The 72,089-nt window shown below is 41.7% G+C and overlaps 1 protein-coding gene across 1 annotated transcript; it reads right to left on the bottom strand.

The window, feature by feature from the left end:
* Positions 1 to 50,637: 50,637 nt before the first annotated feature.
* On the bottom strand, positions 50,638 to 51,074 carry LOC128832383 (40S ribosomal protein S15a-like). The gene is given in 2 exon segments (XM_054019711.1): positions 50,638 to 50,965; positions 50,967 to 51,074. Coding segments are annotated over 2 exon segments (393 nt in total). The 3' UTR covers positions 50,638 to 50,680.
* Between the last annotated feature and the right edge of the window lie 21,015 nt (positions 51,075 to 72,089).

Raw genomic sequence — 72,089 nt, 5'->3', positions numbered from 1 at the left:
TCCCATCCTGGGACATAGGAAGGGGAGGATTTATAGGTGTTAGACCCCTAGACTCTCTCACAAGCAGCAGATGCAAAATGGTGCGTTCCTTATTTTAAAGCATCTCATTTTACAGTTGAACTTGCAAGAAAAAAAATCTTTGTTTTGCTCGTTGATTTGGAAATAATAATGCAAACTGCCATGCAGCGATGTTGAGAGGAAGGCTTGTATGTATCTTTATATTTAGTTAGTGATGGGGAGGGGAGAATCTACAAATTAGTGCAATGTTGATTTCATTAGCTTCAGCCTTCAAAATACCGATCATTTCTGAGTTATGATGCAGCTCTTTACCCAGCCCAGAGAGAGAAAGAAGCCCTCTCCGCTGTACTCTCCTCACCTTAAACCCTGCCTATATGCATCTGATTAAGTGTGCTATAGCCCACGAAAGCTTATGCTCCAATAAATTTGTTAGTCTCTAAGGTGCCACAAGTACTCCTGTTCTTTTTGCGGATACAGACTAACACGGCTGCTACTCTGAAAGCTGCTTATATGGGCCATGGGAAGCCATACTCCTTTTTCTCCCTCTCCTTTCATGCCACACCTTGTCCCAGCCCCACACCCTATTACAAAAACTGGGATGAAGAGGCTTACTGTTGTGCTAGCAGTTCCTTGCCACGGGGGGAGCCTTGTTAGGGTATATCTATACATTCAGGGCTGCAGCGGCGCAGCTGTACCGCACAGCTGTGCCACTGGGTCCGGTGAAGACAATGCCAATTGGAGAGAGCCCTCCTGTTGGCATTAAAAAACCACCTCCGTGAGCGGCATAAGCTATGTTGGCGAGAGAAGTTCTCCCGCTGATGTTAGCGCTGTGCACATGAACACTTATGTTGGTATAATTCATGTCAACCCCCCCCCCAGTGACATAAGTTTTGCCAACATAAGCTGTAGTGTAGACATAGCCTTAGTCTACAAGTATATCTTTACTACCAAAAAAGTATGTTTACAGTGAGATATCAGGCATGAGTTCACAGACGTGTAGACTTTCAGGCCAGCAGGGACCACCATGATCATCTAGTCTGACCTTCTGCACATCACAGGCCACAGAAACTCACCCACCCATTTCTGTAATTGACCCATAATGTATCTCTTAATCAGCTGTCTTGATGTAAAATCCTAGTGGATTATATATTGGAGCTCATTGTGTCACCAGAGGTCTTAACAGAAAGGAGAATCAGCCCCAATGTTTTGCAAAACAACTTTGTGACTTTAAAAGGCTGTGGTCCATGGGCCCCTAACGTTGTATGTTGTCACAAACAGCTGGGATTAATTTCTTTAAGAACTATAAATAATAGAAATTGCAAAGGCCAATAATTAGGATTATTAGAAATTCAGCCCATGACTCATTGAAAGTGACCCTGAGCTGCACTGCTGCTGTTTGGAACATGGGATAGGGATAGAAGAATGAGTTTACCGAGTTTGCACTTGAGCGAGCATGGTGTTGGATTCAGGTAGCAATATCAATTTTTTTCTTTTCCCCAGGCTTCCTTGGTCTAAGGATATTTCTGTCTTATCTATATTTCATTTGTTAAATAATATAGTGAGGATAAAGTGTGACTTTTTATGGGTAATAGATTTGTATTTGTATTTTCTATGCAAGTAGACATGATTATTAATATTTGCATAATTATTTTATTTATTGAGAATTATTTTCATTTATCTAAAGCTTTAGATGTTTTACAAAATGCAAAGCATACAATATAAACAATCTCTATGTATGTAAAATAAACAGAATGTCCAATAAGATAATAAAATAATAATTACCCAGCATCTAATCAGCCCTGGCCCTTCATATCTCTCAGCACATCCATTTCCAAAATGTTTGGAAAATAATAGCAGTGTGTCTGGAAGGTTACCACATGCAGGGTCTGGCTGACACTTTTCATGGTGCTGTTGCTGCCATTAAATTACTTAACAGAAACAGTCATACTATGAAATAAAAATTGTCTTCACAAAACCTTTCTATTCAGTCCTTCAGCCTTCAATAAGCTGCTGTCAAAGGATCGGATTCTTCCCTCATTGACACCATTGCAACTAAGATCAGTATCTGGCCCATGGCATTTTCCCACTGCTGGAGATGCTCCTACAGCAATGCAGTTCATGCTTTTCCAAACCCACCTGCTCAAGAGCACATTTTAATCTAGCTATTTTAAGATGAATGTCATGCTTATGAAAGGTGCCAAGATCACCACCACTGATGACTCTTGTCTTCTATTCATAGAACATGCAGTGGTGGAGCAAGCTTTCCTACATCACTCTGGCAGTGCAATCGAGATCAACTTTGATCTCAGGAGGCACCTGTATCATTGAAAAGTTAGTTCAGTCTATGTTAAATCTGCAACAAAGGTGCTAACCATTTGTCACCAGAGTTTCTGTGAAATGGGCACTGGGAACCGAACTAAGACCACCAAACCTTTTCATGTAGGTCACCCAACAGCCAGCAGATGGTGGCAGAGGTGATGCGTGGAGGGTGGAAGGGGGAGGATGCAGGGTCACATCCCCCTCCTTCCCTGATTTCTGTTAGGGTGGGAATCGGGCTGAATGTGGGTGAGAGGGACATGCCTGGGAAAGGCACTGGCACCTAGCATCCCACTAAGCCCCGTTAGGAGGTGCCTGGAGCAGGGAAGAGAGACTGGGCTGGTAGCAAAGCTCTGCCAGAGTGGGCACAGGGAAGCCTGCTGAGTCCTATCCCTTCCTTGCCCACAGTTACCAATGCTCGACAGTACAGTGTCCAGAGCCCGCTCCAGCACATGCCGTGCCCAACGGGGAAGCGATAGGAGAAGTAAGTGGGGAAGGAGCTATGAGGGGGTGGAGCAAGGTGGTGCCATCTTGAAGTGGGTGTGGGAGGTGCAGTGGGGGGAGGGGGGGAAACAGCTCTATAAATCAAAACTCCTTTGTCTCTTGTGTGCCTGCCCTGAACCCTGCTGCATATCACCAGAACCTTTACATTGTGCCCTCCTGTCCCAATCAATAGTTATGCGTCGCATTTGGATGGCAGTAACTTCCAGGGTGGATTGATTTAAATCAAAGATTTAAATCACTGATTTTAATAATGATTTAAATCACCAAGCAGGAAACCTTGATTTAAATTATTGATTTTAATCTTGTTTTGCATCTGTGCTTTTTAGTTATTTCCTAAAGGAAAGTTGATTCTCATTTGCTGATAACCATTAAAATGTTGATTTGCAAATAAATCCAGCCTTTGTACTAAATTTGATATTTCCCTTAGCTAACCAGGAGGATACATTATATTTAGACACATTTAAGTAATTATATAGCTTACTACACATTTATTCAGATTCTTAGTTTTTATTGTTTTTATTATGTTAGCAAATGGTGAATGACTCATTTCTTATTTATTAGATGATTTTTTTTTAACTCATGATTTTTATTCATAGAATGGAAGAGGAAAACAAGCTTTTCTCCTTTTTCGGTTCTTAGTTGGTTTCTCAGCTTTGAATGAGTTGGTCACTGGAATGAAGAAAATATTCTCTCTCTGTACCTGCCCAAGAAGCTACTGCTATCAAAAGCTGATTAGGTACCTTACCCCAGATCTTCAAAGGGAAGTCAATGGGAATTAGGCACCTAAATAACTTGGAGGATCTGGGCCTTCAACAACAAACTCTGGTTTCAGGTGCTTAGCCAGTGACTTCCTCCAGTTCAGTAGCTGGACTTCCTTTAAAACTTTGGCTGCAAGCAGGTACTGCTTAATATTTTTATTTAATTTAAATTATTTTAATAAATTATAGTAAGTTTAGGTCTTAATATAGATAGTCAACTTCAAATTTAACTTTAAGTAGGTTTATTTTTAAAAATAAAAATGTATGTAGTTTACATTAAAATTGATTTAAATGTAAAAGAACAATTTTAATTAAATTGTTGATTTTACTTCACCCCGGTAACTTCCGGTCTACATTTGAACTGGTAACCTAATGCTAAAAATCTTCATGCCATAACAAATTCACTGTTTACATTTACTTTTTTTTTTTTTTTTGAAGTAGCATAAGGATAATGGACATAACTTAGTTCAACCTAGAAAAACTCAAGGGGTTTCAGAAAACCCACATTAAAATCCCATGGGAAAACTAATTAGTAGATTCCCCAGTCCCTCACCTCTTCGCTCTGTGAGCACACACAACTCTAGTTATTGAGGTTATCACAGTCTAAGCGGAAAAACATGGTAATGGTAGCTCCTTGCTAGGTTATGGACAGGCAGTACAGCACAGGGACCTAACCTTGCTTCCAAGGATTATACTTTAAATAATATAAAGAATATTAACAAAACAAACTTTCTGGGAAGTAAAGAATCATGTTATAGAAACTGGCCAGGAAAGATGCATATAGCATCTATTGGACTTCTCTTTCCCCGGTGGCAGTGTGCTTTCACTGCTTCCCTGGCAAGTGACTAGAGTGTGTAGAGAAGGAGGTAGCTTGAGTGGAGCACAGAGGGCCGAAGTGGGAGGTGGGACGGACGCATTAGTTCTTTTGGATGTAATACTGAAAATAAATTTGTACTTAAATATTTCTCAGACATGAAGTGTTAGAATCATTCACAGACCTTCAGGTCCAAAGACCACTATCAATACAAATAGTAGTTCTACTCTCTAGATACTTTATAAACTCATAGACTAAGGCCAAAAGGATCATCTAGTCCAACCTCCTGCACATTGCAGGCCACAGAACCTCATTCACCCAGTCCTGCAATAGGCCCATAGTCTCTGGCTGAGTTATTGAAGTCCTTCAAATCTTGATGTACAGACTTCAAGTTGCAGAGAATCCACCATTTAGTCTAGTTAAAACCAGCAAGTGACCTGTGCCCTATGATGCCTTCTTTTGTAATGGTGATAATTGTATTTTCTATAGAGGAAACTGGGAGATGAAGAGTACAAAGCTGCCCAGCATTATGAAATGATTTATATGCTGTTTATGTCCTCCTATATTTCAAAGAAAGAAACACAATTACATGAGTTCTAGATCATAGACTGTGTTCCCAAAATTGCAGATTTAAAAAAAAGAGACCAGAAGTGGTTTCAAGGGTCTGGTCCAGTGGTGCTAGAAGTTTAGAGCATTCAGAAATGTTGTAAGATGTGGATTCATGATTCACAGGAATTGCTTTTATTGACAACTAAGGTTAATTATAGTGGTGCTCCTCTTCAAAGCCTTGCAATTTGGCTGTAAAAATTCACTCCAGGTTAAAATTTGATACACTGTGGAAAATCCATTGCAGCAATAGTCTCCATACTTTCAGAAAAATCTGTTTGATGATTAAAAAAGATCTTTTCCTGGTGTTGACTGCTTTTTTATATTTGTAGGACTTCAAAATGGCTTTGTTCTTTGAAATGACATTTTGGAGACTTTTTTGTTGTGTTGTGCAAATAATGCAAGTTTAAAATATCCCTAAATGCTGTATGTATTTACATGAGCAGGTCAGCAATCTGCATTTCATTAAATCTTTAAAACCTTATTTAGTGTGGCGGAATATTCCTGTGGTTAAATAAGACATTTGGAAGCTTGAGGATGTGGGTTTCATCCTGGCTGTGCCATAGACTTCCTGTTTAAAACTGGGCGACACCCTTAGGGATAACAATATACTGGCCTATGTACCTAGGCAGGGATGTAACTGGGAGTAAGACACCTGATCCCCATCCCTTCGCCCCCCCCCACACACACACCTGTGTGGCCCCTCGAGATGTTAAGATCATTTAGGAACTTTACTATGGATTTAGGTGCTTAATTTTAGGGTCTGCTTTTTGAAAAACTTGACTCTGTATTTGCTTCTTGTTTGCCTTTTGTTTCGGAGTGTGAACTGTACTGAGTTATGCTTGAATAGCTTCTGAAATGATGCTAGGGATTTTAATTCCTTAACACTTATTTTAAGGTTCTTTCTAATTAGGGCCCATGTGCTAAAAAAAAAAAAAAATCCCATTTCTAAAGTGTCACGTTGAAATTTTTCATAGATTTTTAAGCCCAGAAGGGATCATTATAATCATCTAGTCTGACCTCCTGAAGAACACAGGCCATCAAATTGCACTCAGCAATTCCTGTATTAAGCCCAATAACTTGTGGTTTAGCTAGAGCATATTGTAAGAAAGATGTCCAAGCTTGATTTAAAGTGATTGAGAATCCACCACAACTCTTGCTTAGTTGTTCCAATGCTTTAGTTATTTTCATGGTCAAAAAAACCCTGTGCCTTTTTACTTGATTGCTTCCCATGAAGATATTGAATTTGGTTATTGTGTGGTCATTATTACTTCACAGGTCAATTACAGTCACATCTTGAACAAAATCCTGTGTCAAGACTAAGTCTAGACTCGTTTATGAAAAATGGTGAGAGTAATGCTTACCTACTTCACGGGTTGTTGTGAGGCGTTAGTTATTAATGTTTGTAAATCGCTTTGTGCTCACAGGACAGAAGATGTTATATAGTATAGTAAATATAAAGTATTATTATTTATCTAACAACTGAACGTTAGACTGAGACTTGGGCTACACACCATGCAAAGGTGAGTAAGAACCGCCATTTCCTGAAATTCTTCAGTGAACTATCTGGACCTTATATTTCACCATACAGGGATAAATAAGACCTGCACACATACATATTGCTGAGTGATGGGGAGCGAACAGGGAATGGATGGAGCACTTGCTTCACGTAGCCCTGCTGCCCTGAAGTACTACCCAGCACAATTGAACTGATGTGGGGAGTGTCAATTTGCCGTTCGTATAGGGCTACAGCAAATTACTATTCCACCTGGTCAAGGGGGAAGGAGGGAGAGTACTGAGGCCTGGTCTACACTAACCCCCCAATTCGAACTAAGGTATGCAACTTCAGCTACGTGAATAACGTAGCTGAAGTCGACGTACCTTAGTTCGAACTTACCGCGGTCCAGACGCGGCAGGCAGGCTCCCCCATCAACTCCGCGTACTCCTCTCGCCGAGCAGGATTACCGGAGTCAACGGCGAGCACTTCTGGGTTCGATTTATTGCGTCCAGACAAGACGCGATAAATTGAACCCAGAAGTTCGATTGCCTGCCGCTGAACCAGCGCGTAAGTATAGACATACCCTGAGTCTCAGAGAGGTGTGTGAGGCACAGTGCCTCAGTTTACCTTACTTACCACCCTTTGCTGAGAGCTGTGCCTAAAACAAACAATCCATAATTAAATATGGCTAAATGTAAATGTTTACATCTAAGAACAAAGACTGTAGGCCATACTTACAGGATGAGAGACTATACAGTAACTCCTCACTTAAAGTCGTCCCGCTTAACATTGTTTCGTTGTTATGTTGCTGATCAATTAGGGAACATGCTCGTTTGAAGTTGTGTAATGCTCCCTTCTAACGTCGTTTGGCAGCCGCCTGCTTTGTCTACTGCTTGCAGGAAGAGCAGCCCGTTGCAGCTAGCTGCTGGGGGCTTGGAACCAGGGTGGACCGGCAGCCCCCTATCAATCAGCTCCCTGCTCCCCTAAGTTCCCTGTGAAGCAGCTGCCTGCAGTACAGCTTTGTCCCTCCCCCCACTGCCATGTGCTGCTCCTGCCCTCTGCCTTGGAGCTGCTCCCCGAGACTCCTGCTTGCTGTGCTGGGGGGGGGAGGGAAGGAAGAGAGGGGCTAATGTCAGGGTGTCCCCCTCCCCTCTGCTCCTGCACCCCGCTTACCCCATCTTCCATAGAGCAGGGCTCAGGATGGAGGCAGCTTGCAGCAGCTGCGGTCTCAGCAAGCTGATCTAATTAACAAGGCAGTGTACTTAAGGGAAATGCGCATATCTCCCTCCATTCCTGATGCCTTGCAGAGTGAGAGAGTTAACCCTTGAGGGCTCAGCCAATTGCTAGTTCATCATTTAGCGGTAAGGGAAATATCCCACCCTCTGACTCCTCCACCTCAACCAAGCTTCACAATCATCATCACTGTGTACCAGTATTAAATTGTTTGTTTAAAACTTATACTGTGTGTCTGTGTGTGTGCGTGTGTGTGTATATAGATAGATATAGGTATAATATAGTCTTTTGCCTGGTGAAAAAAAATTTCCTGGAACCTAACCCCCTCATTTACATTAATTCTTATGGGGAAATTGGATTCGCTTAACATCGTTTCACTTAAAGTCACATTTTTCAGGAACATAACTACAACGTTAAGTGAGGAGTTACTGTATTCTGGAAAGCAGAGACTCTGAAAAAGATTTGGGAGTCAGGGTGGATAATCAACTGATAATCTATGAGCGCACAGTGTGATGCTTTGGCAAAAGGGCTACTGTGATCCTGGGATGTAGAAAGAAGGGAATCTCAAGTTGGAGTAGAGACATTATTTTATCTCCATATTTGGCACAGGTGTGAATGCTGCTGGAATACTGTGTCCAGTTCTGGTGTCCACAATTCAAGAAGGGTGTTGATAAATTGGAGAGAGTTCAGAGAAGAGCCATGAGAATGATTAAAGGATTTGAAAACGTGGTATAGTGTTAAACTCAAAGAACTCAATCTATTTCATTTAACAAAGAGAAAATTAAGGGGTGACTTGAGTGCAGTCTATAAGTACCTACACGGAGAACAAATATTTAATAATGGGCTCATCAATCTAGCAGAGAAAGGTATAACACAATCCAATGTCTGGAAGCTGAAGCTAGACAAATTCAGACTGGAAATAAAGCATATATTTTTGAAAGTGAGGGTAAGTAACCATTGAAACAATTTACCAAAGGTTGTACTGGAGTCTTCATCACTGACACTTTTAAAATCAAGATTGGAAGTTTTCCCAAAAAATATGCTCTAGGAATTATTTTGGGAAAAGTTCTATGGCCTGTGTTATACAGGAGGTCACATTAGATGATCACAGTGGTCCCTTCTGGTCTCGGAATCTATGAAAGAAAGGCATAATCTATTCTCAAATAAGTATCTAAGGAAGCTGTTTTATTAAGTATTATGGGCCTTTCCCTCCACTCTTTTTTCATACTTGTAAATTTCACAGCAAAATTGTGACAAACTCACAAGCACATGGAAACTGGAGTGATTGTGGGGGCAGGGAAGGAGCGGAGTCAATTGTACCGGGCTCTGAGTTCAGCGACCCCCACCCCCAAAATGTCTGTAACATCTGTGTAAACAAAGTGAAATGGGAGGGGGTAGGGCCCTAATTATCATGATGTAACAGCCCCAAATGTCTCTCAATGGGCCTGAATGGAAATACAGAATTAAGCCTGAAACTAAACTGAATACACCTTAGGACACCTGCAATACTCCTGCTCAGCATGATTCTACATCACACAAATATGAGCTGTATATTCTTATAATGCAAAATCCCATCAAATAAAATTATATGTCAGTGTTTACTACAAAGTAATGCACATTATTCTAACTATGTGAAATCATGATAAATAGAATACTGAGCCGATGCATCTTAAGCATGCTATGTAAAATCTGAGCAAAAGTTTGACTCTGCCAATGTCAACTGAAGGACAGCATTAAATTTGTTCATATCAAACAGAGTCTGAAAAAAATCAATATGATATCAATGTAAGGTTTTGTTAGTTTGAAACTAAGAGGAAATGAAATAATAAAAACATGTAACCATAAGGCTCTCCAAACAGTCACTGATTCATCTGGATCCACATTTTCTTGTTAAAAAAAAGTCTGTTAAAATAAATACACTATTAAAAAAGGAAGCAACACTTTTTATTCTGTTTCTGTGACACAGCATGCTTTGCTGGAAAATCTATGGTATAGCCCTTACATTAAAAAAAAAGAAGAAAAAAAGGGTATTTCGTACAGGCCTAATCACCCTAACATCCCATATGAAGAATAATTTGGATAGTTTCCCCCGTATGAAGAAATGGATGAGAAAAGTATAGGAAAAATCTTTTTACTTTTATTGAACAAAACCACTGTAAATAAAGGCCGTGAACAAGCAAAGCAATTCAGTGCCTTTTTTAACTTTAAGTACTTAAGTAGTCCCACTGACTTTAAGTGAGTTACTCACATACAAAGCAACAGAGGGTCCTGTGGCACCTTTGAGACTAACAGAAGTACTGGGAGTTCAGATGCAAGAAGTGAGGTTCTTACCCACGAAAGCTTATGCTCCCAGTACTTCTGTTAGTCTCAAAGGTGCCACAGGACCCTCTGTTGCTTTTTACAGATTCAGACTAACACGGATACCCCTCTGATACTCACATACAAGTTAGGCACCTGAGTAAGGATAAACTAGGTTAAAAGTGCTACTAAATCATGTTAGCTAACACAGTCTACCTAACACTTCTAAAAGTCTAGTATAAATAAGGCAGTGTACTTTAAACGTATGCTAGCTGGTCAATGGAGAATTCCACTGACTTCAATGGGCTTTGAATCAGGCCTTTTAGAGACACTGAGCACCTCTATCCTATTGAAGCAAATGTACAACAACTCCACACACTGGCCTATGTTGAAGTGGGGTGGATTTCATTTCCCCATCTCCTCCATACTCAACATGCATAGAGTCGGAATATTTAGAATTTATGTAGGTGGAGGATTGAATTTCACTCTAGAAATAACTTCTGAATAATCTTTTTAAAATTCTATAGACTCCTACTTGTATCATCTCTATCAAATTCTGTAGGACTGTTTCATAAGACTCTGGACACTACATTTTTAAACCAACACTGCCAAGTTTCTTTCACTGTGACAATTGACCCATATTGTAATTCGTGTGTTGAGGATTCCTGCATATATATATTTAAATCAATCTATATCCAACACACTTCATACTTTTTATGATAGGTGATGGCCCATATACAGTTTTTAGTGGGAGATGCAGTAAGTCTTCTTAATGTTATTATTCAGAAAAGATATATCCACATGTGTGTGTATAAATTATTTACTGTACTCCTGGAGATAAAAACACACAATGTGGGGTAACCTTCAAAGACTAACAGTGTTGACAAAATGTGTCCTTTTAACAAACCTCTTTTTCTCTTCAGGTCTCTTTAGTGAGAGGATAACTCTGTTATTTTAAAGAAGTTAATTGTAGCTAACACTGAAATGATAAATAAAAGATTTGACTTTCTAGAGGAGGCTATTTCTTCAACTGATAAAGGAGTAGCAATGCCTTTCACAGAATAATGAGATTAATTTTAAAAACAGGCTCAGCTTTGGACATTATGTCCAAAGGCAATGACATGATTTTTATTATTGTCTTGAAAGAAAATAAAAAGTCTTATTTTATGGAAAACAAAATGCATATCAGGAACATTAGGCAGTAGGCAATCCTCTGACTTTGGGGACTTAGCAAATGAAAATTACTTTTAAAGTTGATGACTGAACTGCTACAGGGTACATTTTAAAAGGGTTTAGATACATGCCTCCTATAGATTTCATTGGGATTCATGCAGATAAAAACGTTGCACAAGTAGTCCAGGATTTTCTTGAGTTGATTGCTTTGGAAACTGTTTCACAGGCAAAGCTAAAACAAGACGAAGGACAAGGAGTACTTAACACAATTTTAGTTTTATGTACTACCTTGTACTTAAGAAGAACTGTGTTCTTAATACTGCTGAGATTTCCTTTGCAGTGAGTTCTTCCCTACCTTTTAATCTATTTAAATGTATACATTATAATAGGATGTTCTATCACATGATCACAGAGTTTTGCAGTGAAAGACATTTGGCATACACACAATGGAGCAGAGTTAAGGATGTTATGGGAAGCTTAATTCTGAATTTACTGACTTTAGTACAACAGAAGTTTAAACTTTAACTAGTGTTAACATAGGTTTTCCCCCATGTAATATAGTTTTATTTAAATATTGTACAATATGTTGTAAAGTCCCAGCAAATGGAAGTGGCAAGCCTCTAAAACCTGACGGTGCTAAGAAAAGAGATAATTTATCTTTCCTGAAGACATGAGCAATTGCTCTATGTTTAGAATTTCTCTCCTATAAGAAATGTAGAGCAAATACTAGGTTTTGCACCACAACCTCAATCCAATGTCCTCTGGAGCAAATGAAAAGAATCCCATAGAAGTCAGTTGAATCAGACCCCATATAAGGTGAGCTCTGTGTTCCATTCAGAAATTGTCAAAAGATTTTTTGGAGAAGGTGTACAGGTAGCAATTACTATGGACTACAGCTACTGATATATTCCTGATTTTCTTCTTTTAAGCAAAAGAAGTGACCTTCTGAATGGTATTTAGTATACTATATACTTATGAACGTTTTAGATGAACAGACATTTTAGATTAATATTAATATCATAACTCTAAAACAGATAGCTTTTTACATGTTATAAATGAATAAAGTATCTTCTGAGAAGTACTCTTTTCAGACCAGAGATATAGTTGTCCAATATATAAAGGCAGAACACTACCATTGGGCATATATATACAGATGGGATATAATGACTTTTACGCCGATCCTTGACTGAAATAGTAAAGAGTGCGAATTCCTTACCATTATTAAAATTTAAGTCTTCACTGCTGTATGTGTCAGACAAAATGAACCATTTTATAACTGCAGGTACTATTTTCTCTGATTCCTTTGTTTTCTCCTCCAAGACTTCTTAATGCTATTTTAATGATAACATTACATGTTATGTTCTTTTTTGCTGCAGTTTGCTGACATGAAGTTTTATCATATGTGATATAGAGAAAAACCACAAGAAAGCTATTTGAAATACCAATTTAAGACAGCAATAGGCTCATTCACTAAGTACTATTTATTTCATACCAGCTCTTGCCATTTTATCCCTGATTACTATTCATCTTTATCTCTCATCTTTTCGCTATTTTTATTTTTCCTCTCTCTTCCACAGCTATGGCTTCCTTTGGTTGCCACATATTTTTGAACTTAGTATAGTTCAGTTATATTTTTCTCCCTGTTAATATTTAGAGAGGAAAATATACAGGGTTGCATTACCTGTTCATCAGTATAGTGGGCTCTTAAAAGATTTGGGAATGTAGCTAGTAATAGTTTTAGCAGCATTAGAGCTAGGTGTAGACTTGGGCTGCCTAAGCCAGGGCAATAAGCCTTTTTCACAAGATCATCTTCTCCAGTCAGGCACCAGTTCTCAATGATGCACAATGGGATCTCATCACAAAAAAAAAAAAAAAAAAAAAAAAAATCCTTATACTCATTATGTTAAATGGATTAAAATATGTGAATAAATGATAAAGGGATAATTTTCACCCAAAGAACATAAGAACATAAGAAAGGCCGTACTGGGTCAGACCAAAGGTCCATCTAGCCCAGTATCCTGTCTGCCGACAGTGGCCAATGCCAGGTGCCCAAGAGGGAGTGAACCTAACAGGCAATGATCAAATGATCTCTTTCCTGCCATCCATCTCCATCCTCTGACAGACAGAGGCTAGGGACACCATTCCTTACCCGTCCTGGCTAATAGCCATTAATGGACTTAACCACCATTTTTAACCATTCCTTTTTAAAGGAAAAAAATCAAATATAACTGGTATAATAGGGATCACTTCCTCCTTATATTATAGGCTTTAAATACAAAGGCGGCCAAAGTATTTAACTCCCCTACATTCCTGCTTGTCTTTCACCTTCCCATCCCTTCTCTCCCCACATCTTCTGCTTTGGCCCTGCAGCCCCAACCTAAATTTAGCCACTTAGCTCAAGAAACTGAACTAGAGGCTTTAATTCAGCTCCTAGTTCTACTCCCCACAGCTGGTGGCCCTTCAAGCACTACTCAGTGCTGTTAGGAATGGAGGCAGCTTTCCTGGAGTCCTTCTGCAGCAGAAGTGCTACCGATAGCACTTTTGACTGTACATGTTTTAGGCCAAGGGCTGTCTCCTGTACAGCACCCAACACAATGAGAATCTGATCCTTGACCGGGGCCTCTGGGTGTTACTGTAATATAAACAAACAATATACAAGGAAGGCAATCCTTCCTGGCTCACCTCATGTTCCCTTCATTCTGTATGGCTATTCGCTTTCCTGTGCCTCCTTCCTCAAATATTTACCCTTTTTATTTCTTATACAGCTGCATTGAATGGTACATTTGGGCATTTAGCTTCCTGTGGAACCTCAATACATTTAAACCCAAATATTTCAGTATTTGGATAAACCCAAATATCATGATAAGTTTGTGTTTTCATGGCCATTTTGCCTTGGAGAAGAATTAATGGGACTAATATAATAAAACTTGGACATACAGAATTTCAGAGGAAGGTAACCACATCCCCTATGAAATTAGTGAGCTTCCTTCTGAGTCCTTTTATTATTAAATATCTAAATTGTGATCGCAACCAAGAGGCCCCAATTGGGTTTTTGGCCTCATTGTGATGGGTACTGTACAAACATAGACAAGAGATAATTCCTTCCCCAAAGCGTTTACCTCTCGATCCTAGCCAAAGTGTGTGGGTCACTGGATATAGAATTCCTGAAGAGTGGGTGAGCAGGAATTACACACATTCCACCTAGTCTAGTTCTGAGAAAAGATAGCTGAAACCCACAGATGAGTCAGATTATGAGCAGATGCTGTAGATTACTTTAATGAGTTCATTTAGAAAACCAAGAAAAGGGGACTGTGTGGGTTGAGAAGGTTCTGTCCTGACTAAGAACAAAAGTAATGTACCAAATTTTATTAGGATGTGAGAAAAGACAGGAATTAGAAAGGATTTTTTCAGCAATAATGAGATATTTCATAATAACTTAAACTTAATAAACATTGATTCACACTGCTGCAGTACTGATAAGTACCTACATTATAGCTATTGTTTAAAAACTCTGCTAAGGTTTTGTAAAAATTGACAACTAGGTACTGGCAAAAAATTTTACTTAAAAAATGACAACAAGATGCTTTTTTAAAAACATGTAGTTATACCTGAATAAAACAGAACAAGAATTTTCATAAAGAAGTTTGAAATGCCTGCTATAATTTTGCACTAATCTATTGTAGCAACATTTGCCCTCTTGTTTTATAACTCCACTGATTAAAATCCACTCCAGCTTGCAAGACCAGATTCAATTCCTCCTCCTTCCTCATCCTACATTACCAGATAATGTCTAAAATATTTGCTGCTTCTTCCCACACAAGATTTCTAAAATCCAAACTTTTATCTGTTCATATCGCTAAAACTCTTATACAGTCTCTTATCAAGTGGAAGAAAAGAGCCTCCTAAATGACACAACGAATTAAATTCACCACCATGAGCAATCACTGAAAACTTTTGAACTTTGCCCAATTCCAAAATGTATTCATAAAACCCAACTTAATGAAGGGGTCAAGAAGTAGTTGTACTAGGAAAGCAGGACAGCCCCTTCCTGAATCACTCCTTCCCACCCCACCACCACACATTGCCATGGTATTTGGCTAGACTAATATAGAAAAAGTGGGAAAAAAGACTACGTAGGTAGGAGTGTGGAAAATGTGGGCTGATATGAACAGCCTTGGATGCAAGGAATTTCTGCTAGTTTATGTCACTGCTGTTTATGTGAAAAGGTTCCAGTTCTTCTGGATCAGAGATGGCAAAGTCATATTGCCTCCACTCAACCACAGAACCTAGCACCTCTTGTTGTCAGGAGCAGCGGCGGCTCCAGGCACCAGCTTTCCAAGCGCGTGCATGGGGTGGCAAGCTGTGGGGGGGTGCCCTGCTGGTCCCTGTGAGGGCAGCAGTCAGGCAGGAGGTCCGCTGGTCCCACGGATTCGGCGGCAATTCGGCGGCGGGTAAAGTGAAGCCATGGGACTGGAGGACCTCCCGCAGGCATGCCGCCGAATCCGTGGGACCGGGGACCTCCCGCAGGTGTGCCGCCGAAGGTAGCTTGCCTGCCATGCTTGGGGCGGCAAAAAAGCTAGAGCCGCCCTGTAGCAGGATGGTTACCCGCTCCTGTCCTAAGAGGTTTAAAACAGCCCTGGAGGAGGGCTGATTGGGAGGAAGCAGGCTCAGCTGGGGCCACGCCCCAATCAGGGCCCAGCTGGCCCTATAAAGGCTTGAGCCAGGAGTTCAAGTAGACAGTCTCTCTCTGCGTTCAGAGCGAGAAGGGCCAGGCTGTAGGGAGCTTAACCAAGTGCCTAGAGTGGAGCATGGTTCGGGAAAGGCCAAGGGAGCCGGGGAAGCTCCAGCCCAGGAAAGTCCCAGGCTGCAGGTCTAGGGTAAGGCCAAAGGGGCACTTGGGTTGCAGGAGGCAGCCCATGGATAGGCAGAGGCAGCAGGTCCGAACTCCTTTGTCTGTGATGAGTGGCTGATACTGCAGTCTGCCCTAGTGAATGGGGCTAGATGGAGACTGGGCAGTAGCCAAGACTGAGGTGGAGTGGGGGTAGTGGGTGGGGGTTCCCCAGGGAGGGGAGACCCTAAGACTGAAGGGGGCAGCACCGCAGGTACAAGGGCACCGGGATCCAGGGAGGGACACGGGGGCCAGAGGACAGGTGGATCACTGGCCTGCAGAGGGCACTCCGGAGCTGGACTGAGCTAATTCCTGGAAGTCACCAGCAGGAGGCGCTGCAGGGGTGAGTCTGCTCCTCTATATGCCCCTGGTCAGGAGTTATCTTGTTGTGCAAGATGGCCTTATAAACCATCAGGAGCAACAAGCCAAGCATAAGACCTGAAACATAGGACCTCTCCTTCCAAGAATTTGTCCTGTTCACAGAAGTTGTATTGGGAGCACAGACAGCAATCAGGAGCAACATCTGCAACTCTGACTCTTGTCTCTCCTGGCTAGTAAAAAATAGTAGGGAACATCTGGGTCTCTCCGCATGTAAGAACAGTAAGCCTCAGTCCTCCTTTGACCATTGCAACTGGCTGATGTATTTGGGCCACGTTCCTCAGCCCCAGCTCCCCAATCATGGTTAGCTGTCCTGGGTTGGAGAAGTCCAAGGATTCTAGCTGGTCAGTGCTGCCTGAGCTACTCTGGGGGCTCTACTACCTAACCCTGCTGTAGTGATTTCAGCTGCCCACACCAGAGTCCCTTTGGTAGGCTGCTGCTCTCTCAAGTTTCCTAGCTCTGCTGCCACTCTGCATCATCTATCCCATTGAATGTGCTGCTGCTTTCACTTGTCTGTTCCTTCAGAAAAGCTAGCAACCTTCTCATTTTTAAACTCTAATTTACCTTTGAAAAAAAATAGTTTGTGTGGAGATATCATTGGACAATGCGCTTTGCAATATACTTTTAATTTCTGGTTTTTATTTTCTTTGCCTCTAAACTTTAGAATTCTTTAGAACTTTAATGAAATTTGAGTTCACTATTCTCCCCTTCAAACTTATTCTGGAGTAAAAAAGAAAGTCGTCAGATTCTCATTCTCAATGCTGGATCATGAACATATTTAGGCAGTAGGATATTGCTTGAATTTTTTTGCTGCTTCATACTGGGTGCCATTCCCTCCTCCCCCTCTGTATTTTAACTTCTTCTTGAGCTAGTGACAAACTCCACTGCAGAAACAGTCTCAGGCTTAGGTCAAGAGGATTAGATCAAGCAGCACTTGCAGCTGTTCATCATAGTATTTCATCCAGACACTGAAATTCACTCCAGAGAATGTGTGTTTGTCTGCAAATGCTGTCTCTGAGACTTAGAAAGAAGAAGGAAACAAGTTAAGATTCTGAAATAGCAGCCACATAGGATGAAGTTTAAAGTCATTCCCAGGGTTCTGATCCTGAACTTTTGAAATCAATGTGAATTTGCCATTGACAGCAGTGTTACAGGTTTTTGACATGTGATGTTGATAATTTGAGTTTTAATTGTTATAAATCTTTAACTTTTTGAATCTCAACACCTACAGTCATTAAATAATTATTGTCTACATAATTTCCTACAACTGTGAAAATGTAAATAGATAAAACTAGAAAAAATGCTTACACCAATAATTTTATGCAACTGTGAAAATTTTAATGGGTAAAAATGGGGGGAAATCCTTTAAAATTATCAATATTATCATTTGAGATTACTCAAAAAATAAAAATCAAATTCTGCCAAGCCTATATATAGCCTGCATTTTCAGTAAAATGAATACTCAAACCCTTTTCTTCAAACTTGATTTGTTTTGCAGATCTTATGTAGTTTAGGTAAAAAACCAAGTTCGAAGACTGTATTCTGTATTGTAATTTACTGCTTGGAAGGTTGTACAAAAATTCCAATGTCCATTATATATTATGTTATGGAGACATCAGCTCATCTCCTTAGTCAAGGTTTAGGTGAGTTTTGCATGTAAAGCAGGGATTCAATTTAAGTGGCATTACAACCCCATGCACCAAGTCACAAAACCACTCACTCATGTGAGTGAAATTTTCAGTTCATGCACAAATCTGCACCAGTAGGTGAGTGAGCAGACACACTCCTCACACAGCTGAGACTCATTTTGCAATTCCCAATGGAGCCAAGGAGAAGAGGGCACTGGGTAAGGAAACCTCTTCCTTCTCCAGCAACAGTAAGTGAACAGGCTGGGGTGGGAATTTACTTCCATGGCATGTATGCAAGGGAACATCATGGAGTGTATTTTCCCCTTCTTTCCATTTATTGCCTATTTGTTGTTGTTCATGTCAGAAGGTAGGGGCCCAGAAGTGTATGTTTGCCCAGAGCCCAGTGGTGGCTTAATCTGACTCTGCAGATGAGCTTTACCCTTATAGTAGAAAGTAGAGATGGATGAAATTTTTTCAGCAAATACTTTTTTTGCCAAAGGATTTCCCTTATAACCTTTCACCCAATGATTGGGGTACTCTCCTGGGATGTGAGAAAACCAGGTTCAATTCCACCCTCTGCCTGAGGGGGAGCAGGGATCTGAATCTTCCACATTGCAGGAAATGGCCCTAGCCACTGGGCTAGGAGACAGTGTGGTATGAGTCTTTCTCAGTCTCTTCTGTTGAAGCTGTTCCATTTTGTATAAAACACTATAATAATTGGAGCAGGGACTTGAATTTGGATCTCTTTCATCCTAGGTGAGTACTCTAACCCTCAGGCTCTAGAGGCATTCTTACTCTTTCCCTGCTCCAATGATTATCCATTTTCATCATGAATGACTATGAATTGCCACTATGTGAATGACATTTTTATAAGACCAGTTTTTGTCTGAAATTGTTTTGTCCTAAAAAATACCTGCCTGTGAAGCATGGCAGGTCTGTGATGCAAAACTTCATGGCTTCACTCCCCCTGAACCCAGGTGGACAAGATGGGCTGGACAGGTTTATGATATGGCAATTTGTATGTACTCTTATTCCTGTGTATTGTTTTTGGGCATCTATAGCATACTCCCCCTGCAGTGCATGCTGTGAACAAATATCAAGAATATGCACAACTGGCTTGTAATGTAGTGTACAAACCCCACACTAGAGAACAAGGGGTTAAGGAGAAGCTTTGGGCCCAGGAAAACCTGCCCAGCCACACCTGCAAAGCCTGCATAAGCTGGATGCAGGGCTTAGAGGGGGTCACACGGTGGAAGGGGGAAGACCTGTGCTCTGAGTTCTTGGGAAGGAGCATCCCAGGAACTCTTGCAGCCTGAGGCTTGGAGATACTGGCCTGAACAAGCCTATAAAGGAAGGACTGGTGACTGCTGAAGGCCAGGAACTCTAATTTTATGTTCTTTTTTTTTTAATTTACCATACAGGAAGTGGTAGGAAACGGTCAAGGAGGCATCTGCATAGATCTCAGTTGCTTGTCACTGGGCCCTGGATTGGAGCTCAATGGAGAGGGTGGGCCCAGGCTCCCCTACCAACTCCTGAAGAGGGGACAACAACCAAAGTCTGTCCCTTGGTGGAGAACTTAACTGGGGAAGATCCTGAAGGTACAAGGGACCAGACCCTAAAACCCCAACCCAAGGGGGAAGTCCTGACTCCTGAAGCCCTTGCTGACATCTGAAGATTTACACATAATGTACATTTTTATGTGTACCCTGAAGGGAGTGGACTCAAACAAGTGACTCAGCCAGAGGGGTGAGTCACTAAAAGGACAGACTCCCGCATTGCGGAGCCATATTGAGAAAGGGGAATGACAACCTGCCATGACCAGCCTGAACACTTGACAGCACTGCCCATGCATGTTCCTCTTCACATGGCTAAATATATTTCATATTGTAAAATAAAAAATGTTGTGAGGTCTAAGCGGGTCCAAGATTTAGAGTTTTGTTTTTTTTAAAAAGCAAATCTTCTACAAAAAAACATAAAAATCAGTAGAAATGTTTCAATTTTTTAAAATCCCAACTTTTTTTTTTAAAGACATGAATGTCTCCCTGAAATTTGAACCCAAACACTGGTATCTTAAACTGTGTACGTGAAACTGCCATGCAACTAACAATAAATCAAAGTGAAATAATCATTGTCCAAGTTCAGAGACAAAGTAAACTATATGAATAATAAATTCAGTTTAAAAAATTTTAATATTAATAATCTAAGTCGTAGTAACAAGTATTTATCATAGGTATTATTTATATTTATGATGACTATAGTTCAAATGGTCTAACACTTCATTATTATTTTTATAATTTTAGCACCTTGGAGCCCTAGTCATGGACCATAGCCCATTGTGCTAGGTGGTATACAGTCACACAACATAAAAATGGTCCCTGCCCCCAAAGAGTTTACAATCTAAAGTATAAGACAAGGACAACAGATGGACACAAGCAGATAGAAGTGTGGGGGAAAAGGGAAACAAATGAGACAGTATAGAGTATCATGATAGGCTTGAGATTTCAGCACACCAGCAGCCAACCTTGTGAATTTTTTGGAGGCATCACAGAAAAGGAGAGTTTTCAGGAAGGTTTTGAAGCAGGAGCAACTCCCACACATGAGGAGCAGCATGGGAGAAAGTACAAAGGCACTTGTTTGAAAATTTAACAAGTGAGTGATGGAGGCTGACGTCATGGGCTGATCAGAGGTGCGAGTCAACCTCTCAAAAGCAAATGAAAGATGCTCCATAGGATGGGGATAGGCCATGAAGGGCCTTGAAAGTGAAGACATGTCGCTTATGTTCTGATGCAATGGAGACGGGGAAGCCAGTGGAAGGATGCAAAGAGAGGGATGCAAAGCAACGGGCTAGGAAAATGATCTTTGCAGTAGAATTCTGAATGGGAGAAGATTGCATTTGTCAAGGCCAGAGAAACAGACATTGCAGTAACTGAGACACTAGATGACAGCCTGGATGAGAATTTAAGTTATCCAAGGATGGATAGGAAAGGCCATATTTTAGAGATGTTACATAGAAAGAATCATCTGGATTGAGACATAGCCTGGCTGTGAGGATCTGGAGAGAGAGAAGAGGCAGCCAAAGATGATGCCCAGGCTATGATCCTGAATGACAGGTAGGGTGATGTTGTCCACGGTGATTGAGGAAGAAGGTAGCAGGGAAGATGTGGCTGAAGAGGTGGCAGCGGGAGGATTGAGAGCTCTGTTTTAGCCATGCTGAGCTTGACCTGACAGCTATACATCCACAAGGAGATGTCAGAGAGACAGGCCAGAGATTTTAGTTTGGTGGAGTACTGGTTCTGAGCTTTAGCTAGGACAAGGTCATTAGAGACTTTGGCAAGAGGAGTTTCAGTTGAGTGCAAGGGGCAGAGGCCAGAGTGGAGAGGATCTAGAATAAAATTGGAGGAGGGGACCTCAAGGCAGCATTTGTAAACAATCCATCAGTAGCAGGGGTTCTCAAACTGGGGGTCAGGACCTCTCAAGAGGTCGTAAGGTTATTACATGGGGCGTCACGAGCTGTCAGCCTCCACCCTAAACCCTGCTTTGCATTCAGCATTTATAATGGTATTAAATATATTTAAGTGTTTTTAATTTATAAGGGGGTCACACTCAGAGGCTTGCTATGTGAAAGGGGTCACTAGTACAGAAGTTTGAGAACCAGAAAGGCAGCAGGGACAGTAGTTGGAGAGCCAAGGGTGAGACTAAAGAATGCTTGTGTTGTGAGGGGAAAGAGCAGAGGAGAATGAGGAGTTAAGAAGAGTATGGGAGGGGATGAGTGTGGGAGGTCAGGTGCTGGGATGGAATGGGATCACTGATTGGAGAGGTTCAAGGAGAAACTTTTGGATCTCTAACAGGGAAGATGAAGGGGATTCTAGGGGTGGAAGGGAAGCCAAGATGAGGGGAGTGGGAAGGTCACATCATATTTTGTCAATTTTCTCTTGGAAGAAATCAGTGAGATCCAGTACACAGAGAAGTGGAGGAAGGAGGAGGGGAGGTTTTGAGGTGGGAGTCAAAGCTGATGAATGGGCAGCTGGGATTGCAGGAGTGGGATTTAGCTAAATTGAAGTCAAGTTGTTCAGTAAGGAAGATAGCAGAACTGAAAGGAGGGAATGAATTTGTAGAGGAGGAAGTCAGGCTGGTCACAGGGTTTCCACAGCAAGATAAGGAGCACTGGAAGCAGTTGTTGGGATTGAACCAGAGGTGGGGACTGGCAGGGTGGACCTTGTTATAAGAAGGGAAAATGAGTTTCTGTACAAACAGTTTTGCCATTTCTGAGAAGGAAACCAGTGAAAAATAAGTGGACAAAGAGTGGTAGGAATGGGGTAGGGAATGGGTAGAGCCTTGATGCCAACTCTCCCAACATGCTGAAAGGGTGGGAGTCGTAGTTTACTGCTAATATACCCCAGCAGGAAATTATTCTCAACTTTCCTTGGGAAGAAGGGAGAAGCAGAGAGGGAACTGTTTCTCAGATAGGTGTCTGAGGCACAATGCTTCCTGGGTCTACAGGTGGGGTGGTGCAATTCAGGCACAATCCTGATCAAGAGATGGTGCCTAAAGACCATATAAGCCCACAGAATGTTTGTTTGGAACATATAATGTATTACACACACATCTATTTAACCTGATAGCGTCCTCTTTAATAATATAGGATGTGTTCTATTGCTAAAGTAGCTTATCGGGAAAAAACATTTTTAATCTTACCAACATGCTGAGTGAGCTGTAGTTTGTTCTGGTTTACGCATCATCAATAGAAATGTAAAGTACATTTTAATTGAAGAATCCTCATCATAGGTAGTGGATGGCATGTGATGTGTGAAACAGAAAGAACCCAACTAGTTTGAACTTGCAGTGTAGATTGTTAGATAAAAGGCAGTTAAATAAAGTCTCTGCTTCACTTGTAAACTGAGCAGATTTAATCTGGAAGTCACAGAGGGAAAATAAATGTGGTACATGATGGATGTCATTTTTATAGTGTCATTTTCTCTGACCAGAGTTACACTATAACAGTTCCACTGATGAGATATGGGCGCCACAGGATCCTCATGTCTTATAGAATGTTAACTGCAAACCCCCATCCTTAAAAAACTCCCAAACCCAACAGCAATAACACACACAACAATCAACATTAACATAATTTAAACCCACATCAAGAAGAAACTAAAGAGCTACAGCCGGCATTGCGACGTTAATAAGTTCCTTTGTTTCTATTTCCAGGTGGTCTGAATTCAGTTTGAGTTATTAGAAAGTAAAAGTATTTATAAAATGCAGTGGTACCCACAAAGTGGTATTATTATCCACTTAGTGTTATTCCAGTATCAGGTAGAATGATCTCCCTTTTAATGACCAGAGAGGAAGAACGTTGGAACCTGAAATGTTGAGTGTGGGGAGTGGCAACTGGAGACAGTATGTTTGCCACAGAAAGACCACCTTAATGAGATAGAGGACAAGTGAGTGAGGAAATGGTTCTAGGAGGCAGAGTATAGCATGAGACAAGAAAAACAGTGAAAGGAAAGTAAAAATGAGTCGAAGAAGGGAAAGAGCAAAATAAAGAACACTAAAAACAGAAACCAAGTGAGAGCAAAGAGTGTGGCAGGGAAAAAACAAAGAAATCCAGCTGAAGAGAGGCAGTATGTGAGCACCTAGATATCACTGAGTGCACCAAGGGTAAATTTAAAATTTATTACAAGCATCTGTGTGGTCCCAAGCACCACAGTACCTGGAACCATGCTAAGATGTTTCCTTCCATTCTTACTACACCCAAAAAACATGTCAGCAGTACCTCATGACTGAAGGTTTTGAAAGCCATAAATCTGAATGCCTCCTCCATCTATTGCAACATCAATAACTGACAGGTTTCAGAGTGGTAGCCGTGTTAGGCTGTATCAGCCCCACAGTGGGCTGTAGCCCATGAAAGCTTATGCTCAAATAAATTTGTTAGTCTCTAAGGTGCCACAAGGACTCCTCATTCTATCAACAACTGAGAATTACTATTTACTGAGGTCTAAAGCATTAGAAAACTTCTGATGTGCAAAATGGCCTTATCACTTCCCTTTTCTGGAAAAGATCATTGAAATGTAATGAGGACAGTAATATCAAGAGATGAATTCTAAAACAAGAGCTGGGTGTTCAAGGGCTGCAGGCAGCTTGGACTTGCTTTGGAAGGCATTTGTATTCCCCCCTGCCCCAGTAGTGGATCTAAGCATTTCCCTGATATTCACAAGGATGTGGATCCAATTGAGTGGGTGTAATGAATTTTTGACTGGGACACTGGATGAAATTCAGGGAGGGAAGATGGCGCAGTTAGTCTCTCCTGCATTGTCACAGCTACAGTAGCTTCAGAGAAATACTCTTGGCTCAGACTGATCTTTGCGGATGAGCAAACTGAGATTTCCTCATAACAAGACACAGTTGGTTTTGAAGTCAGTTGGAGTAAATGTGTTAATCGAATCCTCTACCAGGAACAGTTCTGTGCAGAATAGTAGCTTTTTTAAAAGGTTAGAGAAGGTGAGTTTATTGTACAACATTTTCCCACTCTTCTGGCATTTGCTGTGGTAGCAGTATGGGGTGCTGTCTTCTTGCCTCTAACTGTTCCTTACGCCTCTGGAGAAATTCTGTATAACACGTTGCAGAGGAAATGTAGTTATGTAACAGAATGTTACCTTAAAGAACATTATTATAGAAGAAATATTGGAGAATTTTTATACTATATGAAAAAAAAAAAGTTTGGGATATTGTACCCAAGATTCTACTAGGTGTAGCATGTGTGCTGAGGGGTTACAAGGGAGCCAATTGTGGCTGTGAGAGCCTGGGGCCAGTTTTATGCAGGTTGACAGTCACCCCCACAGGGTCATCTACTAGCCAGGAATTGCTGGAGTTCATCATGGAGTTCATCATGCTCTGGTGACACTTCCTCCTCATCCCACCTCATCCATGCCAGGGAGCATCAGGATGGCAGGTATCAGGGCTAGCTGCATTGGCGCCACACCTCAGCTAGAAAGATCTGGTTATCTTCAGGGTTCTTTGCACCATCAGGTTAGACAAGAGAATCTGGCTCTTTGAATTCACATAATCTAAACTGTATTTTTCCCTCTCAGGATGTTATTACTGGTGAAATTGAAAACACAGCATGAATTACAAACTTATTGTAACTGTGGAGTGTACTTCATTTTGTAAACATATTGGCATACAAGGATGAAAAATAGTTCAAGCAGAGTCAGCTGTTAGTTATTGAGGCCTTCATAAAGGAATTTGGACTCTGAATACACAGGAGAGACCAGCAACCTATGCTTCCCACTGCTTGCTTGGCTGAGTGCTACCTGCCCTTGAACAGCATCCGGGTTGCTAACCCACTTTCCAATTCTTTTAGTAGAAATAGAAAAAAACTCATGATGAAAAACCTTAACTCTAGTGAAGTTATTATTCTGAGTGATGCCCAAGGTAGTGCTCCAATAAAGAAAGATCATTTCAGGGTTTTATTAAAAAAATAAAATGAAAGGAAATTTCAGAATGAAAAGTCACTTTGAATTGAAACTTTTCATTTTGAAAATGTCCAACTGAATCATTTTGATTTTTAAGGTTTTTTTCCCCCAACTGAAACAATTTGGTGAAATTGACACAAATTCACAAAGTGTTTAGTTACCTAATCTTGATTTTTCTCTGGAAAAAAAAGTCAAAAAATTTTGCTCAGCTCTGCATTGGATATCGAACTCTGTCATGCCTTTTGACACAAGAGTAGGAGAGCCTGAATGCACAGCTGTGTTATATCAAGGGCCAGCTTAGTCAAAATTTTAGAGCTAGTTTGTCTCTTCTCACCAAAATTCTTGCTCTCTTTTCCAGAGTCAAGTTCCATGGAAGCCCTTTATTTTCCAACACATGGGAACTCTGCATGGGCCAGGTAAATCCTACAGAAGGACAAAGTGACTGCTCAGAACCCTAGAGGCTAAGTAGTAGGTTGAGGACACACGCAACGGAGTTCCCATCACCTCTGTTGGACTTCATAGCTCCTTAACTCTGCTTCTCTCATACAGCAGCCCAGAAGCTAGTACCGCCTGGAGGAAACAGGAGTGCCCATGATGCTGCTTGCATGGAGGTGGCGGCGGCAGGCAGGAATATACCTGAAACTATCTGCCAGAGCAGCTGCTTGGGGGCAGGGTGGAGATGGGAGTGGTTGGATGGATGTTCCAGAAGCTCTGCTGCCCTTTGCTAACTTTTCTCTGTATCTTTGGCTTAACTGGCCTTTTTGCCATCTAAGCAGACCCTGCTTGACAGGAGGTAGAAGTTATTTGTTCCCCTTGCTCCCAGCAGTCTGTCAGTTGAAGATGCCCCAGCCCTCATGCAAGATGTCAGGTACAGCACCGCCTCTTTCCACACTTGACTCTTCTATATCTCCCTTTCTCATGTATGGGTGGGAGGGAGCACAAGAAAAAGGTACATTTTGGTTCTTTCCTCTAATCGGCAACTGTAATTGGAACCATTTAGATACTCTCCTTTTTGTCATTTTCAACTCTAGCTACTTAAATTAAAAAAGTAAAGAAGTGGCCTCACCGTTTATACCCTCAATCACGCTTTGCAAGTGCAGCTGTTTGCTTATATTTTGTAAATAAAATTTCACTTTCATTTTAAAATGTTACTCTAATAGATTTTTTTAAAAACTCTGATGAAGCGGGTGTGGGTTGCTTTCAGATAATGTTGTGGGGAACAGAGCAGAGAAAATAAGCAGTAAACTGGCAGTTATGCTGGTCCATTGTACAGGTAATTTACCCTCACTTGTCTCCTTCACTAAAGCCCAGAGGATTGAACTGTTCCTGACTAATTTAAGCACAATGGTTCAATATATCCACACTAGTCATGTTTACTCATGTTCTGAACCATTGCCGTTTTGCCCCACATCCATACTAATCTTGCTCTAAACCATTGCAATTGCAAAGCTTTGTGGATAGCTAACCCACAGCCCCCAGCAGATTTCAAAAGCAATGAATTCTGGGGGTGTTCAGAAGGACTGTGATGCACACTGGACCAGTAGCAGGAGGACTGTCTGAACTATTTTAGTATTGGCTGCATTAGCACAAAAGCAAGTTCAACCTAAACTGGTATATAGTCCTGCTGAAAGCAAGTATAATCCAAGTGGTATTTGGCAGGAGTGCAAGCCATTTGGCGCACTTTACTGTGAGGATGTGAGTTGTTTTACAAGCACTTTAAGAGATCTGCATGGTTCTGAGCTTGGTAAATTTCTCTAGTGTAGACAAGGTCTGAGAGTGGAGATGGGGAGGAGCAAACTGACAGAGTTATTACCATTTTGGGGAGACGAGTGCCAAAAGTGGAGGGAGCAGAGAGCCCAGAGGGAGGAGCGGCAGCTGCTGAAACACATGTAATTTCTAGATTGCATAGGAGGAAGCCAGATGATGACCTTTGATCCTCTTCAGCAGCAGTGGTGGCAGCATGCTAAGGGCCCAGCTGCAGAACTGTTACTCATGTTGTTCACTAAACAGTTTAGCACTGCCCAAAAATTGGATTGAAAGAACAGTTGAGTAGACAGAGGAAAAAAGTACACTAAAATAGACAGGTGAAGAAAAAAGGAAAAGAGGAGTAGAGGAAAGTAGAGTGGATTGAAAACAAACAAACAAACCCAAGGGAGATATATCAAGGAAACTTTTTAAATATTGAAAAGCTAATACCAAGACACCTTTGGATAATATGAATACATGTGATTCTTGCAGAGGAATCAGCTTTTGAGGGGAGCTCCCACCTCCCTAGTCCGACCCTGTTCCATCACTCTCAATCCCTACATCATAGTCTCCTTCTAGCCTGTGATCCACTGCTCCCGATTTGCTGTATTCCTCTTTATCCCCCTTTCCTAAGCTATAGACTGGGCCCTAATATACCTGCCCTGCAGTTTGTTTGTCCACTGTACCCTAATCCTTAAATTCATTCCTATAGGAAAGAGGTTAGGCCATCTAGTCCTTTCCTCTACTAGTACATGTAATATGTATTCTCTATAATACATTATACAGAATTATCTCTAGGGCTTTATCCAGTCTATTTTTAAAATACATTTATTTAGGTTGCAAAGTCAAGTTAGGAAATGGCACTTTTACAGTTGTCCAGGCACTTTAATTCTGCTGCCTTGTGCAGCCAGCCTGTGCACTGAATGAGGTCCAGTGGGGAAAAAAAACAGTATGTCATCATGTAATTGAAGACTATGATAATGGATATACACAAGGGAGATGAATGAAGCTTGTGTGGGCAACCATAAATCTGGTATTTAAAATTTTTGTGAGTACTTATCTTTGCAACTAAAACAACATTTTTTGCATATAATTTCTTAGGGTTCCCCCTCCCTCTCAGAAAAACAAATTTCTTGTATACAATTGTAACAAACCCAGATTTTATGCATCACCAGCAGAGTTAGGAAACAGAACTTTCAACACTGTAGAACAGACACCATACGAGCTATAGGCATAACTATGACAGCTGGCAGCCAGCAAAGACTTATCCCCAAGGTGGAAGAGGAAAGAGATGGGACACTGACACCACATGCTGGGACTGTAGAGTTTATGGAAGATGCTTGGCCCAGCTCTCTCTCCCTATTCGCTGGGATTTTGAGAAACTCCTGTCCCAGATGGGGCTTCCAGAATGGGGATGGGTTTCTGGGGCCATGCACCAGGTATGGCGATGAAGTTGCACGTTGGGGTGGGGTTCCCAGCCTGGACTGGCTATCTTCACCTCCTACTGCTACAATTGCTCTGGCAGCTCATAGTACTTCCCAGTGCAGCATGTGCAGGTGCTCATATGGCAGAGGCTGGAGGACTTTTCCCTGTTGAATTTTAAAGACTAGCTGCAAATAACAGAGGTGTTAAGAGTTTCTCTTAAAAAAAATTTTTAAAAATAAAAATAAAATTCGTCTATGATGGAAGGTGTTAGGCAATCTAATTAGAAAGGTCTCTATAAGCTCCTAGGCTTTCTTAGGACCACTATTTCACACTCACAGTAAGTTTTATAGACCTGGTTGAATGTTTTCTATTTGAACGTTTTTCCATCTCAGAATGCCTTTTTGACAAAATTGAAATTTTCTGCAGTAATGTGTTGATTTTGACAAAATTTCATTTTGGAAAAAAAAATTAAAATGAAGCATTTCAATAAGATCTATTTTGGCCTATCAGAATGGAATGCTTCCGTTTTTTGTTTTGAAATGACTTTCAACATTTTATATTATCAATGATTACAGTATAAAATAAAATATGGAAATCAGAACAAACATGTTTCAAGTTCACTGAAATGGAACATTTCAATTTACAAAAAATTCTCAAAATTTTGTTTTGTAGAAAATATCAATGTTTTGTTGTTATTTGGAGTTGGAATGAAAAATTTTGCAATCATAAAATTTCCTATGAAATGAAAATTCTAGTTCCCACACAGCTAGTTTTCCCTATTTTTTGGTACAGATTAAATTTTCCTTTTCTTAAATTTCATCCCATTAGCCCACTTGCCTCTCAGGGCTCAAAGTGAAGAAGCAGGGAGGGTGAAGGTAGGAAGGGGGCTGCCACCTGGGAAAGGAGTACACCAAAAGGGATGTGAGTGGTGTTTCACTATTATTCCCTCTTTGCCATTTCATTTGGTGAGGAAAGTAAGACTTCAGCAGGGAGTTTACTGTATTTCTGCCTGCACAAAGGCTCTGTCCTCTGTCACAGTACCAGGCATGCTAATGTTTAAACTAGAGCCTTCTGCATGTATTTCTACATTTTTATTACTCAATTGATGTCCTAGATGCAGACCACAATTTAATGCACTTTCATCAGTAAGTGTTGACAGTTGTTCTTTTGGTAAAACTGAAGGATGCTATCAGAATATCTATCATGTGTAGCACTCAGAAGTACAGCAAAAATTTATTCCTCTTAACACTTAACAGATGAGGAAATAGAAATGTTAAAAATGTTTCTGCGTTGGAAGCATCAAAGCAAAAAAACCAAAGCCTTCCACCCCCCCAAAAACCAAACCAAACAAATAGGGTCAAATTCTGCTCTGAAAATCTACTACTTAAAATCTTGAATAACCCTTGGAATCACATTGTCCTTTTCAACCCTCTTCGCCACGCTCCTATTTACAACTTTTGCTTGACATATTTGGCTAAGTTTTAGTAGCTCTGCTTTTCAGGCAGGGGCTGAGAGCACAATTTGGTCCCATTTGTCTATCTACAGCAGGGGTCTCAAACATGCGGCCCGTGGGGCTATTTTCTGCGGCCCGCGAAGCCCTCGCAGCACCCCCCCCCACTCCCCCAGTGTTTATCTAGAGCGGCTCCTGCCAGACGTGCACCAGGGGCAGGGTAGGCTCTCTGCCTGCCTGCCTTGCCCCCACAACACTCTGGGAAGAGGCTGGACCGTGGGGAAGGGAAGGCAGAGGGGCTGTGTGTTGCTTCAGGCACCGCCCCCAGCAGCTCCAATTGGCCGGGAACAGGGAACTGCGGCCAATGGGAGCTGCTGGGGGCGGTGCCTGAAGCAACACACAGCCCCTCTGCACCCTCTTCCCCATGTTCCAGGATGGCAGGAGAATCTTCCTTGGTGAAAGATATGGATCTCTTTTTTTCCCAAGCATGAAATTTGACATCCTCCTCCAAGTTTTGCATTAGGAAATGTGCTGGAAAAGTTTAAAGGAAAAGAGTGAGATACTTCAAGGTCTCGGTGAGAGTCCAGACGAGTTGGAGGGGTGCTTTGTACTGATGAGAATGGTATTAGGAAATTAAGCACTACAAAATTACAATTAAAACAGCACTATAGATTACTAGGATACTGTTTCTGAATGTGGGTGAGAAAGTGAATGGAGACAGTTCTCTATACAGCTATTTTTACTGAGATTATGCTGCATTTATGCACTCCTTTTGGAAAAAAATCATTTTTGATACACTTAAGAGCAGTGAAGGATAAGATCCTGACTGTAGCACCTAGCTTGCACAGCAGATCAACAAAATATAGAGGTTTTTTTCCATTGCCTTACTCTGAACACAAATCTAAAAGCAAACCAGACAATAGTAAGGTAAAAGGGGACTTTCCTCAAATGGTGAGCTAAATATTGATCAACAACTAAAGATGAAAAGTAACTGTCAGATCTACCTGTGTTGTTTTGATATAGACCAGTGAGAAGAAATTGTGTCATTAGTTATTCATTAAATATTATACTTCATATGCTGTGCACACCTTACTGCTTAGTTTTGAAATTCTTCTAAAAAAATAAAGAAAATTTAAGTTTTAGCTGTAGAAAATATTATAAAAAGTGACTGACAAAGAGGTCTAAAACAAGACCATTGTTCAATAGAGGTGATGAAGGTTGTATCAACAACAGTGATGGTGAAAGCTTGCCAGGCAAGTCAAACAGCCAACCAAAGAAGACCTTTTGAGAAATGGCATGACTGAGACTTGATCTACACTACAGACTTATGTCAGTATAACTACGTCACTCAGGGGTGTGAAAAATCCACATCCCTGAGTGATGCAGGTGTACTGACCTAACCCTTGGTGTAGACAGCACTATGTCGACAGAAGGGCTTCTCTTGTTGACATAGCTACCGCCTCTAGGGGAGGTGGAATACTTATGCCGATGGGAGAAGTGCAAGCACTACAGCAGCACAGCTGCATTGGTGCAGATGTGCTGTTTCAGCATTGTAAATGTAGACAAGCCCTAAGGAGAACTTCTTTCCTCTCCCACTAGGATTCTAGAAGCTGTTTACATTGGTCACTCAGAAAGCAGCAAACTGAAAGTTCAAACGATGCCCTCAACTTGTTTCTTCCTTAATGATGTTCTAGCTTTGAATTTAGACTATTTTTAGAAAATGATTATCAAGTAAATATGGCAAGGTAAGTCTCATTAAAATCACTGTTAAAATATTAAACTATAAAGCCTACTGCACAAAACTAAGTTAAAGACTCTAATCTGGTACAATAAAGTTGACTAGCCATGCTTTTTTAAAAAATGGAGGTAGAAAATTGACACATTATCACTTTTCAATTCCAATGATCTCCTTTGATAACCTGGTGCTTCTTTCATTATGCATTGTGTTGGCAGAGTAAGGCAATGAAATAACTCTGAATCTGGTTCTGTTCTGCTCTTTCAACTATGGAACATGGAAGCATAAAAATGCAGCTTATCAGTTTCATATGCTTAGTAGGAACCGCCACTGATGTCTATTTAAATCTACTTACACTAGTGGAATGTACTCATTTCAAGCTTTATTTCAGCTAATGCCATGGTTTCAGAAGTCTTGTTATTTGCCATAGGGCAAGGGAAAACTCAAACGTAGCTTTAAGGAACCCTGGTCTTAACGTCTACTGTAGCCACAAGCAGACAGTAATTTCTATGCTCGTTGTACTAAAAGTTTTTGATATAAATGTCATCCAGTTACAGTGGAACATTTTGGTTGAATGGCCTGAAACGGAAGCATGGGGAGACATAATATCTCAAACAGGGTCTTGGTGAGTGAAATTCCCTGGGATGCAGTGGAAGGCCTTTCATCACTCTTAACTCCAGTGGTAAGGTGATCCAGGAGCATATGTGTCTACACTGCTGTGTAGTGTAGTGTGAGGATGGGATCTGTGAAAGCCCCAAATAGACTGGAATGGGGATAATGGTCTTTGGGGGTAGAATGAGGGAAGAGACAAGTGGATCTTAGACTATGTACATCCAGTGCTTGGGAACAAACCAGAAAAAAAGCCACAAAAGGGTAATGTTGCATCAATGTGACAGCTGAGCAAATTGTTTTTGGCCAATAGCTGGTTGGCCAAAAAAATGCATTTGGGGCACCAAAACTATTTGTGGGTTCAACTAATAGTTTTGGCTGGTGGGAGGGGAGAACCTGGAAACAAAAGTTTCAAAAATGTCAAGATAAACAGTTTTGAAATGTCATATTTGAAACATTTCTTTTGACCCGAATGAAATTTATTTGGTTTGATGAGAAAAACTGAAGAAAAATAGTTTTTGTTTGAGGGATGACTGAAATTTTGGAGGGATTATTTTAGTTCAGCCACCAAACTGAAGATAGGCACAAATTGGAGAAAGTCCAGAGAAGAGCAACAAAATGATTAAAGATCTAGAAAACATGACCTATGAAGGAAGATTGATAAAAAAGGGTTTGTTTAGTCTGGAGAAGAGAAGACTGGGGGGGGGGGCATGATAACAATTTTCAAGTACATAAAAGGTACACAAGGAGGAGGGAGAAAAAGTATTCTCCTTAACCTTTGAGGATAGGACAAGAAGCTATGGGCTTAAATTGCAGCAAGGGTGGTTTAGGTTGGACATTAGGAAAAACTTCCTGCCCGGGTGGTTAAGCACTGGAATATATTGCCCAGGGAGATTGTCTAACTTGCTCTTAAAAATCTCCAATGATAGAGATTCCACAAACACCTGTCAAAGATGGTCTAAATAATACTTAATCCTGCTATGAGTGCAGGGACTGGACTAGACGACCTCTCAAGGTCCCCTCCAGTTCTATGATTCTATGAATAAAGTCAATTATTCACTCAGCCGTAATCCCTGTGATAAACACCCCTGATTTAGGAGGTGGTGGAATATTTTATTCCCTCAAGATCCCTGAATTACTCCAGCATTACATGGCCACAAATGAGGCCTGATCTTTGGCACAAGCCACCAGTGGCTCTCATCGTTCAGCACAAGCTGTGCAACTCATGGACCTGCCCTGTCTCCACCTCTGATCTCACTGCTGAAGGGAGAGAAGATGTTTGCTGCATTTGTTGGATACGGTCCTTCCGCTGATAAATATGAAGAGGAGAAAAGACTATAATGTCCTATATCAGCCTATTAGTCAGATGTGGGCCAATATGTCATTATTACAACAGTCTCCAGGGGCCTCATTTCAGATGGGTGCCCATCACATCAAGTGCTGTAGAAACACAAGGGAAGAGATGGTCCTGCCCAAAAGACTACACAATTTTACTGAAACAATGAGAATGAAGGAAACAGGGACTGAAGCACCTGGTTACATAGACTAGCTACGTACAGAATTAGATTGAGAGTTTTATTTTTGGTTATATGTAAAATATAAATAGAAAAATATTGATTTCAATAATTCCCACTGGCCTAACCTTTAATAGGAAAGCAGATGTGAATATTTTGAGAGCTGTCTGATAAGAGACAAGTCAGATAAGTTTATAGAAATAAGTCATGACAAACCAAATAGACTTCTTATATATAATTGCCAATTTAATAGTCAGAGGGGACATGATGGCTATATTACAGTATATTTGAATTTCAGTAAGAGATGCCGTAGAGCACTATATAAAAATCTTATCAAGAAATTGGATAAAGGTCAAATAAAAAAAAATACAATGACAGAGTAAAAACTGGCTAACCGGAACACCTGTGGGCTTTAATAGTAAGATCTCCAAGGGGGAACAGTGACAATATCAACTTAGGTGCCATATGGATTATTATTTAGACTATACATATTCAGTCAATATATATATTGCATTTTACATCATGAACAATAATATATTATGCTACTCTACATAGTTAGCACCAGATTTTGGCTCCTCTTGTGTGGGTGTACAAGTAGGAGGAAGACACTGGCAACCCACTCTATTGATTCCTTTTTGGCATGCAGAGAATCCTGCATGTTGTTCTGTGAGCCAGGGAGAACCAGGGAGGTGTGTTTGGTACAGTCAGCAGAGCTAGTAACCAGAAAGAGGATGGAACAAGGGCAATGGTCAAGACTGTCTTGTACACTAGCTGAAGGTCTAGGCTGGAGGAAGCGTACATTGCACCCCGTTAAGGGGTGTAGCAGTTGCCACTTTTCCATGCACTCCTTCTGCAAGCTGCATTCTATGGGGTTTAGTGGGTGGTATTGCTGAAGTCATACTCTGTCCTTTTAAGATTTTAAACTGTGCAATCTTAATGTTCCATTAAACCTAGAGTTTGATATTTTGTGAAGTTTTCTTTAAAACAAAAAGATTTTTGAAGTTAGGACTTAAATGGGCCCAACTAAGCCCAAAGTTCACACTTCATTGTCAACACTAGACTCTTTTGTTGGAGGTAGCAACAGCAGGAGCACTAGTGTAGACAGACCACTGGGAGCCGCCAAGGTTTTAATGAGCATGTTGTCTACACAGTGGTTATAATTAGACATGCCAAACCCATGAAAAAAATGCTGATTTGGGCTTGTTTTTGGTGTAATTGGCTTGTGAGTTGCTTGTAGGCTAGTTTTTGGCTTGTAGCTTGTTCTAGCTTGCTGCTTCTTTTTTTTGATTGGCTCCCGGCAAGCAGGGGCAAGCAGGGACAAGGGGCAAGCAGGGCCAGAGGTTGCGGAGGAAGAGAGTCAGGGGTGCACAGCGGGCCCACCGCAGTCCCAGACTTCACACCATGGTGATCTAGTCACATACAGTGTTGGGGTTCTTAGGGATTGGCTTGCTTTGGCCTTGTTTTGAAATGGGATTTGCTTGATTTTTGGCTTATTGTGAAAGTTGGGGTGCTTATTTACCACGTGAAAGTTGGCAACTGTTGTTACAATGCCAGAAATCTGTCTACGCTAGTACTCCCACCAGTGGAACTGCACTGATTGTAGCAATGATGGGTAATTTAAAGAAAATACTCTAGTGTGGACAGCTAGTCAGATGAATGTTTTGGATGAGTGGTGGGGGGGGGGAGGGGGAGGAGAAGGTGACATGGCAGAGAATTCCAGCTTATCTTGTCGATAGTATTAAGATTCAGATAATAAACAAATGGTCCAAATGTTGAAGTCTCACAAATGTAAATTTATGCATATAAATTTATGCGCTCATCATTAAATGCAAGCCACAGTGCATCCAGGGCCCTAAAATATACCCCAGTGCACCCAGGACCCTACAATTCTTACTGGTGTGGCTACTTCAATGTAGTTACATCCATGTCTACAGTAAGGGTTTGTACTGGTAGAACTACATTGCTATAGTTATGCTGCTGTGAATTTTTGAAAGTTTTCCTAGTGTGGCTGGCTCCAAATTGAGCTGACACTGGCTAACAAATGCATACCATTGAGTGGGTTATTGCTTACAGGAAGAATGGCACTTTCTTTAGCCAGCTCCAGCTGGCATCTTGCCTCACCATAGAGCACCTCTTCCCAACTGCAAAGAGTTCCATAATTAGGAGATAGTAAGTTCATAACCCTTTAAAGTACAAAAATTAATGGTTATATTGGATTGATAAGAGGAAACTGCTGAGGTCAGCAAGCTGATCGCGGACCCTCTACCACTTTGGGATCTTCTGTTTTATCATCTGACAAAAGAAAGAGAAGAGACTGTCCTAGAAATGCTTCTTTTCTGCTAGCTATTTCTAAGTTCAGCATCAATAAGATTTGATTCAGTTTTTCATAATGACATGGTGAATGAAGAATTTTTCACTTGTAGACATGCTGGGAAACTATTTTCTGAGTAAAATATTATCAGAGTAAAAGGCTCAGCCAAAGGAACAGAACTGGGAGGCTTAAAGCTTTTACTCTTAAAACTGAAGATTGAAGCAATTTTTCATGAAAAATGAAGGATTAATACAGGGATGCCTTGCTTTGTTTTTTTACTATGGGACCCGATTCCTGAAGTTCCATTTCAGTAGTACTCATGCAGGAAAAGCATGAAATCTGAATTTACAAAAGTAGTAAATCAAATCTCTCCCTCACACAATATTAAACATTCAAAATATGCCAAAAGACCACACCCTAACCAACTACGTTTTTCTTTCCCAAGGATGTGATAATACCACTTACACCACTGTTATATTTTCTGAGTTAGTGGCTGCCCTCCATAACACCAGATGTATGTTAGGAGTAACAGTGTTGAATCTGGGAAGAACATAAATATTAAAAAAATAATGATGTACAGATATGGACATTATGTGCTTCCACAAAATTATATTACTGGAAGCTAAATCAAAGTTAAAGTACTTTCAAAAGGAATTGAAATAGGATGGGAGAAGCATTAGACTTCAGTCTGTGAAATTTAGTGTGCATGTGTGTTGGGGAGCGGTTAATGTTAGAGCCTTATGATTATATTTTAATATAATTTTAAGACATAAGTAGGGTAATTTAAAATGATTAACTAACATCCCACTGTGATGGGGTTGGGGAGACCCCGTCCCATGCAGGGTGAGTTCACTCTGTCCTTCAAGCTGCCCTCGGTCTCCAGGCCATGAGACCTAAGGGAAGGAGTCCATAGAGATGCCCTGATCCGCAGGGTTTACGGCCCACTGGCCGGTGTCTATGGAATTGCCTTGCTCCACTGGGCAATAGGTTCACGTCCGGGGGCTAGACCTTCTCTGCCGGGCAGTAATGCCTAGAGGCCAGAGTTCATAGGGGTATCCTGGGGTTTGCAAGGCAATAAGGCCCGATGGCCAAAGTCAATAGAGATACCCTGGGTCTACAGGGCAGTAAGGCCTATCGGCCAGAGTCATTAATGAGCCACTGGATTCGCCAGCAGCCAGGTCTAGCAGTTTGAGTCATGGAGATGCCCTCCAGGTGTGGCTGTATGGCCTAGCAGCCAGAGTCCATAAAGTTGCCCTCTGGGCGGGGCTGTATGGCCTAGCAGCTGGAGCCCATGTCACCTTCTGGGCATGGCTGTATGGCCTAGTTGCCAGTGTCAATAGGTTAGCCCTCTGGGTGGGGCTTGAGGGCCAGCAGCCGAAGTCAATAAAATCATCCTCTAGGCGGGGTTGCTTGGCCTAGCGCCCAGAATCAATAAAGTTGCCCTCCGAGCTGGGCTGTATGGTCAAGAGTCTGCCTAGGGGGGCGGCGGTGGCCGCCAGACAGGGGGATCTGGGCCCTCCCTGCTCCACCGGATCCCAGTCCAGGGCCCATGTCGTGGTGAGTGAATCTGCCACTGTCTCAGTGGGGATCTGTCCACAACATGCAGACCGGCCTCGGGACAATGGCTTGTCCTCTCCTGGGCTACTTCCTACCTTGTAACTCCAGTCTGTGACCTGTGCGTCTTCGGGGTCTCTGGGTTCTTCAGCCAGTGCAACTCCCTGTAGCTAAGACCTCCCTGGGGTGTCCATAGGTAGCTGGGTGTCCGTGTGGGTCTCGGCACCTCTGGCTTCCACAGTCCAGGGCTCAAGTGGTTCCTGGGCAGGAGCCAGCAAGAAGCGTCCTCCCTCTCCAGCGGTCAGCCCCAATTGAGCCCGTCTGCTCCCTCTTATACTGCTGCTATACTTGGAGCATGCCTGGTAGGGACGTGGGGGCCTGACTTCCTCTACCTACAGTGAGGAGTTAACCCTTCCCCGTCCAGTGCAGGGTGAGTTCACCCCGTCACACCTATATTGAAACTTTTGTATTGGTGCTGGATCAACTTTAATAGAAATCTGCAAGCTGCTCAATCAAACTCTCAGCACTTCTTAAACCAGAGTCATGTGACACCATGCGTGACCTTGTATTAAAGGACTGTAGTACAATTTTTGTTTCTATAAGTACTCCCAACAATATTGAGTAGGATTTTGGACTACTTGTGCACTTTAAGTCTGTATATAGGACAGTGGAACTCATGGAGGCATCTCACTAAGCTAGTTAAAAACTGGCAGTCTCTAGCAAAACTCTGAGCACTCAAAAGGATACTATTGGTATGTAAGTGGTCACGATTAGACTTAAGCATAGACATTCTATTAAGACAGTGAAAATTTACACCTCTTTTGGTGCTATGGTTTCATTCTGGTGGCCTTGCCTGCACTAGGCTATTTAGCCAAGCATTTCTCATGGTTGTTCAAGAATTGGTTCAGTTCCACTAGCAACAGTGGGAGCTTTAGGGAGCAATAAGTGATTACTATCTGCTGGTGTTTTAACCCCAGCAATGGCTGATCAAGGCAGGGCTAGGCCTTAAAAATCACAATACCTGCTACCACTGACTGCTTTCTCCCCCATCCAGACTGTTCTTGATGGCTGCCCCAGTGGTTGAGCTCTGAGGGAGAATGGCAGGTTTACTCCAATGCAGGACACTTGACTATGGAATTTATTCCCTCTTGCAGTCTAATAGAACCTCACATTGATTTGTTTTTTGATATGTGTAACATGCATGTACTCTGGTGTTCCCACAATTTGAGGATGTAGCAGGGTGGGGTTGGGAACTGTGAAATGAAAGAGTCAGAGCTGAGTGTCATATGCACCCATTGTTGGCAAAAGTTTGTTTACATTTTTTGTAATACACCCAGATATGATGGGAACAATATATATTTACATAAAAAGAATAAGACCCAGTGGGGCTAGAAATTCAATTTTTAAATGAAAGCTTACATTCTGTAGAACACAATAAAAATCTATGGGAAATAGGCTGGGAGATGCTGCAGCCTCTGAATTTGTGGATTGTTCTCACAAGAATTTGTCCTTCCAGCGCATGATCTGCACATCATGTTGTCCCACTCCTGTGCCCCTCAGGAAGGAGTTAAGCAAAATCAAAGCCCAGTTGTTTAGAAACAGGTCCTTTTGGGGGGCAATAGTTGTAAGGCAGAGATTCTGCCTTCTAAATTTCCTATCTGAATATTAAGTATCAACAAAGCTTTTAGTAGCAGGAAAATATACACCACACTATTTGGGGAGTATATAGCATTTTTAAAAAAAAATTAGCGATGAGCAGCCTGGTTTGGTGGGCAAATGAGGAAAAATTGACTCAGACCTCAGGCCAAACCTTAAATTATTTTTTGTCCATCTGGATGTTGTCTTTGAATTTTGTGGATTCCACGGTTCCCTGGATAAAGGGGATAGAAGTGAATGTTGCCTCTGATTTAGGGAAGCCCCATAATTCATGAGATTTAAAAAAAAAATCTGCTGGTGGGAGCCCCCATGGGGCTGAGAAGGATGCACAAAAGACAGAAATAGGATCCAAGCTCCTCCAAAGTTGTTTATCTTGTCTGTTATCATGACATGACTCAGAAATAACCAACAATCCACTACACTAATAGGAGAGGTTGTAAATGGGGGAGGAAGGGAGCAGGAAGCATTTCCTTTTACACCTAGTCACCTGCCAGTGTGTATTACTAACGTAAGTCTTCACACCCAATTCCAGTTATCTTCAATAAAAGCTCCGTTTATTTGCCAGAGGGTAGACAAAGGTAAAACCAAAAATCACAATAAAAGTCAGACAGAATGCAAACACAGTAGAGCAGTGGGTCTCAGGCTGAGAGTCAGGACTCCAAAATGGGTCATGACTCCATTTTAATGGGGTCGCCAGGGCCAGCATTAGACTTGCTGGGGCCGAAGGGCTCAGGCTCTGCCCTGTGCGCCCCTCCCCGCTAACTGGGGTCATAAGTAATTTTTGTTGTCAGAAGGCGGTTGTGGTGCAATGAGGTTTGAGAACCACTGCAGTAGACTGATACATTTGACTCAGCTAAAGTCACAAGCAAAAGGCATTTCAAGCGGTATGAAAGCCAACATTTTAAAATTTGTTTACAGTGTCTAAAGTTAGGTCGCTAAATCCTGTTAAACATCTAAAAAAAAAAGGAGTGATTTTCAGAGGCAGTGAGTATTGGCAGTTGTCATTTACACTGCAGAACAACTTCAGTTCCCACTACTACTTTAATTACTACTATAATTCAGGCCACTATAATACCTGTTTGAAAACTTTGGTTAAAGTTTTAGCTTAAAATACAGTTAAGTCCTGTCTCACTCAGCTGCTGCTACATTTTTGGTCTAAACATCCAAGCTTCAATCTCTGGGAGTTTGTGTGTGTCTCACATTTGAGCAAGGAATGTAAAATATCACCTTTTTTCCTTGATGCACCTTTGCCTTTGATCTGAAATGAAGCAGTTCCCAGTTTGATATCCTTTCGTGGAGGGAATCCATCAGCTTTAGAGTCCATGCCCAGGAATGCATGCTTTTCTTCTTGTCACCCAAATGCAAGTTACTTTTGCTAGAACACAAGTGTCACCCCCACATGGAGTTGCCTCACCAGATCCTCACTGTAACAGACACATGCCCTCGCCTGTGGATTCTGGACTCTTTCAGACGTTGTAAAACCAATTATCTGCCATTGTTCCATGTTTGTTATTTGTGTCTTTTTCCAGTTACATTGATTACAACAATACTGATTTGCATTTAATCAGATAATTTCTGGTCCAGTTCCATTGTGTAAACTGGACCGCCAGGTGTTCACATAAAAATCCATTAGTGTGTTTTCCTTCAACATCTCTTGAGATAGAATGGCCTATTACCATGAAAATGGAAACAACCCCGATTCTCAAGCAGGGTAAGTGTTGCATGGCATAACTTCAAGACTTCTAAATATTAATCTTACCAATTTTTTTAACAACACAATTCAGATCAGACAGGCAAGACACCATCACACGTAATATCAGCCTCAAGTTGAAGGATTTTTTTAAAAAAAAAGTTATAACAAAATCAGTGTAGCTGTTTCAGAATTATGAGACCGGGGGAAAAAAAGGCACACACACCTCCCATATGTTCCAAATTAACTGTTGTGTTTATATAAGCAAACGATAGCTGAAAATAGAAACTTCGGCCTAGATCTTCAGCTGGCATAGCTCCACTGGTGTTAATTGGACTATATCCATTTATATCATCTAAATATCCATTTATATCATCTGGCCCTTTAAATTTCATTTAATAGCCTTAGTAAGAAAAAGCTAAGCTAGCTGTTCATATTTTATACATCTTTTAAAATATTCAGTCAATATTGTAAAAGACATATAGTCGTGCTTGTACACTATACAGGAAAACCCAGGCCCACCCACTACTCTGGGTTCCAGCCCAGGGACCCTTTGCCCAGTAACAATGGTCTGCTTAAGCTCGGACCTTGTTGTTTCTTCCCTAGGCTCTTTCTTCACTATTTTCTGGCTCATCCTCTAGGTTACTACTGGAGCTTCCTCCACTCCCCATGACCACTCTCCCTAGGGTGACCAGATGTCCCAATATTATAGGGACAGTCCCGATATTTGGAGCTGTGTCTTATAAAGGTGTCTGTTACCCCCCGTCTTGATTTTTCACATTTGCTATCAGGTCACCCTAACTATCCCCCTCTTGGCTTCTTGCCAGAGTCTGTAGTCCAAGGCAGAATCCCAGGGCCTTACTCTCTGCCTAGATCACCCGCTTGTATGTAGTCTATACCACTCCTTTCCTGGGAGTGACTACAGAGCTCCTCCCTGCAGCCTTTCTTCCAGGGCTGCCCAGAGGATTCAAGGGGCCTAGGGCAAAGCAATTTTGGGGGCCCCTTCAATAAAAAAAAGTTGCAATACTATAGAATACTATATTCTCCTGGGGGCCCCTGGGGGCCTGGGGCAAACTGCCCCACTTGTGAACCCCCCCCCCCAGGTGGCCCTGCTTTCTTCTATTGCAAACTTCCTGGTTTTATACAAGTCCAGCCTGGCCCTGGACTAATAATTCATCTTCAATTAGTCTGTCTAGCCCTGACTCTCCCCCAGGTGCAGGCTATATATATAATTGGCCCCTTCTGAGCCATCTTAATCCCATCAGGGCTGGCATGGATGCACCCCAGATCACAGGCACAAACAAGTGGAGAATCATGGATGACCTTTAAAAATCTTGGTATAGCTATGTTCTATGTTTCATAATGTCATTAAGCTAGATAAAGCTAGAACATTAGGTATTTATAGTTAATAACATTTGAATTACAGATAACTCAACCAGCCTTGATTTAGGTAGGGGTGAAGTGCTTGAGTAATGGAGCAATATTGAGGCAGCTCCAAAGACAACAGTAGTGCTAAGCTCCTAGTGTATTGCCAGTGGGTTTAGGCTCATGTGTTTTGAGGCCTAACACTGGAGCTAGTGATTCCCACAGAGGTAAGCCAGAGTACGTTGAATTTAGACATATTCTGATATGTGTAGAAATATGACTAAATAAAATGGGATTATTGAATGCACAGTGATTTCTGCCTTTTACAAGTCTTCTTTTTTACTCACTTGTGAATTACAGAAGTTAAAAAGATCATTCAAACACCCGGCAAATAAAATGTTGACTCTTTCACCTATAAGTTCTGCCTCAGCTGTTGCAAAGTGAGCTATATTAATGTTTCTGAAGAAAGCAAGCTTTATTTTGGGAGAGATTCTTTGACAGTACTTCCCCGAGAGTTGACTCCTAAAGCTGGATGCCCTCCCCCACCAGCAACAACCCTCCCCCCCCAAACCGGTGTGTATTCATTTTGCACCACTTTTCCTCTCTTTCCACAACTCACAAAAGTGCTCCTTCAACAGATAAGCTCTGCCAAGGTTGTAGAAGGAACAGAGAGTGAATTTATGCATGATGTGCAACTGTAGGGAGTTAAATAAATGAAGTCTGAATTCTTTCCATTTATTGTAAATCAGAGTTCTGATAACAAAGGCCCTGTCTATATCATGGGTGGATGCAGCCCATCCACTTTTAAAACCATACTTAAAAGATATGTTATAGCACAATGACGTGTTGCACAGTACCTGCTCAAACTGTATTAGAAACCAGCGTAACTGGAGCCACAGCTATGGCTAACTCTGTCTGAGTTCCAGTTTAGACCCAGCTGAAAGGGTTACTTTTAATATGCCCTGAGGATATTGAACTGGTGTTTATGATATGGGGGGTGGAGGGGAGGTGGAATGAAAAACTCCAGATTTTGGTTTGGAAGGTCATGGTGCTGTTATGGTTTTCTTCTGCTAGCCACTATGGTAGTTCGTATGCAGCAGCATTGGAACTAGTAGTTCTAACAGATAAAGGCCCCTAGATGCTTATTTATGCAGTGATCTCAACTTCATGACATAATCTTTAAGGAGATTGTGACATTTTTCTAGTTTTACTGATTAGCACATTGGAGCAACTGAGTGACCAATGGGTACAAGATACATTAAGCCACCTGCATCATACAATTTTTGGTGATCAAATCCCTTATGAAATACAGTACATACTTGGTAGTTTTCTTTTTTTTTAACAAGTGTTTAATAGTGGCTGAAAAGACAAACAATGTTTCATGTGGCACAAAATAAAGGAAGTCCATATTACATATTACCATGTACTGGATTTCCACTGCGATGTCCTGTCAGAGCATGACCCACCTGGCAGCAGGTCTCCACTGGTATGGTTCTGTCCCTGTGAGGTCTGAGGTAGTGGGCCAAGGCTCACTTCAGTCCTACTCCCTCTGGGATGTTAAGGCCCAAAAGGAAATCAGGAATAGATAAACAAACCCCCACCCCTGAAAGGAGGGTAATCCAAAGAACCTTCAACAGACCTCTACCCCTCCATTTAGGGAATGTGTCTAAACAGTCCACACTTCTGCCAGTCCCCCAGATTCTGGTTGTCCCTTCTAGCAGGGGCATCTCCAGCCAGCAAGCTAGCTCTGGCTTGGGGCTGTAACCAGGCTTCTCTCCCCTCAAGAGAAGCAGTTCTACTGCTTTCCTTCCTGGCCAGCCCTGGCCTAGGTCTCCAGCTTTTAACTCCTCCTCCACACCCTGCAGCAAATATCAGGTATATCAGGGCGGGTCAAGTGGGTCACAGGGTCTCCTTACCTGCTTCATTGCCAGTGTGGGACCTACCTACCCCATCACACCATTTTTAAAAGTTATCCCTGTGGGCCAGATCCATCCTTAGTATAACTCCATTGAGTAGAATGGACACACAGTTGGGGGAAAAAAAGTGGTCAAACTGGATGTAAACCAGGGATCGGCAACCTTTGGCACGCGGTCGATCAGGGAAATCCACTGGCAGGCTGGGACGGTTTGTTTACCCGCAGCATCCGCAGGTTCGGCCGATCACAGCTCCCACTGGCCGCGGTTCGCCATTCCAGGCCAATGACAGCTACGGGAAGCGGTGTGAGCTGAGGGATGTGCTAGCCACCATTTCCTGCAGCCCGCATTGGCCTGGAATGGTGAACTGTGGCCAGTGGGAGCTGCGATCAGCCGAACCCGTAGACACTGCAGGTAAACAAACCATCCCGGCCCGCGGGGGAAATCAGTGGATTTCCCTGATGTGTGCCAAACCTTTGTGTGCCAAAGGTTGCCAATCCCTGATGTAAATGATCCAATGAAGAAAGTCTTAAAGAAACATTTTCATAGAAATATGGGGATGGATCCCTAGATCCACCTAGACCTGGGTGACTCAGACCTGCCCCTGAGGGTATGTCTCTACTGCAATGTGAGCTCATGCTTGAGCCTGGGCTCAAGCCTACCTCCCCCTTGTGTCTACACTGCAATTGTGCTAACCCAGGGATTGGACCCAGGGTCCCTGGACCCTGCAGGGCTGGAGGGTCTGAGTTTGAGTTAAGCCTATACCCAGGGTCTGAGCCCTATTGTTTTGCAGCATAGACGCAGCCCCTCTTGACTGTGGTCCTGGGAGTCAGCCAGAAGTATCCCACAATTCCATGGGACAACTTCCTTAGTCCTTTCTATCCCAGAAATCTGCAATCCACTCTATTGAGAATGAAAGCCACCACCCTTTTGCAGGTGGCAGCAACTCAGATCAGTGTTAATCCATTCTCTTCTGATCATCAATCTGTAAGCACACTGTCAGCGTATCTCCTGGGTTTGCAATGGAGAGCGAACAGATCAAGCCTTTTGAAACACAAACTGCTTCCTTGGGCGGGGGAGAGGCAGTAAAGTTTTCCCACAGTGCACCACAGTTCTAGGGATAGAACAGTTGCATTTCAGGGTGGGGTGCTCTAGGGAGTCTGGGATATGGTTACTTTGACTCAGGACTGCTCACTGCAATGTGGATGCCAAGCATCGGTTAGAAAAGCCGTAACCTAGGGTTAAAATACAATATAGATGCTCAACCCCAGGCTTCCCCAACAGAGGTCAGCTGACTCAAGTCCCACTAACCTTTGGGTTACATTGCAATGTAGACATACTCAGAGAGAGAGCTTGAGAGTCTGTTTTGTGCTTACACTTTGGCAATACTTAAAAAGCCTCACTGAACTGAATTAAAAAAAAAAAAACCACACACATCTGTACTTGACATAGGATTCAATGGGGGAGGGGGTAGGAAAGGTATCTAAGCAATATTTCTGCCCAAAGCTGGGATCATTCTTGCCTAAATTACACTGGAAGGACTGAGATTATTTCACTAGTCAGGGATCACCAGGGTGTAAAGTACTTTGGCCACACACCCCTGAATCCCCTGCCTACCCCTGACATGCCCCCTACCCTGAATGGGCAACATAGAGTCCGCTATATCTGCTTTACATTGCCTGGAAAATTCACTGCTGGAGAATCCTCTAGTGTTCTGTTGGAGCAGATTACTGGCTGCCTTATACAGTCTGAGTAGCACAATGCAGCTAGCCAGAGGCCTGAGGATCTGGTTCATAGCTGTGGAAAAAGACTCCATAGAATGTGTCTAAATTTAATTAACCTAGTAAATATGAAATGTATCATTGCTGCTGTTGTGTATGAGCCAACATTATAGAAATAAGAAGGAGCGGGCGATACGTTGTAGTATTTTTATGTTTGTAAATTATGCTCATCCCACTCTCCTGGTCCACTGTCACTAAGTGCATAACAGATAGGGGGAGTGAGTGGCAGAGCATACAACTCCTGATCATCTTAAACGGTGGGTGCAGAATACGGGCATTGGGATGGAAGGAAGGATGGATGGTGCTTAGTCAGAAGCCTTGGTCTCCTGTTTTGTGATTAGGCCACCATATCAACAACCATCCACCGCCACTTTAATTGCATAAGTTTAATAGGGCGGCGGGGGGGGGGGGGGACAACAACAGTTCAACAGTCACATTTTCATATTTCTGATTCCTTCTCCTTCACTCCAGAAAGCAAACAATACTAATGTATTCTATTGTCGGTTTGCCTATGTGGGATATTGTCCCCCAAGCCTTGAGATAGAAGGCTATTTCTTCTGTTAATCCAACCCTCTAGAGGCATTTTACAACTGATCGGGATGAATCAAATCATTCCTGCTGCATATGATTAATTCTGAGCCAATCTAATTTTTATTAGTCATGGGTTTCAGTTACCTAGATTTGCATGACTAGAATTGCCCTTGAGCACATGAAATTTCTTTGTAGATTTGATTTGAAAATGTAGTGGGTAGCTCCCCCCTCTTTCAACCCATTTTTGATGATTGCTAATCCAATTGTGTCTAGATTTGCACCCTTCTTGGTACATGTTGTAAAATAAAATCTTTGTGGTGGAACTTGAAAAATCAACTTGCTTACCAACGCTGTGATTTTTAAAAAGTGAATTTAGGCCTTGTGAATGAGACGTACAACATCCATGAAAGGATTAGTTTATGGAAGTCAGCTCTTAGAAATTGCTAAACAAGATTCACTTATTCTTGGATCACTTGGCCAGGGAGTCAGAGTTTGTTCTGAAGATACAGTAGCTCTCGTCCTCTAACTGCAGTTTAAACTAGCTGAGGATCTGTGTTTCAGTGGCTAGGTGCATTACTATGTTGTATCCTTCTAGGAGCGAGGGTTGTAGCCTCCATTTTCTGCTCATGCAATTTGAAGTAGCTCTCTTCTGATTATTTAGTGGAATAGATCGGTCTTAAAGAAGCGTTAGACGGCTTTTCCCCATATCTATTGGTCTCCACACAAAATAGATTAAACCAAGACAGCCTGTGATTCTTCCAAGATCTGCATAGAACTTCAGTGATCCTTTAAAGGTCAGGGCTTTGGAATGAGGATGCCAACAAGAGGACTAATGGGCATTAATACTGATGATGTTTTTTTTCTGGCGTTGAGAGTGGAGTGAAAGTGCCAACCCAGTTCACAGAGGCAGCCATACCACATACGGCCAAACAGAGGTGGTTTGGAATTAATGATTCAGAAGTTAAAGGCTCCATACTATTACAAATCCCCTGAGCCATCCAGTCCCCATTTTATTTCCCCCATTTTGAACATCTGATTCTAGATAGATATATTTGATTATTAAACAAGAAGCAGTTCTGACTCTTGCCAAATGGTATCAGAACAAATGCAAGAAAAGCTACAGCATTTCCTTTAATAACATTTTCTCTTTACAAAAAATCCCATAGAGATGCAGCAGACATATGTGATATTAATATTCTGTGACTTAACTGATGCTTAGAAGCATTTGGGAAAACTTTGACTGACTGGTGCTTACACTTGCTAATGAGGGGATCTCAGATACAGGCATACAGTAGAATAAAGCAGTTTATTTTTCAGCATGACATTGCCCCATCTGAGTGGGGAAAAAAAACCCAAACAAGCAAGATACATATGAGATAATGTGGGCCACTGAGCTGTGCAGCAGGGTTTGTGAAGAAGCTAATGACTGGAGGCTAATCTCTGTAATCTAAGTGTGTACACACGCATCCTCTCCCTCTCATTAGCAGTGTCTGAACATTCATCTTCCCCACCTGGGGACAGCCGGGTGCCTGGGGGACAGCCAGGAGAGAAGGCAAGCGGGAGTACTTTTTCCTACATAGATCAACTTCACCCCGGCTGGAGACAGCACCTTCCCCTACTTGTGAGAAGCAACTCCCTCAAAATAAGACTAGAACAGTTGCCCTTTGAGACACCAAAACACTTCAGAATAGCATCTCTTCCTTTAAGAAACGGACTCCTTCAACACAATGATCAGCTTTGTCACATTTGAGACCATCTACCGCTCATATGGTCCTTCCATTAGCCACCTACTTCCCCCATGCTCCCTGGTTCATCTGTTAGAAAATAGCTCTGATTTTGCTACTGGGGATGGGGGGGTGGAGGGAAGGGCAGCTTAAGTATATTGGTTCCTTGCCTTTTTCCTTTAAAAGTGGTGCTAGGAATTTATGCATAGAGATAATGCCAACAGATTGATCTACACTGAACTAATGTCACTGACAGCTCCTGTGTTCGACTCATTTTAAATGCCTTTATGGTCTTGCAAAAGCAAAAAGATATTCAACCACTAGATTTTACAGAGCACATAACTACTCATTTCTCAGAGGAAACAGTCACAGGGAATTCCATATTGTAAATTCACAATGAAGAAAAAGTTGGCACCTGCATGTAAAGTTACTCCATTTGTAGATGTCAATAAACATTCAGATTGTAAAACAGGCATAGTCACTCGGAAGTCTATACCGCTGCATTTTCATGCAATTGTTTGTTTACTTTGAATGACTTCCACCCAAAAAAACATATTCCAGTGGTGTAAAGTTTTGCAACCGAGTACCGTGCTAACCTTATAGGGCTAAACTCTGAAGTTGATACCATGCATAGTCCCATTGAAGTCAGTGGAGCTACTTGTGCAGTGAAGTGCTACTCGAGATGAATAAGGGTGTCAAAGTCTGGTCCCTAGTGAAATTTTCTATAAGCAACTTTTTTTTTAAATTGAAGACATACTGTAAGTGTTAAATATGACTTACATTTTATATCCTGTCTCCTGCAACAGTTTGAACAGAGATGAACAGTAGAGAATCAAACATCTTGCTCATCACTAGCCATCTATGTACCCAGTTTTTCCCCAACTGAAGCAAAGATACAGGAATCATGTTACAAAACTGATGAATTCTTTTTTTTTAAAAAAAGATGTAAATTAATAATGCTCTAGGCAGGCACGATTTTTCAGGGGATGGAGAGTACACACTTGTTTTTACTTTAATTCCTGACATGGCCCACTTTTTATTTATTTATTTTTAAATTGTATTTATGTACTGGATGACAGCAAGTTTAGTTTCCTCTCATGTGTTAGAATTCTGAAAGAAGTTTCCTCCTGTCCACCATTCATATGTAGAAACGGCTCCAAGTGGTTAGAGTCCTGGTGCCACTCCTGTTGTTACCTGCCATTTGTTCATTATGCAACATCAGTGTGAGGATAATGAAGAAACCCATAAGTAGAGTTTATATGAAGTTTAAATGGAGCATACGAGTGATTTAGTTTAATTGGAAGAGTCTTGATATGCAAGGGACAGCTTTCCCACACTGTAGAAATCCATATGTTAAAATACTTCTGTTTTTAGAATGTCATAACATAACAGCCAAGAGTTGCCAAAATGAGGCCACTGTGACTGTCCTGCTTTGAAAAATAAACGATTTGACAGAACTACTCATTGTGCTGCAACCACCACATCCACAGCATATTTACAAATGCAAAAATTCAAAGCTGTTCAGTCTGCTTCATTATGACAACACATGAGACAATTCAGGGGGTATGTTTTCGGAATGGCACACAGGACGTTAGGCACAGAACTCCTGTTAACAATAATAAGAAGTGGGCATTTAATGCCGTTTATAGATTAGAGACATATGAAAGCATGCGTAGTGATAAAGATAGATCAATAGGGAAGGATTTTTAAAATCAGAATGCAATTCCTCTACCACACAATTGGCAATAGTAAGTATTTCCTAGTAATAGATCCAGTCTGCGTCTACTGAAACAGCATCAGTGCTATGCATTTTAATGAAACTTGCTCTCCAACAAATGCCATTTCCTCCCTCTTGGGCGGGTTCCAGTGATTCTATAAAAAAAGAAAAGGGAGCCACTTTGATTTTTGGAAGATTTCCATATTTATTTGCATGACATTAGGGTACTACAGGTTGAAATCCCAGCAGGGTTATCTGTCTAGATATGTAGGTTTTTATAGGGTTGTCCATCCTTGTGATATGCCAATTCCTAACTCAGCTCTTTATTTTTTTTCCCCATTTGAACAATTTATTAGTATGCCTGTTTTACAAGTTTTAGAAAAAGAATTCCAGGATTTTGCCTCCTGTGTGTTTTCGCCTTGCTTCCTCATGGTCCATGATGCCAGCGGAAGCTGTCAGCACTATGTACCCAAACTGAAGTGAAGGCAAAAGGTTATTCTGCCACTTTCCCAGGTCCTTCAGCTGAATATCAAACCTGGGACTGATTACACCACACTTGTTCAGTCTGGCTGTGAGATTAACAACAATTTTCCCAGCTCTGTGATCATCAATGATCTCAAATTCATCAATGTAACCATGCTTCATCATCACAGTTAAAAAAACGCAGGATTACTTTAGAGCACGGTCAAATGAGAACTTGGCGTTTTCCATGTTTCTCTGAATTGTTGGTGCTCTTAAGGGCGGCGGCCAGAACATTCATGCACACCATGATGCCGGTGCAGCAAGATGGCAGAAAAAAGCTTTATCACAGGCAGATGGATTGAGTGTCATGCAGAATACCTTGTGAAGGGTCTTTCCAATGTGACCTTAAGAACCAAGGTTCTGTCTGCTGCTCCGATTGGACATTAGAAATCTCTTATCACTTCAGTACAGAAAGGATTCATCGTCCTTAGCCCACATTCCCTATTACACTGTTGTGTGCTCTGCTACATCCCGGTTGGATTTCTGAGTCATGTAGTTTACAAAAGGCTAAAAATCACTGATGTTGCTGCACGATATACCTGAGTAAGTCCTGAAAGAAAAGTAAGTAAAGACTTGAGGATTTGGACCATGGTCTGCATTTGTTTTTAGCACCTTTTATTGTAGAGGTTTAGCAAACCCACTATGAATCTTGATCTGTAAACTTCCACGATTTAATTTGGGAAACCGTATTTAGGTCAATTCCTTCATGCCATGATTACTGTGGTTTACTAGCAGAAAATGCACTGCTGGCCACTAATGTACTAGCAATTACTGGCATGAAATGGGATAACTGCTTTTTGCTAAGGCCTTCTCCATCTAATTTTGAACACCCAGTACCTCCATTGGACATCTTGAGAGAACTGGGAAGCTCCCATATTGAGGCTTATCCTAACATTTTTGTTCAGGAAATCACTCAGTTTTCCCCCCATCCCACCCAGAATTCAGTAGGAACAGTTGAAGTTCCCTGTCTCTATTATAATCAGGTGTTTAGAGGTTGCCCCATACCCTTTTTGAAAAACAGAAAGAATGTGTCCTAGAACTTAGAAGCAACACAAATATAGGATGGCACCTGAACTGCCTATATTTCTAAGTGGGAATGATGGGCTGAAAAACATGCTAACATTTTGATATTTCTGCTTGAGAGCAAGTTGAGGAGCTTTGTTGTAGTTTAATTTACTGTAGTGAGTTATTGTGCCTTGTCATATGTAAAGCTGTGAGGTCATTATAGGGGAACTTGTGACATTTTTAACTTTCCTGAAGCAGTTTCGAAATGAACATAAAAGTAAAAGCAGACACTGTGTCTGCTCCAAGCCGCTATAATTAATAAGGGGTCTGATAAGTAAAACAAGTTATGGAGCTTTCATAGAGGATTAAATCCTGTTCATAAAGAAGCTACATGCCATGCAATTGGGATTGTTGTGCTTTATGATTCAGAAAGAGTGGACAATGCTTTTAGCCATGTGAAATGCAACTTTACTGCCTCGCTAAAGTGCTTTCTTCCTGTATGCCAGCAACACTTATTCATGATGCCTCTGAGGGAGAAACAACTCACACTGAAACAATCAAAAAGTAAAGGCACAGACTTTGATCTAAGATGTAAAATGTAATGAATGACACCTGCAAAGACCACTTCACTTCAAATGATATTGTTAACTTGCTTTGGTCCAAAACAGGGGTGATGATCCAAATAATGGATTTTTTTTTTTTTTTTTTAAGAGGAAACTTTATAGATCCATCATCTGCTCCAAGTTGAAGAAAGCTGCTTGGCATTTACTATAAATTTCAGCTTTTCAGGTTGACAGTGTCCCTTTCAGATTTGTCTCACATTTCTACCCAAAACCCCCAAAGACACATAACTGTGGTAAAATTACTGTAGGTGATATTTTGTATGCCCTTCCTCATAGTTAGTCTACATTTGTAGAATCAGTCATTGCCAACTAATAAGAGTGACCATGTAACAAGAGACCTATATTTTGTTAGAGTACATAACTGCAAAAGGGACAAGTTACTTTGGGGCCATAACTCTAAATGTTCTGACTTCTGTGGATTTAAGTCCAAGCCTTAGAGTTCCATTAATATCGCTCTCTGCATTAGATGTAAATACTCCTTTGACACTCAGCCAATAAATGTAGTATTGCACAGGTTAACTCAAACTAAAGTTACCCAAGAAGAACTGGCAGCTTGTGCTACGTGACTCTTTATTGTGCTATTTAACAAGCCAGGGGGTACTTACCAGATAAGTTGTTGTACAGAGGGTGAAATTATGATCCCATTGAAATCAGTGGAATTTCAGTCATAGGTAATGTCATGGCAATGGGATTGGCACAAGAGATGAGCTAAACACATTTGGAAGGGTTTTGCTAGCTGCATTTAAGTGCTCAGAAACCTGAAAGAAGGGTCAATATCTTGTTACACTCCTACTTTCCATGGCAGCATAAAGCCTTTTTTGGCATCACTGAAAGTACTATCAGAGTCTGTGTCCACTGGGGTACGATATGGGGACATTAGGGTGAACTCCTGGTCCCACTGAAGTCAAAGGTGTATGACCCACCTCTGGTAGCACTCCCACTGCTGTAATATTAGCTCTAATTTTTACTTAGACTGCAAATAGATAAAGTTTGAGGTAACAGTTCTCATATGCTTCAGAGCTGCCAGATTGGAAACTAGCTAAGAAAACAATGCTAAAAAAACTCTGCTGAAAAAGCTAAGAAATGCTCATCTAATCAGGGCACTAGAACTAATACTATGGTATAAAAATCTGAATAGAATATGGTCCTGCTCCTACAATTATCTATGAACATGGTTCCCTTTATGCACAAGTATCATTGAAGTCCATAGGACTGGTCACATGTTTAAAGTAAAGCACAAGCCTGTTTTAGAGAAAGGATCTATATTAATTAAATCATGTGATCAATTCCTGCCAATCCAACCAGTGACTCAAAAATGCATCATAAAAGCTGTATGGAAATTTCTGCAGGTGCACAGGCAATGGGAAACAGATTGTGCCCATTATTGCTGAAGTTTTCATGAATGTGAAACGTTATGCAAGAAACATGCTGGTGTGGAAACTTCACAACCTCAAAAAGGGAGAAATCTGGAGTGTTTTCAGTTCCACTGCGAATATTTTGTATGGCTCTATTCTATAGAAAGTGAAGGCTATTATAGAAAACACTTCACTCACCAATGAAATACAGTCATCTCTGGGTAAGTACTTTTAGAAGTTCCTAATTATAGCTGTAACTGACAGAATGTAAAGAGCTGTTTCACTTGAACACTTTGAACACTTGTAGCTTCTTTTTTATTTTGTGAAAACTAAAACGAAGTATGGTTATTAAATATAAGCTCTATTTGGAATTAAAGTGACATATTACGCATTACAGCCAAATATTAAATTCCAGGCAACAGTGTTCAGTACTGTGTTGATTTCTTTACAGAGAGCTGTGTCAAACTGTGAGATGTTCAAATCAATGTTCAGCATACAATAATTTGCACCTTAAAGTTTTACTCATAGCTTATTTTAGTAGCTTAATTTCTACTAGACACAGCTTGCGTGATCCAAGATCTCCAGATTTCTGTACGAGTGAATTGGGAGAGTTCTGTTAGGATAAAAAAACAGAAATGAAAAATTTTTGGTAAACTATTTAGTAAATATAATCTTTCCTTCTACTACTTCTCTACATTCTAGGAAAGAAGGCACTCTGCTCGTAAAGACTAATGGATCTGGTAATTCAGAAAAACCTCAGACTTCTATTAATTTAAAAGTCAGCCATTGTGTAGCCAGTCAGCCTGTGAGTATTCGCTGTGTTACACTGCCATTTTATTGACCTCAACCTTGGACTGCAGGTACAAACATGGATGGGGTGAGTGATAGCACAAAGTTTTCATGTGCTAGGGAGGTGAGTCATCTACCATGTTGATATCTGTACTTGGGGTGGTACTGTATATTGTGACCTTTATTCCATAGGCGCTGCTCTAAATGCGCCAAATCTGGGTCTTACCTCACCAAAGCCCATATGTCTACACCGCCATTAAACAACTCTTAGCCCGAGCCCCGTGAGCCCAAGTCAGCTGGCACAGGCCAGCCATGGGTTTTTAAATTGCAGTGTAGACGTACCCTTAATCAGTGTGGCAGAATCATTCTTAATATGGCTCACAGAAAAAGCCTGATTTTAAAAAACAAAGCAATGTTCCTTTGAGCATACCCCACTTGAGAGGCTCACTGGTGTCAACAATTACCCTTCCATAATCAGTTGTCAGCTATCTTTATCCTACTTTATGGGTTATTCTCCCCTTCTTAATCAAATTGGCATAAATAGGTCAGGAATTCTATCTACAGGTTTTATTCAATAACCCCTCTTTATCTCTTACTTGTTCCAAGTCCTGTCCAATTTTCTCTTACTTTTCCATGTGTTCTGCCCTCCCTATAATCACTTCTGTTTGATTACTGCCATTGAGTTCCTGATTGTAATTCTTTTCTGATGAGAGATCTCAGAAAGTCTGAGTTTTACTCCAAGCCTTGCCAGAGACTGACCTTAGGCGAGTCATTTAGGAGCAGATTCAGATATCTTTATTCACACTGAATAGTACTTTATTCCAAGAATAATCCCATCAAATACAGAACTAATCCTGGAGTAAAGTACTATTCAATATAATTATTGGTCTATGGCCTGGAATCTCTCTCTCTAACTCAGATCCCCACCTGTAAAATAAGGATAACGACACTTCCCTGTCTCTTTAGAGGAAATGTTCATTAGCGATTGTGATGTGCTTTACATCTTTGAACAGAATGACTGAGACAGCACTGTGGTAAGTAAAAGACTATACATAAGAACACTGCTACAGTCATCTTTTACTCTAATAACAATGGGATATGTTCTCTCAGTTCCCTCAGGCTTCCCTGCAGTTTCGTTTCCATATGCTATGCATGTTTCAATAGGATTTATTTTTCTCCATTTTGTAAAGCTTCAAGTTTATTGTTTGTGAGGATCTGACAAGATTGTATAAAAGTCTAGGGTTTATTAACTGTAAGAATACAAGTTTTTCTCCCTTGGGAGGAAGTGTCATCTAGTGGTTAGAGCACAGGGCCAGCTGTCAAGAATTCTAGGTTTTATTCCCAGCTGTGACACTGACTTGCTGAAAGATCATGGACAAGTTACTCTAGTCTAGCCCACATCCTCAAAGGAATTTAGGCACCTACCTCCCCATTGAAATGTATAGGATTTGGGCACCTACCTGCCTTTGAGGATCTGAGCCTTGTGCCAAAGGCAAAACAAGGTTACTTACCTCTTAGAAGTGCTCAGAGGCTTAGTTAATTAGGGCTCAGTTAAAGCTGAGGTTGTACATAATTATGTGATGCACTGTGACTGAAAACACCCCTTTATTCACACCCTAGTGTAATCATCTTTGTACAAAATATGTCTTGTAAAGGTATCATTTGAGAACTAACTCCCAGGCCAATAATATCAAGGTGAAATGTATGTAGCAACATTATATGTAAAGTTATGAAATCCCCCTGTATGATGTTCTTAGCACATGTTCAAAACCAGACAGCCCTGCCCAGGCAGAAGTATCCTGAAAGAAGAAATGCAAGCAGAAGAAATGTGTGTTTCCCTCAATTTACATACAAGTAGTAAACAGGGTCCGCAAGATAGGAGGAAGAAGAGCTGTCAGGAGACAAAGCAAATTTGCATTTTAGCGAACACAGGTGAGAAGAACAAACATCCTTCACCACCAGAGTCCATGTCACCTTCATTACTGTTTCAATAAATGTTGCTTTGAGGGGTAACAATCAAAAGAATCCACTTCAAAGGTTAACTGGACTATAAAAGAGGGGCAGAAAACCCCAAGCTCTCTCTTTCTCCTTCACCTAAGACAAAGGAACCAGGAGGGGTCCTGATTTGAGGATTTAGTCAGCCATGTTGCTCGGAACACCTGGTAAGGATTTTACCTTGAACCAAATCTAGCTTGTTAAGTTTTAGCTGCTAGGAAGTGTTTTCTCTTTATCGGTTTTGTAACCATTTCTGACTTTAATACCTTATGCTTGCTCTCATTTAAAACCTCTTGTAGTTAAATAAACATTTTTAATCTAAACTACTCTAGTGTTGTGTCTAAAATGAACTGCTTGGTAACTCCAATTAAAGCAGCAAAATGTTGAATATTGACCCTTTACAGGGGTGACGGACTATTCAGTGTCTGAACAGTCCAGGAAAGCGCTGGGCAGAGAAAAAACATGTTTTGGGGAAAAGTCAAGATTGGGGTCATCCTGCAAGTAGTAAGCAAGGCTGGTGGAAGCCCGAGTGATGTGTTGCTGAGAGGTTGCTGGGGTGTGAGCTGCGGGACCAGGGCTACAGCTATACACAGACACTCAGGCTGTGACCTGCATGCTGGAAGGCTGTTTGTGAGAGGACCAGGTTGGGAGCTTAGGGTTGCAGGGCAGGTGGTGACAACCCCTCACTGGTCTGGGTTGCACCTGGAATGGGACATGCACCTCCCCCTTCAAACATTCTACTGGCAGTAGCTGGAAGCCTTATGCCTACCCAGAAAGCTACAGCTTGAAGTCTGGTGCTTACTGATGTGAAAAAATGGAGAAGAGGAACCTGGCTATGGTCACACCCCTACATCCAGTCACTCCCAGTCTGGATTGATCAGCACTGCTGGCAGTATTTCAGGCTCCTCTTGGGAACATGCAACAGCATTATGGATTGCAACATGATGTGCAGACCACGGCATCCACATGTGGTGAAATTTACCCAAACTGAACCACCAGACCTTTGACCTTTGCCCATCGCTAATTTATTAATACTGTTAAATTTGACATCTTCTCAGCTCTAGTTCTCTGGAAAATTAAGAGTCATTTGGGTGAAGAAAAATTTTAAAAGCTACAATTCTCACACATTGCCCTGAAGTATTATGGGATGCCAAAGTGCATTTGTTTTAATCCAGCTGAAGCCAATTACTTCTTAATTTTTCAAACCCATTTATGCAGAATATCTTTATGCCATGAATAGGTGCATGTTTCCCCCCTCCTCCATAGTAAGATTGTATGATTATATAATCATATGCCAAGAGAACTGTGGAAGAAAGAAGATTCCAAAATCTTCAAAGAACTAGTGTTTCAAGAGCCATCAGTCTTGTTATTTATTTCTCTTGCACACACAGTACTGTTCTGCAGAGTCTCCCTTTCATGAGCTAATCTATTTCATGGGGCATTGCCCTCCGCAAATGACTAATTTTACTGGCCACAATCTGGTACTCACACAATAAAATGAAAAAAGTATCAGGGATTGATTAGTTGATCTAGGCACTGGCAGTCTATACCTACACTGCTGCTCGGTGTGTATTCACAGCACCAGCCAGTGCTTCTGCCGTTCCAGCTTTGTTGTTTTGTTTTTTTGTTTTTACCCTGCAGCATTAGCACTGATTGCAACAACCGATTGACTTGGTTGCCAGTGTGAAATATAAAACAACAAAATCTATGGTCTGGCTAGCTCTGTGGATAATATGCTGTAGCACCAGTCATCTCCTGCCTGTGGCTATGTCAGCTGAGCCATCCACAGACCATTTATTCCATTGGTGTGGGGTTTTTGTTTGTTTTTTGTTTAATTTCTATGAAATCAGGACTGGGACCCAGAATGCTTGGAACTTTGCCAGGGTATTGGCGAGTTAATAGAATGGAAAGAAAATAAGAAGTACACTGACCCAATTTCTTGGACTAAATATACTAGCAGTGACAAGAAAAGCTACTCCAGTATTTGTTCTTAAAATGATTTTTCAGATTGAGGCTTAGGACAATACATTACAAATGGAGTTAGGGATCATAGACTGAAGAATATTCTTTGGGCTCTTGATTCATTGCAAAGGGCTCTCAACATCCCAGGGTCTCAGTTTTAAACACACTGTTAGTTTTCAATCTCTGCACTGCTTTCTGCCCAATTCCATTTTGATTCAAGTTTCTGTTCACCTTCTTTGCCCCCTTTTAAATTAGGGGTTTTAAAAGAGCAACATTAAAAATAAACATTTAATCTCCCCTACATTTCATGAATGACAGGTCCACGGAGGCACTTAAAGGAGCGCATACCCATTGCTCTTTTGTGTGAGCAAAAATCCATCCATCTGCATCTATATGTGGTGAGTAGGGTGACCAGACAGCAAGTGTGAAAAATCAGGACAGGGGGTGGGGGAATAAAAGTAGCCTATATAAGGAAAAAAAAATAATAAATTGGGACTGTCCCTATAAAATCGGGACATCTGGTCACCCTAGTGGTGAGAAACATTGTAGCATTAAAAGAAGAACAGGAGTACTTGTGGCACCTTAGAGACTAACAAATCAACCTCATGAAAAAATAAATTTGTTAGTCTCTAAGGTGCCACAAGTACTCCTGTTCTTCTTTTTGTGGATACAGACTAATACGACTGCTACTCTGAAACCTGTCATTGTAGCATTAAAGTTTTTCAAACGCAGAATGGGGGATGCTCTTAAAACCTGATCATACACTAAACAGGAGTGCTTGAGCCAACCTTGTCACCACCCCAGACCTGGTCCTTTCAATGTGTCATCCAAATAGGCACCAAGGTCCAGAGAATAGTGCTGTGGACTATCAGGAGATTTTCAATACCTGGGTCTGTTCCCCCTGTAACCTTAGGCAAGTCACGTCACATCTACCTGCCTCAGTTTACCCCTCTGTAGAATATATATATATATATATATATATATATATATGTCCTTTGTAAAACACCTGGAGATCTCTGAATGAAAAAGCAATACTACACAATAAGTGCCGAGTAGAACTACTCTCAAGCTCAATACGGCCTGTCAATGTGTCAGCATTCATAACTAAATATACCAGAGTAATTGTAACCCGCCCCAAACTACTTAATACTAATAAAAGTATTTATATTTCAAACTTGGCCAGTCAGACAAACGTTCTGGGATAGCTAGTCACCTACTGGTTCCAGAAGCAGAGCTACAGGAGTACTGACAATGCTGTCAATAGCTCGTCCCACAAAACTCCCCTGCAGTCCTTGCCTCCTTCAGTCCAGAGGCATGGAGTCTTGCCTCAATGCCTTGTTCAATGCTTTTCAAGCTTTTTCCTTCCAGTGATCATTCCAAAGCTGATGGAAAAAAAGTAGAGGTGCTAAGGTGGAGAAAGAGGAGAACTATTTTTTGGAGGTGTTCCATGGAGTAGATTTACATCAGTGTAACAGAGCAAAATGTGGCTTAGTAGACATGGAGACTAAACTTTCCTCCTAAAGCAAGCAATTGGCCCTAAAATAGTTCTAGTGAGGAACTGCATATAAGGTCATAATCTAATTTAAGAAATCTCTTGTTTGTAAAATTTATCCTAAGTGCTATTAGCATGGGTATGCTAGGTCTGGGCCCATGTTGTCAGGTATACAGTTAGTGTATTTCTACATTAATTTATAGAGGTTTTGTTGTATGGGAACCCCTAAAAATTCAATTCATTTTAAGAAAGCCTGGATAAGGAAACTGGATGGCTGGAACAAATAAAGGAAAACAAAAAAAATCAATAGTCCTGCTTCTGGTGCATCAATACTTGGGTGTGAACACATTCAGAATTCAGAGGGGTAGCCGTGTTAGTCTGAATCTGTAAAAAGCAACAGAGGGTCCTGTGGCACCTTTAAGACTAACAGAAGTATTGGGAGCATAAGCTTTCGTGGGTAAGAACCTCACTTCTTCAGAACTTCACTTCTTCTGAAGAAGTGAGGTTCTTACCCATGAAAAGCTTATGCTCCCAATACTTCTGTTAGTCTTAAAGGTGCCACAGGACCCTCTGTTGCTTTTTACATTCAGAATTGTTTGTCTTGATGTTTAGTCTATTAAGTGTCACCTGGTCCCAATTTGTCACCTTTCAAAGCCACTCGTTTTCTAATCTTTCCTTTAAACCAGGAAATAGATTAAAGCTCAGGAGTTTTACTAAATATTCTACACCCCTAACATATGCTCCGGGGAGGGTGGAAAGGGGGGAGCGGGAGAAATCACAGCCCCAAAATTTCCCTCTTATGCCATTCCGTGACGGTAGCAAAGATGGAAGTTGTAGCATAGGCAAGGCACAAGCTCAGAGAATGGTGATAAACACGCTTATGCCCCATCTACCTTATAATTTCCAGCATTGCTATCTCCAGCGAAACTGCACGAGAGGATAATTATGGGTCTGAACTTTTCCAAGTGCAGAAACATTTCATATGGATAAAATGCTTTTATTATCCAAATCTGTGAAAGATACTGTAACCATTGAATTATGCTGTGAGTTTGCTATATTATATGTACATATGTTTTTCATAGTTTAAATAATATTTTGGATAGAGGTTGGTTAGACTGAGCTACAAACCACTAGGAGACCATGTATTTTATTTTCTGGTGTTTTGTATTTAAATTAGACCACTGAGGCCAGAACCTCAGCTGATACAAAGCGGGGTAGGTCCATTTAAAATCAATGGAACTATGCAGAATTACATCAGCTGAGGATCAGAGCCCTGTAGTTAAAATGAAAATGATGCAGTTGGTGCAATATATATAGGGTAGGTGAAAACACTTCAAGCTTTCATCTTGGGCCTTGTCTAGGTACAAAAGGCAAAGATGAAAAAAAGTCCAAGTCCACTGTTGTATGGATCTGTTCTTCACTGCCTTTCACCTTGAAAAATTATTGACATCTGTGGAAATTGGGCATAAAATGTTACCAAGTGAAATTCTCCAGTTGCGTGCAATTTGCACAGGTTAAAAAAAAAAAAAAAAGACTATGGGTATTTCCACACTGCTATCGGAGGTAAATGGGGGCAGAGATGAGGTTACAGCACATGTAGGCAGACCCGAGCTAGCTTTAACCTAGCAATGATGCTGTGGCAGCATGGGCTTGAGTGCAGGCTAGCTGTCTGAGTGAGTACCTAGGAGGGCTTGTACAGGCCATGCTGAAGTCCACACTGCCATATCTTCACTCATAGAATAAAGCTAGCTTGCATATGCCTATATGTCCCGGATTCACACATCTGACTGCAGCGTAGACATACCCTAAAGGTGCCATGGCAGTGGAGAGTCAGGCTCTAGAGGCCGGATCCTGAGGGACATTAACAGCTTTCAGTTTCCCATCATTGAATTGGAGTTTAAGGGTGCTCAGTGCCTTTTGTTTTCTCTCCACTGCATTGTGTATTATAAATGATTATTGCATGGTAAAGAGACTACTAAAATGATTCTTAAAGTGCCAAATTGTAAATTGTAAGACTGGAACAATGCTTGTCAACATTTCAAAGACCCTGTAAAGGAAAATCCTAAGGAGTTGTTTGAAAGCAACTCCAGGAGGAAACAAAACAGACTGAGCTGCCAAAAAAGCAGAAAAGCCACCCATGCCTACACTCTACAAAAAGGGAATCTTCAGGGCATTTGGACTGAGAACAGAAATTATCTGGAAATCCCAGGCTGGCAAATTAACTTGAAAGCATTCTCGTTTGAAGTGAATTTTGGACACGCATCTGCTAGGCAGAAGAATCCAACCATTACGAGAACAATGGAGGATACAGCAGAGGGAGGCATGGCCAATCTCTAAATGGGCATGACTGCCTGGGATGGACATCCAGCTGATCAGAACATGACAGAATTATGAAACATTCAAGCACACATCAGTACATAAAGACTAGTTGCTCCCAAACCCAAATCAGCAAGCCAGTGGATTGGAGCCAATCTGGCAGGTCTGTGCCAAGCAGACAGCTTCCATGGAGGAAGAGGCTAGAGTCCTGAAGGCCCACCATCAGATTATGATAGTTTTAGGATTTGAAGATGGGTTTAATTCTGGGAGATTTAGCATTAGGCTACAGGTCCCAATATCCATATTGGTAAGGGTAAGATTGAAAATCAAATCTTTCAAAGACACCCTAGCAAGCACGATGGCTCCTCTGGTGGGGAGGCTGTTCTACAGTAAGCATTGCCAGAGAATTTAGACTAAAGATGTACCTGATTTTCCTTGTCTCTTGTGCAGCCTGCACAAGAAGAAGGAACAGAACTCCAAAGAGTTAAGGTGGGGCAGACCAGCACCTAGTCATGGCCACGTACCCTATTTTCGCAGTAACCAGTTCTGTGGGATGGCCACATCAGAAGGAACATGCTACATCACTCTAAAGGCTGCACACAGAGAAGCTCGAAGAGAGACTATGCCATTAAAAGCATAATTAGCATTGTAAATTCACATACAGCATTTTGATTGTCTACTGGATGGTTTTGTCTTACTTCAAAACTGACAATATCATTTATGTTAGATAAAGCTGGTAAAGTGAGTTTTACTTACTTGAATTCTTGCTGTCTCTGAGGAGTTCACTTTGGTACCTCTTGCTCCATGCCTCGGAGTCCCCTCTTCAACTTCCTGAATCCCTCAGTGGCTCTCTGACTGTCAGTACTGTTGAATCACTAAGGCAACTTGGCCCATTTCCCAGGTGTGGGCAGTTGCTTTTACTGCAGTACCACCCTCTGGCATCAGTTTGTAGCATTGCAGTGATCTTCACTTCTACCCTCTCCCCCCATCTGGTGACCACTTCCTTGGCCCCATGACATGATGGCCTGTCTCTGTCATTTCTGTCCAAGCCTTAAAAGTTCAATCCCCTTTCAGACTAACTAAAGGACCAGCTGAAAGTCAGAAACAAATTTCCAAATACTAATTCTTCTGCCCTCTTGGACTACACTGCAGTTCTCTGCCTCTTGGCCACTACTCCTGGGCTCTGCAAAAAATTCCCACACTACTTCCTCCTAGCAGGTTTCCCCCCCATTGTCTCCCCTCCCCAGAGATTCTGTCACCTTCCCTCAGGGATCTCCCTGTAGACCCTAGCTCAGAGCACCCCAACAGAAGTCTGTCTTGCTCCCTGTGGGTCTTCCAGCTTGATTTCCCCAGGCCCTTTGTTCCTCTCTCCTGCGTCTCCTCCCTTGACTGAGTTCAGCTCTGTTTAATCAGTTCTCTCTCTGATCATCTACAGCTGGGGTCAGTCATTCTAATTAAGTTCCACCACACCCAGCTGGGCTCACTAGATAACACTAAGTTGTTAGCTCATAGGCAAGACTAAGGAACAACTGCTAGGTCACAGGCGAGGTTGAGCCCAGCTTGCCTTGAAGGGCTAGTCCTCCTGTGACACCATGTTACAAAAGTCCACCCCTTCTAGAGTTAACAAAATAAGTCTAGTGGAAACAAGCTTATCTTCCCACCTTTCTCAGGCTACATAGTTCTTTCATGGTTTGCTCAGTGTGCATTCTCACAGGATCACACAGCGTCTTCTCCTTCACTGGGCTACAGCTCCTCATCCAGTCTCCTCCTGGGCTCAGCAGGCCATTTGCCCTTTGGGCAAAGGCCATGGAAAGAGAACATCCTCCCACCCTCACTGAAAGTCCAAGTCTAGAGCCCTAAATAAGTATGGGAATAAATTCTGTTTACATACTCTACACTATCCTGTCTAGCCCTCTTCTTAAATTCTATCTCCATCCATTCCCTAGTACCCCCAGCCTTTTCCAGACACCATTTCACCAACCTTCCTGCTTATTACAATGCAGATCCCAAAATTAAATCATACTTCCAGTCCCTATCTTCTCCACTAGGTCACAAGTTCCTTCTTATATAGACTTGACCAATCACTTGATACTCCACAGAGTCCTATGACCCCAAACAATCCCTCCTGGAGATTATATTTTCCAGGGTTTCCTCTTCTTAAAGGACCAAACTCTCAATTATGGCTATGCTCGCACCTGTCACTATTACACATTCTTTTCAATATTGAGATGTTTTCCAAGATTTAAATCAAATCAACATACCATTATTAGTAAATAAGGGGACTCCAGCTTGATTCTAACTGCACTTGAAACTATTATTAACACCACCATCTTCTCTAGATTATGTTGTGTAAATTGTTAAGGTAAAATATCAAGCATCCCATATATTGTTTCCATTCCCTGAATATTACAATCAGACTCATTTCTTTTCATCCTTGTGCTGGCCCCTCTAGAACAGTCTGAGGCTCAGTGATGCCAGTATGTGGAAACTTACACAACTACTTCCTGTGCAGTACTTGTTCTGTGAATAAACAGAGGACTTTAGCTTCCAGTGCCATCATTGGTATCTTTCACAAGTACTACCTTTTACTAAAATTGATAAGGATAAATCTATCTTTTCAACTGGATATAGTTCCATCTACGCTACAGCCGGAGTGACATTTGATGTAACTTGGTTTTCACATAGCCATGTGACCAAGTTATAGCAAAGATGATTCAATGTGTTCTCCCTGCAAATTAGTCCTATTGTGTGTAAATCTGCATTTGTCAGTCCACAACTATCTGGCTGCCTACCGGAGTTTTCCCAGCGCAGTCTGGGAAAACTAGGCAGCTATCCCATAGTGCAATCAGTGTGTCCATTACTTCAGCAGGTGTAGATTGGGGGTGAAATGTGATTTCTGAGACACTAATGTGGGGTTTTTTTCTCATTTCCTTTGCAGTAGGGTCTAATTAATTGATGCTATATGTGGTAAAGGTTGATGATAATTTTATCTGTGGGCGTGGTTGTGGTTTAAATAGTTGTCAGGGTGCCTACAGTTTAGGATAGGTGCTTCTTTTCTCCCTTCCTATACAGTTAGATAAATATATAATCTTGATGACAATGACCTTCATTACATCTCAGAGCAGATTATTGCTCCTGTGGTCTCCATTTTCTCAATGAAAGCAATAGATAAAATTCACTCCGTAAGTAGAGGGCCCAAAGTTGGTTTGGTCTGGTAACCTGGCACCATTGCTGTGCAGAGTGTCACCTGGCTTAAAATTGCAATGAGATGAGATTCAGACTTTTGTGTATTCAAGGATAATATTTTGCATTTACCAGTAGTACCTATTGGTATGTATATTTAGTCAACCATCCACAAAACCTATCATCTTACCACCAACCACCATATATCCAGAAGTAAGGATTATACTTCATACCTTGCTAGTATTGCTTTTTCAAGAAATCACAAGGGCATTTTTTTTTTTTACAAAGAAATTAACAACTGGCAAGAACTGAACATACTTAGCAAATCCAACATCCAACTTTAAATTCTAGGACAAAATTAAAATGAGCAACACCATAACATACTTATCAAATACCATAGTGCTCATCTGGGAGCCCACAAGGAAGGAGTGTGTTAGGATGGAATTTTCAAAGGAGTCCAAGAGCATATAGACATTCTGTGGAAGCTGGGCACTGATCTTCCATAGAGATCCCAGCTTTGGCTTGTATGAGAGGATAGGGAGAGAGCACTGGGGTACAGTGCAGAAAATGTAAATCATTTGATGGAACCTGCCTGTTTTGATTTTGCAAGGGACAGGAATAAGGTGCTGCTGGGTTGGTGAGGTCTTTTGTTGCAATGGGACTCTGAGAGCAGGCGTCATGATGAGGGTGGTGTTAATTGTTTCCATCATGGTGCCAAAGGTGTGGCTGATTCTCCCTCTGCTGCATTCTCTTCTTTCTTTCTCCTCCTCTTACCATCCCTCACCCTCTTTCCCCACAGCTGTGTCTTGTATTCCATCCCTAAAGGACTTGCTGCTATCCTCCCCATTCTATTACACCAGGATTCTACTTCATCATCTGGGGTACACTGACTGAAGGAGCTTTCTGACAGCTTCTTCTATTTTCTCCCTGGCAGAGATAATTGAGAAAGCCAGAACCCTGGGCTTTTTGCTTCCTGCATGTGGTCTCTGACACTCTGAAAGCTGCTGGTTGTTTAATGGCCACCTGTTGGTCTTGTCTGGTCACCAATCTGTCACTGGCTTCTGCCTCCTCCTCTTATGTGTCTATGGGTAAGGAAAGACTTGCAACATGTTCAAAAGGAAATTTACACCATATTTGGCAGCAGCGTCGAGTCAATGGGTGCCAAGAATATGACTGGCATCATTTTCTTGGGTCTTTCTCTAGTCTCACATGTGGGTTTGATGTATATTCAGGCAAGCACATATGGTAAAATAATTTTAAGAAAAAGTTTATTCTACATATAGCTGGGTGAATATTGCAAAGAATGTTTTGCAAGCACTTACTCAGATATTAAAATGCATTCCTCCAACCATCATCACACCCACTTTTGTATTTGTTGTCTATGAATAAATTGTGCCATCAAGTTTTACTGGGTCTGAGTGTTTATAGCAATCAAATTTCAGAACTGGATGCATGAGTATTTATGCCAGAAGTATTTACTCCCTCACCCATTTAGGGAACAAAAAGAATACTGTGAGACTATTAATCAACACAATGTGAGCATAGGTGAACCATCTGCCTTGTCAGTGTTACAACCTGGTTAAATACTGAATCAAATTTTGAGTGAGGACCAGCGGGGTCACATTTTTCTTTCCTACGATAAACACATGTCATTGAAATCCTGATGCCAATGGTCCATTTTGATCAAACCAACTCTTTCCCCCTTTTAGTAAGCAACCTGTAACCAGCACTCAAATTTGGCACTTTTCGGGCTGCGTCTACATTCCGAGCTAGGGTTGTGATTCCCAGCTCGTGTACACATACTTGCACTAGAGTATAAATTGCAGCATAGATGTTGTAGCACTGGCAGTGATAGCATGGCTTAGCCATACCGAGTATGAAACCACATGGTTCAGGTTAGTTTGTACTCAGCACGTTCAAGCCGTGCAGCTGCTGCCCTTGCTTCCATGGGTACACGCCTATTTATACTCATGCTAGCTCTCATCGGGCTAGCATGAGTATGTGTATGCGAGAGGGGAATCACACCTCTTGCTCGGAATGGAGATATAGCCTCAGTGGGAAATTTTCAAAGTGGTTCACAGGGATTTAGTACCACTGCTTCAGTGGGTGTTGCATGGTTGAAACCCTTGTACATTGCTTTACAAATTTAGAGGGAGATGGTCAAAGGCAATGGGAGTTGGGTGCTGCTTTGTGCCTTTGAAAATCTCCCCCCTCACTCATACATAAAATATGGACAAATACTGTATTTACCATATTACAATGTGCATCTTCACATTACAGTGTTCTTTCTATACTTTATCAAGGCCAGTTTCCCTCTGAATGGAAGATAGGGCCATAGGGAGATACTGTCATGAATCCTAGCATTACTATGTGCCCAGAGGAAAACTCAGTTTATTCTTCTGGGGTAAGGCAAGCTCCATCACTTGATTCCCTTGAGTCAGAAATCCGTGTTTAGAAATAGTAATGTGACGGCTACAAAGGCACTCAAAAGAACCCCAAGCACCAGGATTGGTGACACTGGAGCCAGCACTAACTTAAAAAAAACCACTGAGGATTATGTGACAATTCTTGAAAAAGGGATGTGATATAAGTGGCACAGAGAGGAGAGACCTCATCACAGTTAACAGAAATAAGAATCTCCCCCCCCCCCCCCAAGCCTGAGTTATGAAGGAAAAATAGGATGGAAATAATGAAACTGTACTGACAGATGTTACCTAAAGTTTAAGGGACAGTCAAATTCTAGAGCCAACTCATAAGAAAATAAACAGGAATAAGGGTTAAAACTTCAAAGATAGAAAACACAGGCTCCAGTTGGGTAGTGTAGTGACAGAGCAGAGGTCAGATAGGCAAATACAGATAGATGGGCACCACAGATGGCAGCTTGTGAAAAAAACAGAAGTATTACTGGTGCCGATTGTCTTCTCATGCAAGACAACAATGTAATGGATTCAGGGCTGCCTGTAATAATTTATAAATACTCAGTCTTGATGGATTTATTTTGTTATCTACTGCGTGCATACACTGAGCTAGTTCAATAGCAGGACTCTCAGGAAACACACCCAGGAAGGACAGGGGTGGATTCTGATATACTTTTCTTCTCAAATACTTAAGACACAATGCAAGAGCAATCTGCTTTGAAGTTCCACTTCCAACACTCTGCTGAGCTCATGAAATTGGCCTTGGGCAGTCGGTTCAAATGTGTGAACTGAGACAACAAAGATTTGGGGCTGGATCTAAAGACACTCTCAGAGAGACGGAGAGTGAAAGTGAACCCAGACTCCAGAGGTTGGTGTCCTGGGGGAAGTTAAATCTGCTCGTGTTCCCATGAGGAGAATAGTGAGACACTAGGTAAGACAGACACATGTGTAGGCCTTTTGTTGCTTTAAAAACCTTTTCTCGTATGTTATGATTTATTATTATTGTTTTTAGAAGGTTGTTTTTGCGGGAGTCCTGGTTGGTCACAAGCTCCAGAAAAAAAAGAACCGCAGGTACCTAAACACAATCAGACTTGGGATAAGCACAGCTGATCCACAGGGTACTGTAGCCCAGGACCTGGTCTACATGATTCCGCCCTATTAGAAGGGAGGTGTATTCAGATGAAAAAAGTGGTTGGAGGAGCAGCTAGCACTGTACCCATGAAAAATGGCAATGGAATATGTTGTGAGTGTAGAAATGGCAGCAGGAGTAGTCACATGAGAATATCCACTTGAAAAATAACTTTGTGGTAATATAGCAGAAACCTATGAACAGCAGGTAGCAGACTACCTCTAGCACTGTAGTGAAGAGACAGTGGATAGGAGAAGACTGTGTCTGTCTACATTCACAGCAGGCAATCTATTGAGTGTCAAAAATTCCCTTATCCCATTCCTAAAAATACAGATACTACCTGTTCAAGGCAGGGCCGGCTCTGGCTTTTTTGCCGCCGCAGGCAAAAAAGCCTCCTGCCGCCCCCCACCCCTCAGTGGGAGCGTGGCAGGGGAAGGCGCCGAGCCCGGCCGCAGCCCAGCTCTCCCCGGCGGGCCGGAGCACCCGGGGAGGGCGGCGAGCCCGGCTGGGGCCACGCTCTCCCCGACCGGCCGGAGTGCCACGAGGAGGGTGGAGAGCCCGGCCAGGGCCCCGCTCTCCCCAACCGGCCGGAACGCCGGGGGGAGGGTGGCGAGCCCGCCGCAGCTCCACTCTCCCCGACTGGCCGGAGCGCCGGGGGGAGGGCGGAGAACCCGGCTGGGGCCCCGTTTTCCCCGACCGGCCGGAGTGCTGGGAGGAGGGCAGAGAGCCTGGCCGGGGTCCCGCTCTCCCTGACCGGCCGGAGCGCCAGGGGAGGGCGCGGCCAGAGCGCCGCGGGAAGGCGGGGAGCCCAGTCGCGGCCCCGCTCTCAGCCCTGAGCACCACCCCCCTCAAGGTGCCGCCCCAAGCACATGCTTGGTAGGCTGGTGCCTGGAGCCGGCCCTGGTTCAAGGCAAGATGGCATACATGCAAATTGCTTACTAGATGGTACAACTGCCTTTGGAAGAAGCATTAGAAAATGCAGCAAAATATGGTTGAAATCATATTGCAGTGTGCAAGCTAAATGCAATATAGTGGCAGTTGGCTTGCTGTGGTTGTCTTTTTAGAAGCCAATAGTTTTATTGGGAACTGAACATCCATCAGAATCCACTTCTCTCTGTTGCCCCAGATTTGTATCAAAGCCACCAAGCAACAATACTGTGAAAGCATTTGATAGTGTCAAGAAAAGCTTCTTCTCACCATGAAAATTTGAACCAACACTCTGATATCTGATGTATAATGAAATTGGTGAAGAGTTTGTTTGTCTACTCTGCCCCATCAATATACTTACATTACCATAGCATCTGAGTGCCTCCCTAGTATTTAAAAATAGAACTGACAACAAACCCTCCAGATTTATGGCTTCAGTAAAGTGACAAATGTGATGTGTTCCACCAAGAATGAGCAATGTACTATGTGCCATGTTTTGCACATTGCACTGATTTTATTGCCCATGACTTGCTATGCTGACAAAACAATGTAGAAAACACAGTGTCTTATGCATACAAAGAGCCAATACCGCATGTGGATGTATGCACAGAGAGAAAGAGTCCCACACAAATGCATCTGAGGGAAGAATTTGATATAGAGTCTAGTCACTTGAGTTGCACTTTGCCTGTTCTATATTTACTCTTCTTTATTTTTGTAGATTTATAGTTCAAAGACATCATGGCAAAGGTACTTTACTGATATGTCTGAAGCCATCTTAGAACACTACTATAAGATTGCAAAAAAAATGAAGTTATGAAATAATAAACAAGAATAGTGGAAAGTCGGATTTCTACTGACCATTCTTCACGGTTGTATGACAGTAGCACCCAGAAGCTCCAGATAGGTCAGAGCTTAATTGTACTGGGTGCTGTGCAAATTGTAAACCAAGTTTAAACATGTCTGCCAGGGTTGGCAATGGTGCAAGTAGGGTGACCAGACAGCAAGTGTGAAAAATCAGGATGGAGGTGGAGGGGTAATAGAAGCCTAAATAAGGAAAAGACCCACAAATCGGGACTGTCCCTATAAAATCAGGACATCTGGTCACCCTAGGTGCAAGAGCCTATGTCTGGGGCAGACACGACATCTTGACAGTACTTTCATTCCTTACAACTAAGTGGTCTATTAAAAGTGAACCAGTTCAATAAACCAAAGCTAACAAAAATCCTGACAACTCATTATTTTTGTCAACTTCCATCTCTTCCTGCATCTTCAACATTTCCTTCGTTATTATCCTCCCAATCTTCCTCACCATTTAGTTTACCTCCTGTGCTACACCAGCTGACCCGTGTATCTTTTTCATTTCAGATGCTCCTAAAGCCTTGGGAACTGCTTCCTGAAGAGACTGATACAACTCTGGGACCCAATTGTTAGAAAAGTAGTTGGTACTGAATATTTGTTACTTGTTCCATAAGTTTCTAGGCATCCTTAGTTTGCACTAGGGCTGCCAAACGATTTAAAAAAATAATCGCAATTAATTGCGAGATTATTCACCTCATACAAGTACAGTAGTGCAATCTTTTTATTGTGAAAGTCCAATTTACAAATGTAGATTTATTATTATTATTTACATAAGTGCACTCAAAAACAAAACAATGTAAAACTTTAGAGCCTACAAGTTGAAGCATGAAGGTACATATGAATGGTTAGCATATCTGAATACAGTATCTGGCACTACCAGTTACAACAGTGCAATGCAAAAGCCTGTTCTCGCCTTCAGGTGACATTGTAAATAAGAAGTGGGCAGCATTATTTCCCATAAATGTAAACAAAATTGTTTGCTTTAGTGATTGGCTGAACAAGAAGTAGGACTGAGTGGATTTGTGAATTGAAAAATACTCTCTTTTTTACAGTGCAAATATTTGTAATCAAAATAATAAAGTGAGCACTATACACTTTGTATTCTGTATTGTAATTAAAAACTTCCAAAATATATATAATACATTTAAATTGGTATTCTATTATTGTTTAACAGTCTGATTAAAACGGCGAGTAATTGTGACTGTTTGTTT

This window comes from Malaclemys terrapin, chromosome 2 (genome assembly GCF_027887155.1).
Source record: "Malaclemys terrapin pileata isolate rMalTer1 chromosome 2, rMalTer1.hap1, whole genome shotgun sequence".
In the NCBI taxonomy this organism is placed as follows: Eukaryota; Metazoa; Chordata; order Testudines; family Emydidae; genus Malaclemys; species Malaclemys terrapin.
The sequence above is the reverse complement of the archived record's forward strand: the minus strand, read 5'-3'. Positions and strand labels throughout refer to the sequence as shown.